The sequence below is a fragment of the Tachysurus vachellii genome, chromosome 23, assembly GCF_030014155.1.
Source record: "Tachysurus vachellii isolate PV-2020 chromosome 23, HZAU_Pvac_v1, whole genome shotgun sequence".
Lineage (NCBI taxonomy): Eukaryota > Metazoa > Chordata > Actinopteri > Siluriformes > Bagridae > Tachysurus > Tachysurus vachellii.
This window is the reverse complement of record NC_083482.1, coordinates 8266337-8338425: the sequence shown is the minus strand read 5'-3', so window position 1 is coordinate 8338425 and position 72089 is coordinate 8266337. Positions and strand designations below refer to the sequence as shown.

Below are 72089 nucleotides of genomic sequence, written 5' to 3'. Positions count from 1 at the left end.
GAAGCATTTGTTTATGGCGTACAGACCAGCCTGTCCTTTGTTTAAACATTACCTTTGGCATAATTTAATGATTAGTTTTATTTGTCTTAATATATGGGTTTGTGTTGGCTCTTTAATTTTATATCCTTTAATTAATTCCAGTAATATAAAAATAACAGGTTTTCACAAAATGTTCTTGAGAGTACTGCTAGTCCCTGACCTAGTGTACTAGCGTGAGGATGTGATCTTTACAGAGACTCTAAAACACTTCTATAAGTCACTTTGCATAAGAGCATCTAGGTGATATAAACATAATAAACGTTTTAACCTTGGCAGTATATTCCATATATAAAAGTGCAGAAATCTATGCAAATTATATGATTTGAAGTCAACCAAGTCAAGGTTTATGCTGTTTAGTTAGAACATATACATAAGAGTACATGTATTCTTTTTCTGAATTTTCATAAATACCAAATTTAAATAAAGCACACAGAATAAGAAGGCACTCAAAAATGCGTTAATGTATGTGAGCCATATCTTATTATCTCATTATTTCTTTACTGATAATAATTACATGTTGCTTTTAAATGAATAACATCACTGTGTTACCTCAAGTTGTAAAAATACAAATTTGTGCTTAACAAGCAACTGCATTAAAGATATGAGAAGATGAATGATACTCATTTGATTTATTTCATTATTAATTTACTTTATTCTTCTAATTTATTCTCAGAAATATATGTGTTAAAGAGTGAATGCTGTTTTTTAATGGATGAGTCATGGGAAAGGATGCTTTTATCTGTGAGATGTTAAATGAATTCACATATTAATGCAAAAAAAATACTATTTAATAAAAAATACATTTTAGTATTTTTAAATACACGTATATATATATATATACGTATATATATGCATATTTATTATGCATTTTATGGCACTTTATACTCGCATTATTTACCACTTTACCTTAAAATGTACTAAAATGTATTTTGTGTGTGTTTGTGTGAAATGTGTAATAACACATTTCATTTGAAAACATAAAGTAATTAGAAAAATAAAAACTTGTCACATTGCTATAACATGAGTCTAATCTCTGGATTGTTTTGCAGTGTTTCAGTGGAGGAACTAAAACACTTAGTTATGATGCTAACTGTTACATTGCATTAACTACCCAAACACCACAATAACATACATGTAAAAAAAAAATTTCCCGACCCCATCAATCCTCAACCCAGTGGTTGTCTGTATGAGTTTTCCAGGAGATCGGATTGGGACATTAGCTAAGTTAGCTAACATTAGCTAGCTTACCTAACTACAAGCACCATGACCATGAGCAAAAGCCTAGAAGAAGAAAGCCTTGACTGTGATTTACAGTCAAGTTTAATTATGTGTACTTAAATCCCTGATACTCTGAGACTTTTAATACTAAGACCTCAAATAATTTATGATCATGGTAAAGTGTTAAATAATAATAATAGTAATAATAATAATAATAATAATAATAACTTGTTCTAACTTATCATTATGTGAAGGTTAATAAGAGAAACTCTTGGTGTGTTATTTATTGAATTGTCTGCAATAATCATTCACATGGTAAAGGGTAAAGCCGTCAGTGGTTTGGTTGGACATCCAAATCAAGTCCTTGTAGCATCTCTGTGGAAGAATTTAGGATGACGAAAATGCTCAGAACCAGTGCCCTCTATACAGATAAGAGCCATTTCAATCCCAGCAACACCTTTGCACCTTTTGAACAAGTGTCTCAAGCCCGTCTCTCTGAAGCTTCTGCCACTGATGTATAAACATCCACATAGAAAGCCAAGTTACTGAGGCTTTGTTAAGCAGGCAGCTTGTTGGACATATGGAGGTGGCACAGTTAGAGAAAGTAGCATCAACACAGGGGAAATCAGTGGGTAGCTGGCTGTGCCACACACTGCCTGTCATGCCTGACATGTCAAGAGATGTCACTGATTCTTTGATTTTTATTTGAAGGAAAAGCGATGGAGAGAAAAACATCATTAAAACGGAATATTAATGTGATGTCTATAATATTTCATCTGAATGATGAGGCCCAGGAGAGCCAGGAGCAGCATGTACAAATAAACGTCTGTTTATTTATGCACTTTCCATCTCTTAATAACTAACGCTTGCAGTGAATCATCTGCTATTCCAAGACATCAATTACATTTCAAAACTGCCCTTTTATTCTTTCTGTCTTTCTTCTCGCAGTGAAGTCTTTAAAAAAAAAGATTAGCAATGGGACTTTTCTGGCTCGAAAATCCCTAGGTTCAAAAAGATTACAAAAGAACCGAAGTTAGAGAGCTTCATGATTTCTTAGAAATCCTGTCAAGATGCACAATATATTTATTCATATACAATGGAAGCAGATTTCACTACGACTAAATTTTGACTAAATTGACAGCGTTAACTCCTTTGTGCAGTAGAATACACTTTCGTTGAGTCTCCTCATTTCCTTTAAAGCACATGTTCATATGACACACCACTGGATTTGACAACAATGCACATCATCCAAAGTTTTTACACAAACTTGGTTAAAAAAAGTTAAACGGCTGAAGCGTACCAGATATTCTGAATTTCTTAAATTCATTTTAAATCATTTTCCAAATTTTCACATTTTGTCAAGCTTTTTCGTTATTGAGGAATGGAAGTAGACGTATGTCTCCTCCCTCTGTAACAGGCCACACCCACTCATCTGTCTCTAGCCTGAATAAAAACACAGACATACAGTCAACGGTAGTCAAGCTCACATTATCACATCCTTATCGGAAAGCAAAAAATCTTTTCAACAAAGTATTCCATTGGTTCTTACACTGATCTATCTGTTTGGTTTATTATCCTCAGCTCTTGCAGAACTGTCATCAGATGGTGTAATGACTACATGACATCTGTCAGTATGAGGGCCACCACTTTTTTACAGGCAGGTCACAAACCAGCTTCAGCCTCCACAGATGTTAAATATTATGATAGGGTCATGGGGAGAGTTAGCTTGTAGGTGGCAATACGACCACATCGGAGGAGAAAATGGGTGAAAAATGTTCATCCATAGAACAGCAGAAAACAAAAGTGCAGTGCAAAGGTACTAGCCGAGCAAAGCATGTTAATCATTTTTTCTCCTCACCAGCTTTCAGAGGCAAGGGAGAAATTAAAGTGTCCTGCAGAGTGTCCCGTATTGTCATTTGAAATGGATACCCCAATTCTGAATTTCTGCCTTCTCATCACTCCCTGGTTATATGAACTGTGTACTATCAGAATAAATGAACAAGCCAAGACGGTGCACAGAAGGTGCTGGGTGATTCAAAATCAGTTCATGAATAACGCAGCGTAAGTTCAATTCACTTACTGCACCAGTATGACAGTGAATGCAGATACAACACGCGTCACATTGCTTTGATTTTCTTTATTTTTCTAATCTATGAAAGGACAAATTAAATCAAGCATCGATGTTTATTTTGCAATAAGCTGAAAAACGCTGTCTTTACGAACATAAATATTTATCGTAATATTAAATAGGTAAAGCACAATCATATAATAATTTTATCCCAGAGTTGAAGCTAAAATCTAGTAGAAAAGGCTTCCCTTTTTTTTTCTTTTTTTTCTTTTTTGTTCATCAGTGTCAGCAGAAAATCCAGGTCACCTATTATCATCAATAAAAATCATATTTCAGCAAAGGAATTTCGTTTACACTTTACACTCTCAGCATTCAAGCTGGAAAAAAAGATTTCTAACACAATTATATGAACCTTTGGTATACAGGGCACAGCCAAGGCTATTCCACCTGCAGGAAAAGTCTTTAATATTTCAATGGAGCCCTTTAAAGCATCAAAAAGAGACCTGAACTCTATAAAATGACATTACTGTGTGATTTGAGCTCACAGGCAAATTGACTATTTGGCTATCTCTGCAAAAACACTCCTCTGTTATGGTGCACATGGAATGCACATGGAAAACTGAGAATTTTTATTATCCTGAAAAGATTAAATTAAGGGAAATCCCCATGAGGAAATAGTCTTTGTGGTTATTTATAAATGAATACAGCCATGAGACATGAGGCATGCTTTTTATTGAAGATATATTAATACATTCATGCTGCAATACCCTAGAGAAGAAATTCCATCCATCCATCTGCTTATTCTACACAGAGTCATGGGGAACCTGGAGCCTATCCCAGGGTTCTCAGGACGCAAAGCCAGGGGGCACCATGGATGGAGTTCCAACCTATCACAGGGTATAATCACTCACACACTATTCACTCACAGATAATTTGGAATATTTCACTTTTTAAGTTTTTTTAAACTTATAATAACCTTGTCTCGAGAGTGCACATAAATTATATCGCAGTGGCTTACATTCTTGTGGGCCTCCTGCCGAAATGTTTAATAAGGTATTTTATGTGAGTAGTCAATGGTCTGTTTCAGATTAGTCCGCACATTTAGCATGGTAATGACATCCATAAATGGAATTCCGTACTTTTTATCAGTTATCAAACCGGCCATGTTATAATAAATCACCCATTGAGCAATTGGACGGTTTTAGTCTCCAGGTGAAATGGGCTCAGGTCGGGTTGGTGCATATCAGCTGCAAGGTGTTTAATGTTCTCAGCTTCTACCGACATAAAATCTTCATGTGCATGTATTTGTTCTCAGGACACACCACGAGCTCTTTTTCTGCCCTGTGTGCTCTGTTGTATAGTGACCCCTGCTGGTTTGGTGGCATGACACTGAGAGTAATCATGTTCTGCATAATAAATAAAGAAACATAGTTTGAACATAGCTTAGCTACTGCTTCTGTTGTGAAATACTGATGTCAACAGAGAAGAGGGGATTGTAAGAGTTTATTGCTGTAAGGTAAGTGATAACAGGAACTATATGCTATGAAGCGTGTAACAATAAAGAGTTGAAATGATAAATTAATAACAAAAAAATTATAAAATAAACTGAAACACTTCATGGCTGGAAAAATAATCGACTTCGGTGGTAAGAGTATTATTTCGCTTTGGGCTACATCACACAACCTGACCGCTGATTATCTTTTCATCATCTCCAGGTGTGATAACTATCAACAATGTTTCTGTATGCTGGTGGATTTTGACTGACAGCTCTAGGTGTAAAATTCATGCAGAAGAATGAGCAATGTCTTTTGTTCAACACAGCTGACCATGATCTGATTGTTCCTCTCAAAATAACTACTTTCAGGCGGTCGACGAGCGCTACCCAGTGCTATGATGAAAGGGTCTAATTATTCTTGGCTTGAAGGACGAGCAGAGAAGGAAGAATGGGATTCCTGCAGCCTCGTCACCCTGGCATCTTTCTGATAGTTCTCCTCCATTGTTTTAAAGCTCTACACTCTGGGTTGACTGCACTCCAACCTGCTACAACAAGGACGCCCCTGCGTTTCTAATAAAAGGCTGAAACAATGCTGGCAGGAGCCCATTTATAACACAGCAAGTGATGCAAAAAAGGGAACACAAAGTGCAGCCCATTTGCATATCCCCTTATTTTTCCTTCTACAGTAATGGGCCTCCACCCCATTTCTACCCCGATTGTGCTAATCCCTTGGCATGTTGAATCCACCCTGTTTCCATCTCCGGCGCCTTCCTGTGTGAAAAGAGGCTCTTTTCTGTGGATGAAGGAAAGTCATTTGGAAAGATGTGACAGTTTAATAGAATGGTGTGAGGTGACATGCTGAAGGGACAGCAATTGTGAGCAGAGATGAGCAAAGCAAACCCTGGGGTATCACAGTAACCGCCTCCCTCCACCCTGTTACCAGTGTGATGAAGCCAGGCACAGAGGACACACAGATCCTGACCAGGCAAAGAGCCGACATGGAAATTGAACCCAAACACGTATCAGGGAGCATGACATCTCATGTAATTTGTGAAAAAATAAATGCCAAATGGCAAAATCTGAACTCATATAAAGTGAACTTATTCACATATTTTTTTTTATATTAGTTCTAGAAACCGTGCCTTGGCACAAGACATATAGCCCAAGACATATACAAAAATAAAATATCTACTTAGCATATGATGGTATTTAGTGCCCTACTTAAAATAGTCCATGGGCAGTGCCAAGAATAAAATATGGGTCTCCTTCCTATCATGCCAACAGTGGAGCTGAAATGTCTTCTCTTTTCTTTCAATAAGCTGTTAGTCATGACTTCCCTCGACTCACTGACCAGCAAACTGACATCTAAATGGCCTTTATCGTAAAAAGGAACAAACCAACAAATGTTTATCGGCTTCATGCTTTTTAATTCTTTACATTTTAAACTTCTTATTCAGTTATCTTGATGCACTTTAATCATATAGCCATGGATATACTGTAGAGTAGATGAGAAATTATGGGTGCTGATGATGGGGCCAGGGGCTTTAAGAGGTTAACAATTACAGACCTTTTTTTGATAAAGCATTCTATACCAGACTGCTGCTGAATGTTCCTTATCCACTGGCCTATAATGACTTTTCTTGTTTTTATCAATTGGGATTCCAGTGAGGAGAAACTATTCCAATTTGTAATCTAAAGTAGTAAAGTTCAGATGCATTAGAGCTTTCCTATGCCGTAAACAGGATACAAGACGCGGGTAGGTATATATATATATATATATCCTTATCCTTTTATTCATTTAACTATACAAAAAAAGTTTTAGCCCATTGTAAGTGACAGTACATTTCACTGACAATGGAATTTTTTCTGTTAATTCTTGCCAATTTTCTTCTCCTCGTGATCTTCAGAATATTTTCTTGACGCATCTTCCTGTTGAACTCGTAAATTTGAGGAATATTTGAAACAAGAGTGTTGAACGAATCACAAATATCCGATATATGGTAGTAGTTTTAAGTCTTTAAAGTTTAGCTAAAATGCTGGTGTCTCAGTGTGTAGGGTTTTATTGCGAATCGACTGTACAATAACAGAACAAAGATAATAATGCTCTAAATGGATTAATGCTTACTTAAATATGAACTAACGATGTGTTAAGCGATGTGTACTATCACAATCATGACCATGAAGCTATAACCTCAACTATAACGTGAGTCTTATGCATTCATGTGTGATAATGACCACATTAAAGACATGTCAGTACATGTTTGTTAGTTAGTATATTAATCAACATGTAGGGGTTCATCTCAATCAAACACCACTATCGATAAATACAGCACCAGGAAAACAAAAAACATCTTACAGAACACTGGTTTTAAATGTTAATAGATAATAGCTCTTGCGAGTAAAGGAACAGAGCCCCGGCCCTGAGTGGGATTTGAAGAGAAATGGATAGAGAATAACGCACAACAGGTTGAGACAAAAAAGCTGTGTTTATTATTAATGAATCTTTCTTAATATGAAAAGGAAATCAGGCTTAATTATGAAAGTAATCCAGCACCATTCCATGATGTCTGTATATGCAGCTGTACAGCATACGGTAAATTATATAGATAAAATAAAATGATGCTTTTATTTCATATTCTTTCTTATACAGTATATCATGCTTGATTTATTTTATGTGTTAATGAATTTATTAATTAGCACATAATGCCATGTACCTAAGGTGGCTGTTATTCGCGCAAGACTCACATCATAGTTACCTTTAACTCTTCATTCATTCATGGTTCATTACATGTCTTAACTCATCACTAGTTCATATTTAATTAAGTATTAATTCAGGTATTAGTGCATGATTATTCATGTTCTGATACTGGAAATTATTACTAGTTTTATCCCTGTTTCCTTTATTATTTCAAATGAACTTTTAAACATACTGTAAGTTGTGGTGAAGGATTAAAATGTCTTGTACTACATCATTTACATCTTTAATTGTAAACACAATATCAGCTGGTCACAAATGGCTCCTCAGTCCAGGAACTTCGCAGTAATTATACGTGGGTTGTATATATTTACAGCAGAATGGAGGACAGAAAACAGTGTGTCAGGTTCTGCGCTATCTCTGCCTCTGATCTGACTACAACAGGTGTTACTGAGCTCAAATCACCGCATTTGGTGTGTGACGTGCAGAAGATGAGCGATTTGACGTTTCATGTTGATTCATCTCAGATGGTGGTAGGAGGCGCCGTCCAAACGCAGAATCGTAGCAATCAGCAGCTGTGAGATTATAGATAGACAGATAATATCCTGCCTCTTAAACACTCTGCCTCGAAATAACATGAAGACAAAATGTGATTCTGACACAAGCTTTAGCTTTTCTATGGGATAAATTATGCACCAGCTTTAAAAAATGTATTCCAGTCCCATCAGATCATTATTAGGCGCTGGCCCGGACTCTGTATTTTCTCTTTTTTCTGTGTGGATTACCTAATTTCTTTTTAAATCAAATTCATTTTTCACTTCTTTCCATGATACGTTAATGGCTCAGGGAGGTCGCTCGGCCGTGTTCGGTCCTGTGGGCAGTGGCCTTGCGTGAACTGTGGGTGTTAAATTGTGCTGTCGTAAAATAACAAACATTACACCCTTATGCTGAGGGGCAGGACGGGTGATTTGGAAGACTAATGCCGGTGTCAAAAGAGCTTTTGTTATTGCCACTGCTCAGCATTGATATTGATGTAGCTGGTGCAGCCTCCATTGGATCTAGGAATAAAGCTGAACAGAGCGGGGCTAATAGCTACTGCTCTGCACACACACTTATGCAGAGATAGAGATATGTCTGATAGCAAAATGTGTGATTATAGGCCCAGTGTGGTATCAATCATCCCATACACTACAGTCAGGAAAATTCTCTCTGTGGAGCTGCAGATGACCAAAAACCGCTTTGCTGTTTCTGTGCCTTTGCCTTCCAGCTTAAGTCCATACCAGATATTTCAAATTAATTCTAACAAATTAAAAGAATACCTACTGAATGATTTCATAATGGCTCATGTGTTATTCATGAGCAAACCTGCCTTTTTGTCATTCTTTTTTAATACCCTAATGTCTGTCCTCCTTCTATTTGTCTCTGACCTCCAAAAATTTCTGCACTTGTTGCCATAGAAACATAATTTTCATCTCGCTCGCGGGGCGTACAATGTAACTTCACTGAGAGAAAGCAAACGCACTCTCACATGCTTACACAAAAAAAATGATATACAGCTTCAGGAGCAATGCTACGCTCACAGCAATGGATATAAAAGGATTACAACTGTGATGTTAAAGAGTGAAAGGATTTCTGGCTAATAGTCAAGGATGAGAGAGGAATCAGGAGTAACAGAGAGAGTGAGAGCGAGAGAGCGAGAGAGAGAGAGAGAGAGAGAGAGAGAGAGAGAGAGAGAGAGAGAGATCAGATATGGCTGGAGTTGAAAATAAGAGTGGAGTCGAGATGTTAGGGTAAAAGTAGATGGGTGGGTGGTTGAAGAGCTGGCATCCACTCAAGAGTGTGTGTGTGTGTGTGTGTGTGTGTGTGTGTGTGTGTGTGTGTGTGTGTGTGTGTGTGTGTGTGTATGTGTGTGTGTGTGGGCCCAGCTTTTGGCATGTTAACAAAACTAGAAAGTACTCGAGTCAGATCTGCAGTCATGGTTGTGAAGCACTGTGATGGTTACAGACTCCACACTGAGCGTTTCATCCAGATCTAGCTTGTTCTCAGGATTTTACCACCGCCGCTTAATAGGATGAAAACATTTTAGCCTACGATACATGTAGAAACAGATTCTGGGTGTTTGGTTTGTAATCTGACATGACACAAAGCTTGATTCATAGTCATGGTGATAACAACATATTGCAGAATATCCATTTGGGGGTCTGGCTTTCAATCCAGTAGTCTATTATGCCAAGCTATTAATCTGTAGCAGGCCAGGGGATTTACAGTTTGCAAGGTAGTGCAGATAAAATAGAGCTGTGAAATTGTTATAGGGCATTTCCGAGTCTCTAGTGAGGTTTCTGCCATTTTAAGATAGAGCAAACCCACATAAAACTGGATTCAGTGTCTTTTTTAATACTACACATTAAATTAATTAACATCATGTTATCCTTTTAGGTTCATTTATACTCAAACATCAGTCAGATGCTTATTGTGTTACTCCAAAACAGAAATGAATTAAAATGACTACCAGTGCAATGGCTCAAGGATGAACAACACTAATGTTTTTCATTTCACCAAGCTTTTTCAGCTCGGTAATGCTCCACAGCCTTAACACAATCTAGTTCTGAGCCAAATAGGCTTTAAATTAAAACACAAGTCGAATCAATACTGCAACAGGCAGATTTCTTCAAGTGAGCTACAGAATTTACAACTGCAAAGCATGCACTGATAGCGACTGCATGAAAAAGAGCCTCGTCCTATTTTCAAGCTGAACGCAGCTCAGCATCAGCATCAATAAGCGCTCAAGACTCACACAGTCAGGCTTTTGGTAATTTGAGTCAGATGTGATTTTCACCTTAGGGGTGTGACTTTAAGTTGATAAACAGTGAATAGCAGGGCTGTCAGGATGCATGAGAGGGAGTGTGAAATAAATATTCAGTGATGGCAAATCCTGATTTGGCACAAATGCTCTTCTAAAGTAAACTAAAATGATTGCGGAGATAGAGCCGTTCTGAGGAGTGCATGATACAGCCTAATTACATAACTGACACTGACAGTAATTTGGTGCATAACGCTAGTGTAATGAGCTGATGCTTGCATAATGCCATTTTAAGCCTCCATATCTATTTTTCCTTTTTGATTGAATTATCTTGGGTTCCTACAGACTTTTGACATCCACATTTTAATTTCTGCAGGAATATTTATATTTTGTTCTCCAACCAACCAACTATTCACAACTAATACACACGTGAAGGCAAATGAAGCAATAAACTAGCAAATGTAGCAAATAATGGCACTTTCTTCTCCTCATTTGCATAAATATGAGAGAATGTGATATTTTTTTTTTTTTACAATACGAGGCCATTCATTACCTATTCATATCTCTATAAAAGAAGTAGGAGGTTTAGGCTGTGAAAAGTTGGAGCTACAAAAAAAAGCATCATTATTGCTCGGTTCTGCTCGTGCATATCAAATAGCTGTCAGGATCCACGTCAGAGTCAGTCGTTTTTGTAGCCGCTCCTGTCACCTTTAGTGCCCACAGAGAAGCAAAGAGACTCCAGGCTGACAAAGTGGACGTCCAACGGGTCGTTGTGATGTGGCCCATTACATGCATAGTAATGTTATTCAGCTTTGCACGCTCTCTCACTTTTCTTATCTTCCACTCTAATTATCAGGGCCAGAGAAAGGTCATTTGGTCACTAAATTACCTTCGATGCATTTGATTATCTTGTCGCCTTAGCAGAAAACGAGTTGGCCTAGCACTTCATTTGAAGAGCTAGCGAGGCAAGGAGGGCGTAGAGGAATATCTGCTAATCCAACTAAACGCTCTTTAAGTAATGTGCTGTCCCGTTTCTGCTGTGCCTTAAGAGCGATGTTATAAAATTCACTTTGCCAATGGCAAATAAAATGTCTTGATCACAATCAGAGTCACTTTTCTTCAGGTTTTCTAAGAAGATTATCCGTGCTAAGTATAATTCTTTTAGCCCTCTCTCAAAAGTAGTGAATACGATAAGAGAAGTTAATCTTAACGGTTCGCGTGTGTCTTAATAATTCATTTTTACACATTCTTGCCTCTGAATCCATTTTTGTCAAATATATAATTTATAGTATGATAAGAAGAGATAAGCTCTGTTGTAAAGATATGCTCAGTTATGAGGTGGATTAGGAGATACACCCTCTTCAGGGCTTAGCTATTAGCTAAAAGTGTTTGGCACCTGCTTTGCTAAATGAGATGACTAAGAAAAAAAAAATGCATGGACCGAATCCAGCAGACGCAGAGGCAGAGGCAGCTCAGGACAGAACACTTGAGCCATTGCTGAAGGTTTTCTAGAAGGGATGAGAAGGGAGGGGAAAAAAACACATATACTGTGCCAAACACACAGACTTTTACCGGAATATGATTAAATTCCGTACAAATACTGGACTAAGTATTACATATGTTTGGAGATGCTGGACCTGCATGTTAGATAAGGCCTAGTCAAAGGTCACTGTAGCTCAATAGACGTCGTTGGGAAACCGTTGACAAGGTTTATTAGCATGCTTTGCATACACAAGTGAAACTACATGCTTTGCATTTTATGCCAAAAAACAAAAACTATCGCACAGGCATTCAATGAAGTGTTCAGAGCTGAAATGACCAGCATTTTCTCACATATCCAAAAAAAAAAAAAGCAGAAAGCAGAAATTACCTAGCAGTTCAAACTTGAGCTGCCCAAAGCAGCAGCGATCGTCAATTTACAATTCAAATCAGCCAAACTGCAGGAACATACCGGAAGAGATATTTTCACCTAAAGGGCATGATTAGTGCTATCTGAAGGGAGCAGCTTCATCATGAACAATTGGGTGCCAAAAGTGACTTTTAGCTTTGTTTATTAGCCTCCTGTCATATTCCTGTTCATGTGGAACATGCAAATGCAACCTTAGCCAAAGTGTGTCATATCCAGTCACACTGGTTGATCTGATCAAACAGCATGAAATCTTAGGAAAGCAGAAGTATCTCAGGATATTTTGAAAACAACTGTATGAACGATATCATTTTAATAGGCTTACTGGTTGCGTATTTTTCTCATTCTCTAACCCTATCTGACAGGAGGGGAAAACCAGTGGGAATTAAGCATCTGGACTGACAAAAGCTTCCCTGTGCTGCCGTTCGACTGCATTCCTGCTATTATTAAGCACTTTAGTCACCAACCTATTCTTGGATCTTCATTTTTGTTAACATTGATAAGGTTAATTACGCTTTACAGGCTTGTGGCAAGAACTGTCACTGTGTTCTGCATGTTCTAAACCAGCATACAGTGTGCCGTCGGTCGAATCCTGTGCTTCTGGGAATGATCTACAGTGAAGATAAACATAATCCTTTTGATTCTATAAGGTAATCTGATTTAAATCATGAAACAGTTTGTCTTTTTCTTTCAACAAGGAACAAACTGAAAAACAATTATAATACCTCAACGTTGTTGAATTCTTGAATCTTGGTCAGGTGTTTATTCAATTTCTATACCAGCAGCACTGACGTCAGCCATACCGTAGTAATGCATTTCTATAGTAACAACAAATTCACAAGTAATTACATGGCACACACACCTAATACACAGATTACAAATGTTTTGGTATTTAACATGGATTTGCCACCATGGGAGAGCCTAAAGTTTGTACCTTCCAGTTTCTCAGGAATATGACAAATTTATTATTTTTTGTCTGTGTGTGTGTGTGTGTGTTCCTGTGTGTGTGTTCCTGTGTGTGTGTGCCATTTCAAGATATAGAAAGATTTCAAGAAGGAGAGGCCGGTGAGAAAATGACTGTATATGACAGATAAACACCAGTTTACCAGAAAACCTGTACACCTACCTGTACACTTATGCATTTATCCAATCAGCCAAGCACAGTGGATGAAATCATACAGCTGCAGGTCAAGAGTTAATATGGGGTTAATATGAGTTCTGTGGCTTATTTCATGGTGGTTGTTGAATTCCATACGTATGGAGTTCATACAGAACTGTGAAAAAAAAAGAAAAACACTGAGTTAGAAACAGTGGAAATGCCTTGTTGATAAAAGAACTCAGAGTAAAATTACTAGATGGATTTGAGCTGCCAGGAAATATCTAGAAATTCATAAAATTATTCTTTACAACTGTGGTAAGTAGAAAAGTATGCGAGCACAAAATATTCAATCTTAAGACCACACTGCTGTAATTTTGTCCTTATCAGACAGCATTGGAACGTACAGTATTGTGTTCTTCTCACACCGGGGAGTACCCGGAGGAAACCCCCGAGGCACGGGGAGAACATGCAAACTCCACACACACAAGGCAGAGGCGGGAATCGAACCCCCAACCCTGGAGGTGTGAGGCGAACATGCTAACCACTAAGCCACTGTGCCCCTTCATTAAATATAAAAATATTGCAATCACTGCCAACACTGCCAAGGTATAAAAGAAATAAAACACTTCTGGTTTTTGTGTTATACGTAAAAAAAAAAAAAAAAAAAAACACCCATTTCAGACATTCTGTCTTGTTTTGTGCCTTACTTCAAACACATGTCACACTTGCCAAACATTTTTTTTTGTTTTTGAGGCCATGCTACAGTTCAAACCTCTGCTGCTTCACTCTTTGACCTAGATTTTTGTTTCAGGTTTGCTGGGTGAGATATAGCTATAAACCATGTCGTGTTATTAATTAGCTATATTGCCATTAAGTTAATATGAGTGATTTGTGCCTGTGTTTGTTTGCGCATTTGAGATTGAGAGAGACAGAGTCTCTGAAAAAAAAAAAAGGATTTGGGCTCCATTAGCTGATTAGACGTGAAATGACATTATCTGAACCTAACGGCAGTCATTTAAAGATGAATAAGCCAGAATACCTCTATGGTGAGACCTTTTCTCTCACAACCTTTAAGTTAAAATTAGAGTAACGCTTCCTGAAGTGAAGTATACTGTATATGATGCATCCACAAAGAAATAGTAAAGTTCGCTGTATTTATTTCCATATGCTTTTTGCTGAGATGGAACTCGACAAGAAACCCCGCAGTCACACTGAATTCTAAGCAGACAAACGCTTTTTCCATCCAATGGTGATTAGAGCTCAGATTACCTCAGTGTGAAATGTGCTCTGCTAGTTGTAAAGAGAGGTACTTCATCAGTGTTTACGCATGTAAATTAATGTATTTCCTGTTTTGCTACTTCCCCAGGGGTGTGAGGAAACTAATCATGAGAGGTCTTGTGATTTCATTACACACGGAATACCGTGTCAACTGGCAAACTGGGTGCATACAGTAATAAAGGAGGCTAATGAAAAAGAGGAGCGGGTGCCCTGGTGTTGAACCATCGCAATGGAAGAGAAGAACTTTAGAAAGAACCAAACAATGAGCCTTCTGCGTATTTTCAATAACAGAGAATGTCACATTTACATTTCATATTACAGTGTTAGAAAATTTTGGTCACTGCATATGACAATGGAAACAAAGAGCAGTATTGCTTTCTGTACTAATACAGTCGGAGAGAACATAAGTGTCAGGCGAAAATAAATGGCCAGAGTAGAAAAATGGCACATCACATTCACAATTTAAAAAAGTGACAACCTAATTATTAAGAGTTTAGAATTTTACTACACCATGAAAGTTAACCTCTTTAATACCACAGTGCTGTTCTTTGAGTCTTCAGAGTTGAGGACTGTACACTTTGTGGTTTCTCAGCAACATGACAAGCTACTGTACACTCACCATCTATTTTAATAGCATCACAAGTCCACATCAGGTTGCTCTTCTGTCAGCAAAGAACTGGAATCTAAGGCTATCATGAGCACAGACTCAATGAAACAGGACCCTTAAAGATTTTTTTCTAAACTCTGACTGCCCAATTTGGGTGCCTGTTATAGCGTCAGGTTCATGTTATTTGCTGACAGTAGAACAACCTGATGTGGTCTTCTCCAGCTGTAGCTCATCCAGATCCTCAAGGTTTAATGTTTTGTGCAAGCTGAGATACCTTACCTCTGACTCTTATGGACCGAGGGCATTTCCACCCAAAGGACTGTCTTCACTCAATGTTGTTTTTGTTTTTCACACCATTCTTAGTAAACTCTAAAGACTGTTGTGAGTAAAAATCCCATGATCTCAGCAGTTTCTGAAACAATCAAACCAGCGCATGTGGTACCAACAACCATGCCATGGTTAAAATTGTAGAGATTACAAATGTTCTTCATTACATGTGAACTTTAACTGAAGCTCTTGACCTGTACGTACAAAATTCTATGAATTGTGCTGCTTCAAAATGATTGGCTGATTTGATAACTGCCCAAATGAGCAGGTGTTTATATTAAAATGAATGGTTATTTATTTATTTATTTATTTGGTTCAGCTATATGGTTATCATTCTAGCTCCATTTAGGAACATAAGAAACTTTATCTATACAAACAACCCCAACCTGAAGCTGCTGCAGTCTTCATAACTAACTATAGATTCATTCATTCATTCATCTTCTACCGCTTATCCGAACTACCTCGGGTCACGGGGAGCCTGTGCCTATCTCAGGCGTCATCGGGCATCAAGGCAGGATACACCCTGGACGGAGTGCCAACCCATCGCAGGGCACACACACACTCTCATTCACTCACGCAATCACACACTAGGGACAATTTTTCCAGAGATGCCAATCAACCTACCATGCATGTCTTTGGACCGGGGGAGGAAACCGGAGCACCCGGAGGAAACCCCCGAGGCACGGGGAGAACATGCAAACTCCACACACACAAGGTGGAGGCGGGAATCGAACCCCAACCCTGGAGGTGTGAGGCGAACGTGCTAACCACTAAGCCACCGTGCCCCCACTATAGATTCATAATAAGCTATATTTTTTACATCCATATAAAAGTTCAGAATCATTCTGTAAAAAAAATTAATAAAATAAAAATAATAAAATAAAATTGCACCGTGCTGTGGAAGGCAGGATGCAGTGTATAAACTCTGTGTGTGGTTTATTAAGGCACTACCAATGATCAGAATGATAATATCCATGTCCATAACCAGATTCAGAACATATCACACAAGGCTAATCCATATTAAAGCACAAGGGCAACAGGTGAGGGTCAAAACCAGGAAGTACAATAAAACTTGGAGATGCTTGAACAACAAACACTGTAACGAAACATTAACAGAAAAGAGTATACAGTATACTGCACTGATGAATCCAGTAAACCAAAGAAGGAAAATATGTCACCATTAGCAATGTAGGCTACGGTAATAATGGATATAAAATACTTTTTGAAGCAATTATTGTTTTCATTGTTTTCTTGTAATATTATTCTGTGTTTTATCCTCTATATAATTTTATATTTATTTACTAAATATTGTGCACTACGGCTCCTTTGCTAGAGCTGTTGCTGTTTTCTAACATATCAGATGTCCATGTACCCCAAAGTTCCTCCCCCAGCAGCTCCTACCTCCCACCACCCAGCTCCTATCTCATCCCAGATAATGCTCTATCATTTTTTTTTTTTTGGAAAGACAAAGATAGAGATCTGAAAACCTTCACTGCCTAATTTCCTGTTCAGTACTGACACCTCTGATCATAATGTCCCTTATCGCTCATCCTGTAGAATCTCATCTTCTACCCAAACAATACTGAAGATTTCCTTTGTCAGCAATCTGGAGATGAAAAGAGCACAAAAAATGGGGGGAAACCATAGGAACACATTTCCTTGATATTAAAATACAAAGACATGATATTTGGCAGGCTAACCGGCATATGATTGAAGATGTGTGAGAACGGCGACTGCTTTGAGATTCCTTTTCCCATTATGCAGGTGTATTTATTCATGAAGCCGTCCAGGGTGTTGATATCACAAGATGAAACCAAGTTCTTTCTGCACTGATGGCTAAACGTTTGTGACAAGCCCATCAGCAGAAAGCCTCTGTAGCTCATCACCTGTGATACAATCTCAAAACGCTAGTACTAGATCCCTCCATTAGCTTTAGCGCAGACAAAAATAGAAGTATTGGCACCTTTTAAAGGAATGGGCTGAAATTGGTCATTACACACAATCATTTAAATTTTTCACTCTAACAGCTGCTGAGAATGCTAATGTTTTTAATCAGTAAATACCTCTCATAGAGAATAATAAAAAAACTTACAGTTACAAAGATACTTTTTTCTTTGCAATTTGTCTCCAGATTTGAACCCGTTATTTGATCTTAAGAGGGGATTCAACATACAACTTCAAAAAAACTTCAAACAACCTTAAAAAGATTTTAAAAAACCATGAAATGTTCACATAGACAAGTGTCAAAAATCTTCTGTTTGGGATCCTCTTCAAATTAAAAGTATTCTACATTGTTAGACAGAAAGATATTACAGAGTGATACAGAAGATATTCGTCACCAGATTTCAATTTTTGTGGATGCTGATGTTTTGACTGTCCATGTTTATGCTCAAAATGCCACTCAATGCATGTTTTTATTCATTTTTATACTAGAGCATGGATGAATTCTCAAATCAGAAGGTGGTGATTAGTTGTATATATCAGAAGCCATGACAGTAGTCCCATCTGTAACATAAATGATGCCCTCGGTGTAATACATTGCCGTTCCTATAGTAACAGCTCATTTACAGGGACTTGTATGCCAGAAGGTCCACATAATCTGATGCTAATTGTGAGAATAATTGTATAAAACAATCTTTTCTGGTAATGTTGCAGACCTTCTGTATTGAGCACATTGTTCTTTCTCTCTCACACACACATACACACAGATGCCTTGATCTTAGTTGAACCCCCTCCCCACCATAGTGGGACCCCCTGCTTTGCAGGTATTGCACTTGCAACACTGAAAGCAGTTGTAAGAAACATGATACTTTGGCTGGGAGGTTCCTACATTGAGATAACGGCCAAGGCTGCTTTTGTGGACACTAGCATTGAGCTCTGCACACACACACATTACGCCATCCTTCTTCTTGTACGACTATATATTCTTGTTTTACTTAATAAACTTCGGAACTTCTCTCTGAAAAGACTTTGACTAGTGTGTTTCATTGAGACTTCCCCGAGTACTCGCCGGGAACCAGAAACCGAGCAGAGGTCCGAGAGGCTGAATTTAAGGTTATCCTGCACTAAGAGCAGATGAAAGAACAGTTATCCTGTCTCCAGATGGAAGATGAGAATTCCTTACACTAATAATAACTAGATTTAAAATCTGTGTTGTTTAACTATCGAATCATTGATCATTTAAATTTTGAAATGTTAATCGGTAACAATTGCTAAGTTTCCTGTCACGTGAAAGTCATGAGAGATGAGTTTGTGTTTTCCAGTTTCTCAGCTACATGTTAATCTGAGTCTCATTTACTTCAAGAGAGAGAAAACAGAAGAGGCTGGTGAGGGAGCAACTGTTTAGAGCTGATAACAGGCACAAGCTTGTTTTGCAGATGTTTCACTATATACATGTAGCTATCAACCGCTAAAAAGTCTGTAGCTCATTCATAAATGTTAAAAAAAAAAAAAGGAAATAATAAAAAAAAAAATGTAATGCTTGACAACAATTTGGACCAAGCTGTTAATAAAAATAATCCATTTTGTGTGTCAACACATTGTGTGCTATTTTTTTTTTTTTACATATAGCCATTATGTGGATTATATTTTAGATATAAATTTACAACATTATATATATAATGTTACTCATGCATTCATTCTTTCATTAATTTTTTAATACAACCTGAAGGGGACATCAGGGACACCACACACTCATTCATACACACACACACACACACACACACCCACACACACGCACACACACTTAGGGGTAATTTAGTATAGCCAATCCACCTATAAGCATGTTTTTGTAAGTTGGGATTAAACGGGACAACCTTAAGTAAATGTACATTGGGAGAACATACAGTACAAAGCTCCACACAGAGCCACACTATAGCTCTGAGGCGGCGACACTATTCACTACACTACTGTGACACCCAATAGCACTTATTGCATGTTTTATTCATTTTCTATATCTATTCAATTATATTTTAAATACTGTATGGGTGGCAATTATTCCAGAGCTGACTGTAGGTTCTATGTATAATATGTATGCACATATTATGTATGATGTATAATATTTAACATGTGGGTGCCCAAGCAGATATGTTGCTTGGCCAGGCTTCAAAACTTATTACGCAGACGCACATGCGTAACCTGCTCACGTACCCTCAAGTCAGTTCTCTGGTTGATTTGACAGCTAAGTCATAACTAAGGCTCCTGAATAGGAAAATAAGGCGTCGTTTCAGCTAATGCCCGATAGTCTATGAAATCTGATGGTGGTCAAGAAAGGGCCTCTGGGAGACTATTTGTTTTGGAAATTGTCTTCTGGTCTATTCTATCGAACAAAGGAAGTTGATTGCTTGGAGACAGAGACGTCCCTAGAGTAGGGAGCAATTATTGACTTTGCTAAGTCAACCTTTAATGTACAAATCACCGTACAAGCCCTGTCCTTGTCACCGAGCCTTTTCACTCTACAGCAGAGAGCATTCTGCTCATAGTCAAGTACACATTAATTCCTTTCAATCTTCACACTCAATTTATTCTGAAATGTCCCTGCCAATATGCTCAGGACTCAGATTAGACGAGGTGAATTGTAATGGGAAAAAAAAACGTCAAAGAAAATGGGAGCTTAGTATTGTGAAGCATTTTTATTCTCCCCCTAGGATATGCGTGGTCAACACAGAAGTGTGCGCTAATGGATTAAATAAATGCACGCCATAGAGGCAGCATAATTGAAGACTTTAGATATCATTCTTCTGGGTGAAACATGGAATTTATGAGTGGCTCATTTTAAAGAATATTGTCTATTTAGTGTTTTTCTTACTGTTTATTTAAGAAGGACACTGCTGAGGAATCATTTTTTCGAGGAGTTTTTTTTTTTACCCACACATTTCGATACCATTTATATGTAAAGATTTACAGTTATCATAGTATGAATGCATTGTTTATTCACAACGCATCGTATATCCCTTTTGTCTTTGCCCATTTATTAACTGAACCCTGAAGACAAGTCTGTATGTGGCTTATATCGATCATTAGTTTTATGTATGAATACCTCTGCTAATAATTCTTGTGCATGGAGGAAAGAGGTTTGAGGTTTGAGGTGGTGTGTGTGGGGGGGCAGGGGGGGTGGCTTGGAGGTTGGAGGATGACCTATAATAATGAATAGATTAACCCCTCTCTGCAGTCTCATAATGGACTGGAGCCTGTGATCAAAGCCATCCATCAACGTTAGACACAGATTAGCCTCAGAAAGGCATATACGAGTGAAGCTTTGTGCAGATTTTGGCAGCATGACAAGAGGGCTCTATTATCAAAGTCTAGCACTGTACTCCTCTAATTTTATGACTAAATTACCCATAGCTAGTGACGGTGCTTTGGCATGTTGCTGTGCCATAAGGTTCAGCCCAGGCTAAAGTGAACTCAGAGAGCAGAGGTTTAGATGAGCCTCTGTTTGTTTGGTTTTTTATTCTCTTTGCAGAGATGATACATCACAGCTGATTTGAAGGTCTTTGTCATAGCAACACTTGGACCAGAAGGGACCAGAAGGCTTGTGAAGAGATGGATGGGAATTCTGACGAGACAACAGTGACACCCAATGGAAAGAAATGCTCCATTCAACAGGTGGGAAAGCAGGGAAAAAAGTTTCAAACATAACATACTTGAACTGAATGAGAAAACAAACAGGTATTCTTACAGCAACAAGAAATTACATAATCAATCAACAATGCATATTTTTCACTTGGAAAGAGATGGAATTAAAACAGCATGCTGTGATTCAAGACTGAAAATATAATTACAAGAACACTGATGACTGGCTTTGACATACCGCAGCCATTAACAGGTTGTTGTGAAGTACATTAATAATGCACGGCAAATACTAGCACCCCTCCATAAGCCCTGTTTTATCATCGCAGTGCAGTAGCTTTCAACGCACCTGCCTTGCATGAATAATTAAGCCATTTTCTGCCTTGTGCCTTCATGTTCTGCTGCTCAAATCCTCACTTTGTGTATGTGTGTGTGTGTGTGTGTGTGTGTGTGTGTGTGTGTGTGTGTGTGGTTGACAGATTTCTGAAATGACCCATGCCACAGGTCAGCACAGTGCAGTCTGAAATGAAAAACAGCTCTTGTAACCCCTTACACTCCTGCCACATGACTAAATATTCATCTGAAAGCATTTTATTCAGTAACTACTATGAATTATTCAGTAACTATTACGAAACTAATAAAACGGAACGTAGTTACCTTTCTGCGAGAATGACAAATGCCAGGCTCATGAAGGGGTTGTGCAGTGCTAAAGAAGAACCTGCAAAAAGTGTAAACAACATGGAGGTTATGTAGACAACACACACATCAGCCTAATGTTTTAACATATTGCATGCAACAAATTCACTGCTACAGACTGCTTTTGCGACATAGCCGAAGACTCCCAGATGATGTGTGTGAGTGTGTGTGTGAGTGCGTGCGCCTGTTTGTTTTCTCTGAAGTTCAATATTTACTCATCCTCAGACTTTCTGGCAAATTTCAAAAGGGTGTAATTATCTGACATTTTCTCTACAGATCAAAAGAGGCGGTGAGAGTTAATCACCGTGTGGTGTCATAAGCTGAAGCAAATCTGGAATCAGACAGGGGGGAAAAAAGCATGAGGTGAGATCGACGCCAATAAAACATGGCTCAGATTCTCAAATATCAACCATCTGCTGTGTTGGACAAGAGATGTAGTGATGGTCGCTTTTACTTCATGAGGTTCGGAGAAACGATTACTCTGGATGCCTGCTGAGAAGAAAATTAACGACATATCGGCTCACTAAAGCATTGAAACTCACTGCTGGCATTAATGACAGTCTGTGATGCTGACTAATATGCAATTCGATCTAGATCAAATGGACAAAACAAAAACTTTCAGGAATTTATTTAAATACGGTGCATTATCACCTAACTAAAAAAAAAACTCCTAACAATAAAATGTGCTTTATTTTTGTATTACACACCTCCTGATCCTCCCACACAGAACAGCCCACACGCTTTCTCCAGGACTTTCTCGTTCTCCTGAAAGAAAATGTATGAGTAGGTGTGCACTGTACGAGAATGCCTATTAAAAGTAACAATCTAATGTGCTTTCTAAAGGAATCTCGAAGGAAAAATGGTTAAGTTACGAAAGGCTGGATAGAAAGGATGACAACTTAAAAGATGCGTTAGTTCAGATTTAGTTTGTTTATTCAAACAGGTCAAAAACATACAAAAGGGTTTTGTAATCATAGCATTTTTAGTATGGCATTCAGTAGAACACATTAAAGTCTGTGTTCATTCATTCATTATCCTGATCAAGTCATGAATGGAACTCCATTAAAATAGCATTATAAAGCTACATGCCCTCACATAAGAGCTCCAGAGCCCATAAAGCATTCAGCACATCTAAGCAACATGCTACACATTCATCAAGCATATTCAGAAGATACTTTATATATTACCAGTCTGAAGGTTTTGTGCAAATATTGTCAAATATATAAATACATGGACATTGAGGTTGGTCATTCTGGCTTCACTGTGAAGCAACTACCCCGACTCTACCCTGTTAGTAATCACACTCTACACAATGTCTGTTGTAAGTTCTCAGTTCTTTTATGCTGTTTCAGGGTCACTAAAGTCCACGCTGCTGTGTGTGGAGATGCTGGTGGAATTCTGATATGTGAGCCATTGACGTTTCTGAGTGCATCTGCGCAGACTCTCCAGAGACTGTTGGAAGGATCGGTGTGCTCTCTCCTCATCTAGAGTCCCCTCCTCATCCATGTCCTCAGCGATCTTACTGCAGATGAAGCGGGCCTCGTGATGGCGCCCAGGACGCCCATGCTCACACTCCAAGGCCCTCAGAGCTCCCACGGGTTGAGGGAACTCTTCCATGACCAGAGTTACCAGGTGAGTAGGCAAAGCATTGTTGAGATGGGTCATCCCCAGTGAGGCCATCGATCCTGGCTTGGTTGTAGTCACTGAAAAACTTTCCTCACTAAGGTGCTGAGGTATTGCAGAATGTCCAGAAGGTCTACCAAAAGCCAGTCCTTGTCTACTCCTCAGATGCTTGGAGGTCTTCAAATCTTTGAATGAAAAAGAAATCAGTGAGATTCAGTCCTTTCTGCTCAGTGTCTGTCTTGAATGCATGTAACCAGCAGCACTAGAGAAGCTTTATATAGACCAGCGCTTCCCACTCACTTCTTCCTCAGTGTCTCCCTCCAGCTCCTCCTTTCTCACTGCATGATCATGCTTCCGATTTCCATCCCGATCCTCCGGAATGTCCCTCGCCCCTCCCCGGAAGCTGAACAGAGTGCGGTGTGAAGCTGACAGGGGGCGGAGAGGGAATATTCATTTTCATCTGGCACTCAGGGATCCCAGAAAGAGAGATAATTCTCAGATCATGAAGGATTTGAGAAGATACATGACAGTGAATTTTCCCTTGAGGCAATGTGAATATATGTTCATGTTCAGTCCTGTCGAATGCTAAGGAAGAGCTGTGGCATGAGATTGCGTGGGTGTACCGGCTGAGCTGACGTTCCTGATCTATTTCAGGGCCACAGATGGCCTTTGGCTGCAGGGGAGTGCAGGAGAGAGAGAAAAAGGGAGAGAGCAAGAGAGTGAGAGATAGTAAGAGAGAGAGAGAGAGAGAGAGAGAGAGAGAGAGAGAGACGTATAGAAAATGACAGAGTGAGAAAATTTTAGAAAAATCTATCATATCTTAGGAATTTATACAAAAGCCTTTTCTAACTGTTATGAAAAACTTTATTACATTATATGTTATTATATTCTTCAGATATATAATTAAAATCAGTGTGCAGTTATAAAACAGCTATAATGAACCAGGGATTGTACTAATTGTGTCAGTTGTAAGTATTAGTTATTAGGTATACTTAAAAATGAACTAAATAGAGTATAGATTTCATATTTGGATATATTTTACACAATTTCTTAAACTAAATAGATTCTTAATTCTAATTCTTGAGTAATAAAGAAAAGACTAGACTATAGTAGAAACTAGACCATTTATGTCATATCCTGCGTAAACCGAGAGGCTAATAACTAATAATTTTTTTTTTCAGATAAATTAATCTAGACTCTTAAAACAAAGGCTTCTGTACAGAACATTTTTTCTATCACTTGCTTTATACATAATATAGAATAATCCAATTTAGATGTTTCTTTCTAGAATAATGCAGGGTTTTATTATTATTATTATTATTATTATTATTATTATTATTATTATTATTATTGTTGTTGTTGTTGTTGTTGTTGTTGTTGTTGTTCTTGTTTTGTTAAGTTAAGATAAGAAAATTCTTATTTCAGTGTTTCTATGATTTCAGTTTTAATTATTACACGGGTTTATCAACTATTTGTTAATTTCCAAAACATGTTAGAATCACATCGTTTTAAAACATAAAAAAACTGATTTCACCTTACACGTTATTTAAAGTATAGACCAGTCTAATTTAAAAGGTTCACTGTTCTCCAAGGCTTTCACATAGAGGAACCTCTTTTTGAGAGTGTATAGTTATGTTATGAAGCTGTACGTCTCATAGATAAGTAAAACTGGAAGGTTGTAGACTGACAGGATGACGTTCATTCTGATTATCAGAGAGGGTCTCAGTAAGAGATACAGCGTTATTACACATATCTTTAATAACTCATTCCAGCTTCTGAAAGCTCAGGAACCCATTTCTACAATATTCCGACTTATTGTTTAAGATATTGGTGTCACTATTATACACGAATGCCTGCTTATTACAATATTAAACACATATCAGATGTATTTGCTATATAATACAGCATTATAACATACACTCACTGAATTGTATCCTAATCTGAGTCACAAGCATCTAATATTTCATTCGTATTTTCAATGTTCCATGTTTTTCATGTTTTAGATGTAATGGATATAATCCATAATCCAGGAAAGTGCAAGAAATTCCCACCAGTTGAACAATATCCTCTGTTAAAGTTAGGACAGGCATGAATAAGACGACTGAAATAAATCACGCTCTATCCTTAAATTAAACCACTAATTGCAGAGGATCAGGTTCAGATGTAGGTCAGCATTAAATCCAGGAAGCTCACATTAGAGCGTTTGTTATGTTAATGATAATCTACAAAGCGGTTTCTTAAGAGCTAGTCTAAAAGTCATTACACTCAGCTCAGCCCACAATCAGCTTCAGGTATTTAAACTTTGCACCGTAGCTGCTATTGACCATTTCACAGCTGGAACTCATTTCTCAAATTGACCTTCTTAATTCTTAATGCGTTCAACGTAGCACATATTAAACATTTTATCAAGAAACCCTTAATTGCACAGTTAAAGCTCAAATGTACCCCTATAGCTAAAAAAAAAAAAAAAAAAAAAAGTAGCTCAGCAGTTATTCATTATAATGATTATAATTTCCTTCTGGACACGATAGGGAATGTTATGTAAATCACAGGAATGACAATCTTTTCAGGTAGAGTCTGGTTGCTGATTATGAATTTCTTAATAGACAATGATGTAAATTAAGGTGCACCACAAGGTGCTGTACTGAAGCCATTGCTATTTTCATTACATTTCCTTCCTTTAGCACATATACTGTATATATCATCCAAACCAGAAGACAAACACCATCCTGAGTGTGCTTGTGTGCATAAGCAAGCTTCTTCTCCTACTGCATGCTATTTGTATAGGATGCTGCAGCAATGACATTTTTGTAGACTAACCCCGAAGTTAGCATAGAAGGTTCCCTTGACAAAAAGCTAATAGATAATGAATAAATTAATAATAATTTCTCGATTGTTGAAGAAAATGAGCTCTATGACCATTAAAAATTTGTAGAGATTTTGTTAATTACAATAATCTTCACAAATGAATACCAATTTTTTATTCAATCACCAGAAGTTAAAAGCTAAAATAAACAAACTGTACCAGAGTCACATGACTTCAATGTCACCACTAATAAGCTTTCAGCAGCTCTTTCCATCTTTAATTAAAAACATGTTCTCTGATCCACTGGGCTCTTTTTGTGCATGAATCTGAACGATTGAAAAAGTTGGAATAGCTTGCAGGAGTGTGAGTATACACCCAACAAAGCTGTAGTAGATGACGTTTCCTGTTTGGTTTGATGACATTTAATGTCTCTGACAGCCTCTGCAACCCCATTGTGGAAAAAGTCCCATTTACCAATCACTCACTCACTCACTCATTTTCTACCGCTTATCCGAACTACCTCGGGTCACGGGGAGCCTGTGCCTATCTCAGGCGTCATCGGGCATCAAGGCAGGATACACTTTTGGGTATTTTAAAATATAATAAAATATTTGGAGCTTGTTTTAACCACCGAACGTATTCCAGACATTTAATCAAAAACCCATTCAAAAAACCCATTGACTTCAGGACAATGGAACAGAAGAAAAAAAACTGTACACAATTCTTTTACATGGTTTTATGTCTGCTTGAAACCAGCTACCCAATATGTTTCATCTTGATTCATTTTAACTGGTTTAAGTGCAAATGTGTTCCCAGTACACTGACATCACATATTACTGGGATTGATTTCCTTGATCTATAAAATATTCACTAAATATTGACCTTTTTCTTTCTACTGGATGTGTCAGTAAGAATAAACTGAATGTAGCCAGGAAAGCACCTTTCTAAAAACAAGAAACCCTGAAGATATCAGCCCTAATTAATCAACACTACCTTGGCTTTTGCTACTGATCTACATACTGTAGCTTTGTGGGGGGGGTTTTGCCGTAGAACATCTGAAAAAAACATGTTTAACTTAATCATGCTTTGTGTCAGTACCCAGTATTGTGAAAACTTCAGTAGTGAGAAACTTTTTTCTCCTCAAAAACCCCAGCTATGTGTCCTAGTTTTCATTTTTAGGACTATATATATATTTAGATATTAAAAAAAGGTGTATCTGTGGCTTCAGGAGCACAGGAAATGAAGGTGCTGGTGAAACGGTTAAGATGTCGTTGCACATTAACGTTAGAATTGTTGAGACGAGCTAATGTCTCAGGGTGATCTCATGCCTGTGCTACCTTCTGGCTTCCCTTTGTAGTTAAAACTAGGCTTAGCAACATCTCAGCTGCACTAAGATCATCATATAGACCATATGACAAGTACCATTATACATGTTTTTACACATGTGCGCCTGCTGTTCAAGATGCCTGAAGATCGTTCCTGCTTTCTGGACCTACATCAGCACTTGTGAGGCAGCTGCATGCGCCATCTATCCTAATGATACTCACTGATCATTATTACACCCCGTTCAAACTCCTGCCATTTTATGATTTGTAATTACATTCACGTTTATCTTTACTGCTGATTCCCTGCATGAAGTCATTCAATTTCCTTGATCTTAAATTCACTTATCATTCTATATCCTGTAGTTTGAAACAGTTTAATGTTTTCTGAAAGACTTTCTGCTAAACTTGTAACATCTTGTAAACAGCTATAAGCATATGAAGGTCTAAACATGAACAGATTCTGTAGTTTTTGGGGTTTCTTTTCCATAGAATATAATGTTTATGTTGAATAAGTTTGTTCAGTAAAAAAAAGCCAATTTTGTATGTGTATTTTTGGATATAGAATGCAACATTATTAACATATCGGTTCTATAACTAGATTAACTGCATGATTTAGGGGGGCACAGTGGCTTAGTGGTTAGCACGTTCGCCTCACACCTCCAGGGTTGGGGTTCGATTCCCACCTCCGCCTTGTGTGTGTGGAGTTTGCATGTTCTCCCCGTGCCTCGGGGGTTTCCTCCAGGTACTCCGGTTTCCTCCCCCGGTCCAAAGACATGCATGGTAGGTTGATTGGCATCTCTGGAAAATTGTCCGTAGTGTGTGATTGCGTGAGTGAATGAGAGTGTGTGTGTGTGCCCTGCGATGGGTTGGCACTCCGTCCAGGGTGTATCCTGCCTTGATGCCCGATGACGCCTGAGATAGGCACAGGCTCCCCGTGACCCGAGGTAGTTGGGATAAAATGAGTGAGTGAGTGAGAACTGCATGATTTATTAATAAGAAGAGTTCTGCTCTATTGTATCATTTCACTCAGACAGATATTAGACATTTGGGGAAAAATTGAGGATTTGGGGAAAAATTGAGGATTTCAAGGATGTTAAAAGGTTTCGTTTTACAAATCTTTTAAAGACATATGAAAACAAATGTCAGCAAAATCTCTAAAATATTGTGAAACCTGTTTTTGTAGGTTAAAATCATCATGCACTTTAGGCTTTCCTGTAAATCAAAATATTTAACTCAATAAACTGGAGAACTTTTGATCCTGGTTACAGCTCTGACAACAATCCTCATCATATCTGAGAGGTGTCTACTCTGCTTGAACCAAATCCCTTTCAGCCTCACTCACTTCCTACTGCAATCCCTGTATTTACTGCTGATCAGAGAAGACTGGCTTTTTCTAGATTTTCTTAAGGACTTGTCCTTGGCAGTGCAGCCATTAGTTTGCTCACTATTCAGAATGTAGACCTGATTTGTGTCTGCAGTTATAAAAAGCAGCATATAAATGATCTGAAACTGAATTTCTTTGGAATACAAAGTCCTTGCATGGTTTCCGTTCAAGTCCTGAGTGACCCCTGTACTATTCTTCCCTCTTGTAACATAACTGATTCAGATCATCAAGGGCTCGTTAATTAGCTAATGAGTTGAATCGGGGAAAGCATGCACTGCTATGACCATCTTGGAGCTGCTTTTGGCACCTTTGCCATGCCATCTGCTCTCCTCTATAACACAGGTCCATCTCTCATTAGCTTATCAAGCAGAAAGACACAAGCATGTTAGTCAACTAGAATATCTTTTCAAGACCATATTGCTGAATGTATTATGTCAGGTCTGAGATTAGACACTATATAGAAAATAATCATTTATTAAGACAATCATTTTTGTTGGTTATTCATTTAGAATTAAAAGCAGCTCCTTAAACCATACAGTAGACCATAACATGAATTGTATGAATAAGTGGTTAGTGGGTCACAATCATATTCATTCATTTGCATGAAGATATATATTATATAGAGACTAGTGATGAAGTTGAAGATAGTTGGACTACCACGAGCTACCAAACTCCCTTCAGTATGTCTTTCCACAGATACTACAAGTCTCGGAAATTGTATTAAAAGGATTGAACTGTATTAAAGATCCTGTGACCATGAAAGCCATAGCATCATCATCATCATCATCGTCATCGTCATTCAGTGATCCCTTGTGCCTTGTTAATGGAATGGAGTTAACCTGGAAGAGATCGTTCACATAAATGGATAAATGTAAGTTTCTCTCAGGGGACAAGTGGAAATCCCCTGGAACCATAAATATATACAGAATGAAGAATGGCTAATATTTAGTAAGAATTTTAAACAAAGCTTCTAGAACACAGGAGTGTAGGATTAGAGATTAGATTATAGGCTGCAAGTAATGTTTGGGTGCTGTGGAGTTAGGATACCGTTATGTACTCAGTGATGCAATACCATTAGAAAGAAAGCAACTCACAACAATGCAGTGACAGAGGGAAAGATGGATGTAATAGAATAGCTCAGTCATGTGCTGTGTTAATTATACGGCTAAACTGAACAGTACATGTCCTTTAAATACAAAATTGTGCGTAATTACTAATCCACCATAGACTGCCATTTTAAAAAGATTCTTAAATATAAATCCACAATAAATCAAATGAATCATCTAATTCATGACGTGCCACATGTAAAGGGATGTCAATAGACCTGAGATCTAATTTACTTTAGATTTAGTCGAAAGCATTAGTTTGTGTTTGATCATCTCTAATCTCTAAGAATCTCTAATTTGGCATTCTGACAGTGTGATTTAGTCATCATCAGGGAAAGATTTTCAAGTGTATACAGGCAAATTTAGCTAAGACCTTTAGACTAAATAAAAATGTGGAATTGAACCAGTCTAATAATCTGCATTAATGTTATGTTTCTACAAAACATACTGTAGGCATACCCCCAGACCCCCTAGAAATATTGAAGCACTGTTCTTATAGAGCCTTTGCTAAAGTAGTGATCAAACTCATGTTGGCTATATGTGGATAACAATTAGCCAAATATATCAGACCCATCCGATATGTTGATTTGTTTGGGCCTGGGTTACTGGTTTTCTCCAGACTCTCCAGTTTGCTCTTACTTTCCAAAAACACGCCGCTATGTGGGAGTGTATAAAATGTGTGTTTGTGTGTTTCATCAAAGTGTATTCAAATGTTTAATCATAGGGTTAAGATGACAAGTGGAGCCATACTGGTACGCAAAACATCCTCCGTAGCATGAGAACAAGTGTTTTTCCTTTCATTTGTCCTCAATCTGTATATATAATTAGGCATGTCTATAACTCTGCTGATCCTAGAACAGTGCATTAGCGTTCAGATCACTTCATCTAATTACTGCAATGCAATACACAGAAGAAAAATCAAAACCTGACCAGGATAAAACAGCTGCTAAAGATGAATGAATGAAAATACAGTTTTTATATCTTCTGTTGATTTTCTGAGATAGATAGATAGATAAATAAATAAATAAATAATCAATCAACACAATGTCTACAGCAATCTATCAGTGCACAGTCACTTCAGGGACCAGACATCTTACTAAATCAGCGCTTAGTTACCCTTTGGCAGATAACACAGCTTGCAAGTGCTTGTTTAGCCGGCTAGGATGCTTTCTATTCTTGTTTAATGAATTGGAACACACTTTTCTTGCTGTTTTTTTTTACTTCACCAGTTCACAGCACTTGTGTCCAAATTGCTTCTAGCTTACCTACAGGGTGTCGCAAAAATGGGAGGGCAAATTTTCCCTACATAAGGAGACCAATGCATCATCGTTCCTGTGAGAACTAAAGCTTCCTGCAGGTCCTAGAAGACATTTCTGACACACATACATTTCTGTCTGAAACTTGGTCTATCAGATCTTGCTTTGAATTCTACTTGTTTTTTATCTGCCAGTTCATACTGCATTTAAACACCAGCTTTAAATTTTTCTTCTTTGCTACGTAGGTCTCATTTAGAAAAAAAAAGCACGTCCTAACGATCAAATTAAAGTAAATTTAGTTCGAAATTTTACAGTTAGAGGAATGTCTAAACTTTTGCACATGCCAAAATTATATATTTTTTTCTTTTTGAGTTAATCAAAGAGAAAAGTAACAACAATAAACCATGTCATTTAGCCAAGGCTGCACAAACCTTTGCATACAACTGTAGTTTTCTAAGAAACCAGATTCTTCTTCTTCACAACAAAAATTGTTTACGTTTTAAAATCAGTTGATATGAAGTTTAATTCATAATAAGTATCTTACCGACCCTGCACTTTTAACAAATTGGTTAAAATATGTTAGTGTTCTTTTTGGTTGTTGTTATTTTTTGTAATTGACTGAAAAACACAAGACTCATTTCAAGCAACAAAAACAATCCAGTTTATATCTGCAAGTTTGGCATTAGCATCATGTTCTGTTCTGTTCTCAGTGTCCTGAACTAAAGCCAAATCCATTTCATTTACACTCTGAACTCAGACCTTAACCAAGGTCATCAATACATCATAAACCCGTTTGAGAAAAGTGGAAATGGAAACAAAACTGTGCTCTTAGTTCACCAAGTCTACATCACACTGCAGAAGTAACGCTTAAGCGACGATTAAAAATGTAATGACATCAATTTAGTGTAAAGAAATTACATCGTGTCAATGTCTCAAAAATGAGACATCAAAAATGTCTTACAGAAACACTCGTGTGGTACAGACAGTCTGGGGGAAATGAAATTAATTAACATGAATTAAATGCATCAAAAAAAATTCAGTCATCAAACAAAAAATCCAAAAAAGAAAAAAAAAATCCAAAAAAGAAAAAAAAAAAAAAAGAGGGGGAAATGTAAGTGCTACAGTAAAACTATTTATATTTTTTTTAAAATCCCCTGATTGATATACAAATGCAAATGCCAACAGCCCCTGCAGTATACAGAATACACCGATTATCTAACTGAAAATATGACTCGCGTGTCATCAATACTTAAAGGTGCAGTAGGGAACTTTGCCATACTTATCCCATATCCCGTTTTTTCAATTTATTCATATTTCTAGGCACAAAAAAAAAAAATAAAATAAAATCATACAATTTCAAATCCACATTTGAAAAAAAATCAACGATTCCCATATGAAACTGGGTCATTTCTTTGTTTGTCTCCGGTTTACATTTTTCCGGCCCAGAAATGAGCTTAAGCAGTCAAAGCTGATCTGCTCAGCTATTCCCAGGATTGTCAATGTTTGAAATGGAATTACGATCTTCTCACAGAAGAAAGCTTTAAAAATTAAACAAACAAACTACTCCTTTAACTCAACCTCAGAGTGAAATGTGTTCCAGCACCAGAAAGTAAACTGATTAGATCTAACTTACCCTCATTTAATACCAGATTAAACCTGTTTGATTTTCTGAATGTGTTCGTGGAAATTTGAGTGCTGTAGAGTTAATGTTACATGTACGACCACCTGTAATCCTGTTCAATTAGCAAAGCCAGGTAGAGATGCTTCTTAACAAATGCAGTAGATTTATTTTTTGTTAGCGATGCCACTGAAGTGCTTGTGTCTCGTCATTAGAACTAAAACAAATGCAAAAATCTGAAAGACTCAAACTAGCAAAAGAAACAATCCTATTAGTTGCAATGAAGCAGGAATCAACCTCAAACTCCAGAGTGAAAGGAAAAGACTTTTTATGGAATTTTTGTTTTGGTCCACCATCTTCTCCTGTCTGAAGTCTGAAGCCAATCCTGCCTCGTTTACTGCTGAGATGATCTTAGCCCTGCTTCTGCTTCTTGAGGTAACGTGCACGCTGAGACAGACCCATGTTCATGATGTACTTGCTGAGCAGTCGTGCAGGAAGTAGAGAAGTGGTCACCCAACCCTGCAGAAATAATAAAAAAAAAAAAAGTTAGCTTGAAATTCAAGGTTTGGGACTATTTCAGCTTTCTTGTACAGAAAATTCTTATCAAATTTGCATGGATGCTGCTGCTAGAAATGAAAAATATATATTAATAAATACAATAAAGTTTATTGTTAAAAAAAAAGTCTTGAAAACATGAAATATAAAAGCCCTGGTTCAGACATAAACATCAGTGGATATAAGAAAATACAGCAGTATTCTTGGTCGAACGTATTTTTGCTGAAAGGATGTACACACATTGTTCACTTTAACACATACTAACCTCCTTACAATCACAAGGCTATCGAGTTGTACAACCTGTACAGCAGCGTTCAGTCTACTGAGACAACACTACTACTGAAGTCTATTTCAAAAGACACAGAACTCGAGATGGTGAGCTTGTAAAAAGTTCTCAGGTTCTCACCATGATGGCATGGGGCAGGTAGCCGTTCGTTTGGCTCTGAAGGCCCACGGTGCTCAGCTGCGACGAGACGTAGCGCTCCGGAGTGGGAATGTCCATAGAAGCTCGCTTGATCTTACTCAGCTTGGTTGTCACGAAGAAGGGCAACACGCTCTAGATAGAAGTGAACATTATATACATTAATAACCAAAAAACATTTCCTCTGAATCTCCGTTTCCTGGGAGATTTTCCTGCTTTTAGTTCTTAGATTGATGAAAATCTCCAGCTATCATAAGACTGGCGAGGGGGAAAAACATCATGTGCTCAACTCTGAAAAGAATCTGATGATCATAGGGTCACAGGGCATCATAACAACTCAGAAGAAAGCGCCATCTACCCTCTTCTGCATCCTGATCTCAACGGACACACACGTTTACTGTAGCTAGTGTATGATCAGCTTTGACTGACAGGAACAGTAAGTCCCTCCCACACAGAAAGACATTTCTCTCTTCACACCTGTGTTTTCTCTTACCTGGATGATGATGCCCTTACTTCTGTACTCAGCATCCAGTCCACGAGAGAAGAAATCCACAAAAGCCTAAAGAAAAATAGAAAGCATTAACTGAAACAAATATTCAAAAGGATAGAATAAAAAAGGGGGAAAAGGCTGAGCAAATGGTTTCTTTCAATTGCTTAACAAAGTTTCCCACTCAAGCATTGTGAGGCTTAAACATTAAAATGTGTCAGAGAAAATGTAAGAAGGCTTTTTTCCTTTTAGCTCTGCAAAACAAGCTGAAGGAAATTAGTGCTCGTGTGACTCGGGAGCTCTGAGAGAGAACGTGAAAAAGAGAGACTTGAACAGAAGACACACAAAATCTTTAAAAGATGAGGGTGCTGTCTGTTATGGGTTATTTTTCTTTTTGTCCTTCGTTTATTTCCTTACTCCGTTCATCGACAGTAAATCCCAGTGTTCAGTGGACTTGAGGACTGCAGGGGACAAACTGCTGCTTTGTGTTGCTCTACGAGAGAGAGAGCATTTGTCCACAAAAAAGGCCAGTGGGGACAGCTTCAATGACATCACACGCTGCGTGTGTGTTGCTAAGATACACCGATGTAGGAGACGGTCTGCTCGGCTTTGACTGCTGCATGATTTTTCATACATTTCACTCAACAATCCGTAAATTCTTGCTTATTTCTCCAGTCACGTGACGTACAACACCGACGGCGTTTGAAGTCAACAGAAGCTTGATTTGAAGGCTACAGACTATTTTTGTGATCTCAGTGCACAGGCACATGAATCCATCGCATGAATACATTTGAATGAATCCATATTCAAGAGACATGTCTGCTTTTGTGGTGACCAATCAAATCTTTCCCCTGTAAGAACTGAGTGTTCACAGTGCAGCAGAGTGACTTTACATAATGACATATGATTAGACATAATTGACTGATTTTTAAATCGACTTGTTCTGTTGGAAATACCCAGCTGACTGACAACTTATAGCAAATTTGTCTTGTCTTAATTAGTCCAAAAAATGTATAAACGGAGAAAGCGTGGTTTAGTTTTGAGTAGAGCGAATGATTTACACCAGCCATGTGCGCAAAGAGTCTTTTCTGCTTGGCATGATTTTGTGATAAAACAATATAAAATAAAAGTTTAATGTGAGGCCCAAGCCAACAATTAAAACAACATTAAAAGCTAGCACTATTTTTAAATCTGAAAACATTCTCTCTTCCACATCCGTTTTTTTTTTTTTAAATCACTACATATTGCAGGACAATTAACACCAAAGAGTTCTTTGTGTTTCCACGCAGAATTTTCCACATTTTAAGACAAAATTTTACTTATGTACAAACACTGCGTCAGCTTTAAAATTCCCAAAAATTCCTATAAATGTCAAATATAGAATTTATTGAGTCATATGCTTGTCAATATAATAGTTATTTTCCCCCTTTGGTGTATTTAATACGATTATATTTTCACCTAATCTTTTCTTGGTTTTGAACTTGCTGTGGTTTGGTGTTTATATTTTACAAAATTAGGGCATTAGATATTTAAATCTAAAAAAATGAATAAATAAATGAAAATACAATTTTGTTTAAATTTGGGAAAAGCAGATGTGTTCAGAAATATCCTAAATATAAATTATACAATATACGATCTCTAATGAGCCTGTCAGAGGTGACGGTGGTGAGGAAAATCTCCCTGAGACGACATGAGGAAGGAACATTAAGAGGAACCAGACTCTACATTTACAGCATTTAGCAGACACCCTTATCCAGAGCGACTTATATTATTTTTATACAACTGAGCAATTGAGGGTTAAGGGCCTTGCTCAGGGGTCCAGCAATAGCAGCTTGGTGGACGTAGGAATCAAACTCACAACCTTGCGATTGGTAGACCAACACCTTAACCACTAGGCTACCACCTCCCGGTCAAAGGGAAACCCGTTGTCATCTGGGTGACATCTGATCAAGGGATTATAAATCATTTCCCTTCTATAACTATATGGTCAAAAAGTACAACTGCTCACTGATGAAGAAGTTCAAAAACAACACACTAAATCCACTGCAGTAAGACTCCATGCTTGGACTTGTCTGTGCACGTAAATGAATAAGAACAAGTGTAAAGTTTTCAATAAAGTGTCAGATGACCTTACAAACATTTCTATGCCAAAACTTTAAAAAAATTAAAAAATAAATCATCTGTGTGTTGATGAATATGAGGAGACTCTGACTGGAGGTCAGGTCTGAGCGCTTGTCTGGGGCACCGCCGTGTCGTGTCGTTCCAGTTTCCTCTGCTCTAACACACTTGGTTTAACTCAAAAATGACTTCTTAATTAATGGGATGAATTAAATAATTGAATTAGTTAAAAGTTGAAATTGAATTAAGTTTTGTATAGCACTGAGAGTGTAAAACGCTAAGCATTGAGCTGTGAGTCTGAAGGATTCTCCACGGCCTTCATGGTCAGTTAAGCTAGAGAGCGTTTCGGGAACGGAGCCTGGTGAGGCGGAGGTGCAAAGTACATTCGAAAAGGCTTCTTTTTTTTTTTTGCTACACCGTTCCACACAGAGTTTGGAAACATCTAACAACTATTCACACAGGTGTGTGTGAGACTGGAGCAGGAGAAGAAGCGAGGAAGTGAACTTGCCTTAGAAGATGAGTAGAGAGTGAGGAGAGGTACGGGGTACATGCCGCTCGCAGACGCAACGTTCAGGATGACTCCTTTAGACCTGGAATGAAACACGGCACATGGCAGAGATTTGTAGTCAGTGGGATTTTTATCACCATCAGCTCTCTGTTAAGTGCTCTTTTCTCTTTCCTAACAAATGGGCAGCACATAAATGGGTCAGGAAATTCTTTAATAACTAACTAAACTAACTCTTCTTTCTGTTCATTACTAAGTTTCTGACATCTTCAAAAGGTGCTCATGTTCTATATAGCAGGCTTTACCTTAGTACAGAGACCTAGTATTAATGGCTAAATCTAACCCCTGCTCACACACAGCAGCTCAGCACCCTCTTGTGGTAACAGCACAGACTAACAGCGAGTGAAATCCCCCTCAAATGTTTTTTTTTTAAAAAAAGGATAAAACTGCTGTGAGGCGATTCCATTTTTTTTTTTTTTTTTTTTAAAACGCAAGTCTCCAAAAGCCAAACCACACTTCATGCCTGTGTGGCCTAAAAGTAGCCAAGTGTGCATATCTTCTACTTTTCAATTATAATGAGATGATGGATTATGCTATTTCTGTCCTCTGTGTCAGCACACACTGAGCTGCTCAGCTTTTCTGCCAGGTATTGAACACTACAGTATTGTGCAAATAAAAAAAAATCAAATGTTCTACACTGTACTACAAAGTCGACGAAAACAATAAATAAAACCTTTCTGAGCTTGAATCTGATCTATAGGTGCGAGTCTGTACTTGTTCACACTTCACATATAACCCGGGGGTTATGGACAAAAGCAGAGGCTCTGATGCAATGGGAGGGAAAAGAGTAGAGTTAGATTAATAATCCGGTCTTGATTTTACCAATTCAAAGAGGTTTCTGAAAATAAATTGCAGAAAAAACCCCACAAATTTAAAAAATAAAAAAAAAAAACTCTCAAATCCTGTTGAGACTAAATAACTCACCTGTCAACCATCCTGGGCAGCACGAGCCGAGTCATCTGTAGTAAAGAGGTAGAGGAGATGAGAAATGAAGCATATACTGAAGAAGAAAACCTTGAGCTCAGCTACAGCACAACAGACTAGTCAGTGAACTATTCTGAGCAACAGGAAAGAATGGTTAGCTGAGTGCTTTAACAGTTCTAAGGAAAAGATTGGCACTAAAGGGTTGGCACTAAAGTGGCAGCAGAGAGTGAGGGGATGTAGCTCCGGTTGTGTTCCATGTCATGAAGATTCTGGACCTTCATTGAGATGAGGAAAAACCTGTGAGGCATCCTGAGGCATCTAGAGGCGTACCAGCTCCAGTTGGACTCTGCTTCATGAAGTATTCAGACATTCAAAGATGAGATACAAACTACATATGGTCTTTGAGGACAACAACCTCCTGATCAATACACAATTTCCAGGCTGTATATTTATAATCACACTCTCCAGTGTCACCTAAATGAGGAAGAGGTTCCCTTAGAGTCTGATTCTATCTCCAGGTTTCTTCCTTTTCCATCTAAGGGAGTTTTTCATTTCCACAGTCGTCTCAGTCACCTCAGACTTGCTCATTGGTGATAAAAACAACACATTTAAATACAAGTCTAATATTAATCTTGAACATTTGTATTATATTAATCTTTGTATAATATTACATTTCTTGTATTATGTTTTATATTTCTTATGTTCTGTAAAGCTGCTTTGAGACAGTGTCCATTGTTAAAGCGATACACAAATAAAAATGAATTGAACTGAATATAAAGTGTTATAACCCTAACTCTTTCTACACCACAGATCAAAATCAGGGATTTATGCACAGAGATATTATGTACACAGGTTTTATGTGCTCACTTGAATTACACTCATTAATACACTGTGGTTAGGATGTAGTCGAGGCAGTTGAGTCAGAGACATGAAGTTAGCTGAGACTGAAGTGTGTTGAGGCCAAGTTGAGATTGAGCCCAAATGAAGGCAGAATCAAGACTGAAAACCATCAAAAAAAGTTTTCTGAAACTGGCTTCATTATATATGGTGCTAATGATTAGCAGGAATTACATCTTCTGAAATTTTGTGCATTATTTTTATGAACTCAGTCGATTCACAACCATATTTAGTGAGACTAATGCCCAAGATTAAGACAAGCCTAAGTACAAACGGCAAAAAGGTTTGTGAAAATAGACTAGTGATGAAAATGTCCTGAGACTTGACTCGAGTCATACAGTCCTGGACCTCAGATCCACAACAACCCTAATCGACATACGGTGCTTGCTGAAGAGGGATGAAAAAACTATTTTACAATCAATACAAACTCCTTTATAAATACTACACAAGTTGTGAAGTGGTCTGAACATGTAACTGTGCAGCATCGCCAACACCAATGTGATTATGCCAAAACATTGTGAAGACGATTCAATTTATGTCTAGCGCTTTTAACAATTGAAAGTCTCAAAGCAGCTTTACAGAAGCGTAGAAACAGAATAACAATTGTAAAGTTTAAAATTAAATAACTATTTATCTCTAACATCTATCCCTAATGAGTAAGACTGAGGTGACGGTGGTGAGGAAAATCTCCCTGAGGTGATATGAAGAAGAAACCTTGAGAGGAACCAGACTCAGAAGGAAGCCTCAGTCTCATTTGGCTGATTAATGTAAATGTAAATAATGTCATTCCAAGAGCTCCTGAGGAACCAACAGGTCAGCGTAATCAAAACTTACAGAATATAAATCTTGAGTTAAATTAATTCCCTTCAACTGTATTTTCAGTCATTTGATTGATTATATTCTATTTTTTCTTGCATGATATTGTTCCACAAGACAATCCTGCAAAAATACTACTTTGATCAGAATCTAATTTAAGATGTTTGCTTCATGCAGCAGCAGGTCTTTAGTCCTGGTTCTGGACCAGATCACAGTAGAGAAGTGACACTCACCTGGCAGACTGAGGTCATGTTGATGTTGATGATGTTGTTGATGAACTGGAACAAGACACAGCCATTGGTATTTATTTAGAATCGATTTCAACAGTTTTATCCACAGATGCAGTTTCATTCACAACTATATCATTTTAATCATTAATAATTTAAAGAGGTCACTGTTTGATAGATATAAGCCCAAATCTGCTCCATTGATGTTGTCATCTTTTTAGATGTTGTCAGGAGGCATGTCCCCCATTTTAAGTTCTTAATACACCTGAAACATTAACTACAGTAAGAAAGTCTTGATGAAAGTGATGCAGGAAGCACACTGCCCCATGTTTGAGATGCTTGTGAAAGGCAGCTGAACATCAACCACTTTGCAGCATGTAGCAAGTGGTTGATGTTCAGCTGCCTTTCACAAGGAAAAAATAAATAAAAGCCTACGGCACAAGTCAAGCGTGACGGCCTCTCAGCTTGGTTTGGTTGAGGTTGTTGTTAATGACGCTGTCTTGCCCCAACAAAATCTACGGTCATGATCCGCTCCTGGGTTTCAACATCAATGAATCAGTTCAAATTCAGAATCACAAAATCCTAAAACTTCACTACTTACCTTATCCAGATTTGGTACGTTGAGAAAAAACTCGGGGTAAGAGTAGGATACTCCGACATTGTTAACTGTGAAGGAAAAATTATACGGACTGAATTTAAGACAAACAAAAAACAAAAAACAAAAAAAAAAAAAAAAAAACAGATCAGACTGACGAGAGCGTTTCACATCCAGCAGGAGGCAGCAAACACTAGCATATGGCAGCTAGTGTTCATTAAAGAAACACTCCTACTGTACTCAAAATATCCACTAGTTTAGAAAAAGAGACACCAGTTACACAGTCCATGCCTAGAACATTTTGTTCCAAAAGGCCCAAGTGACACTACAGGTACATGATAACAGCCGCTGAAATACACAAGCTTCACACTGATTGGATGCTTGGGAAAATGCAATCACAAAAACACACACAAACACACAACCTACCCAAGATCCCAATCTCAAGTCCAGCTAGTCCAGATTCAATCTTGGGATAGATATCCACTGATCCGAAGTCTGCAGAGATGGTTTTAGTTTCAACGTTGTACATGCTCTCTGAAAAAGAACAGAGTTAACAATAAGTGTTAAGTAAAAAAATGAAAAGAGAAAAGTTTTTACTAGAAATACAACAACATGAAATGAGAGGTGCTTTTATTTCAGCGATAACGGGACGTCGGTGAAGGACGGGCGAGGACAAAGCCGCAGGGTTTATTATCGACTGTACAGACAAATACAAGGAATTCACTGTGCTACAATCATCCATGTAAGTTACAGGAATGTTTCCAGGCCAGTCGACTAAAATATCCCCAAAGGATGATATTGAAATTTTTTACAGGAGTGCATGAGTGGACACAGGAAGTGAGCTGAGCTTTTGCATTGCTGCTTTTTTCTGTTAGCCTTTATGAAAGGCGGATAATAAGTAAACTGTGGAACAAATTGAAAAAGTTCAAAACTTTAAGCTGCAGACAAAAAAAATGCAAGAGGCAAAAAGTGATTAAAAAAAAAATTTGAATGATAAACAAAGATTAAATGTAAAAAATAAATAAATAGATAGATAGATAGATAGATAGATAGATAGATAGATAGATAGATAGATAGATAGATAGATAGATAGATAGATAGATAGATAGATAGATAGATAGATAGATAGCAAAAGAAATATATAGGGCAAGATAGAGGGAGAGAATGAGAGAAAAAAGAAAGAAACTGACAAGAATGTAATAGAAATAGAAGAGGGACAGAGGGAGAGAGGGACAGAGAAAGGGCATGACAGAGGGAGAGAAATCAAGAAAGAAGAAATAGGGAAAAAACGGGAGGGGCAACAAAACAAGTGAAAGGAGAATAAAATCAAGAGTGAAAGAAAAGGATGGAGGAGAGAGAAAGCTAGAGACTAGGAGACTGAAAGAGAAAAAATATGGCTTTAGAGGAGAGAAAGAAAGGAAAGATGAAAGAGATGCATTAGGAGAGATGCTGTGTGTGAAAGAGAGAATGACAGCGAGGAGAAACAAGGCTCCATTCACTCCGTTCGTCTCTGCTCTCTCTCGCAGGCTCGTCCCTGTAGACGCTGTCCTGCTTCATTGAAAAAGATGTGCAGGAGCAGGTGAACTGGAGCGTCTCAGCACACAGGCAATTAAAAACATGACGGGGAAAAAAAAACTAACGCTAGAAATGTGCATGATATGTAGATGGTGTGTGATATGTTCTGTTCTTAAATGAAAAAAGATCACGAGCAGCTAAAAGTGATACTGTGACGTTAACCTGCACTACTTCCTCATATTACAGCACTAATAACTAACCACACACTGCTGTATCCTACAACACAGGATCTTTCATCTTTAGCTCTATAACACGGAACAAACTAAACGTCGCTACGTGAAATGAATCCAGTGAAAATGTTCACAGCAGCTTTTGCTACTGATGGGTGAGAAGAAGAAAAAAATAAAAATAAAAAAAAAATAAAAAAATACATGTCCATTTGTTCTGGTGCCCCTACATGACGTATCCCAGGATGCACCTCCATCTGCGATTGTCCCTCAGTGTTGCAGCAGCCAGGCAACTTGGCTGGCACAGAGCCTGTCTTTCAGCGCGACACTAAAAATAGCCTGCTTCATTAACATCCAAACTCATTCAGCAGAGGGAGACACTCAGAGCCTCGCAAGTAGGAACAGCACTTTCCCTCCATCACAATTCTCTCGCTCATGCACACACACACGCTTTTGCACGCACGCGCTTACTCGCGCACTCACTCGCGCAGACACTCTCACCCAAGCACGCACGTCTCACTCTGTTTTCTCCTCAGCTACAATTGTGGAGTTGCTCAGGTGCGCAACTGAGGACCAATTTTTTTTCTGGAATTTTACGTTAGGGTCAAATAATCCAGAAGCAGATTTTCTACTTTTATGCTGATAGACGGCTAATCACGTCTCTGTGAAAGGGTCTCCATAACTAGCCCATGGTTATCTGAAATTAGTCTGCTAAAAGCTTTACTGAAAAATCAGATGTTATTTTATTAGGTTCCTCTCTATATACAAGCGGTTTCTTAGAAAACCTGCACTAGCCAGCTGCTTATTCAATCGCTGTCAAGTTACATATTAAGAATTCCTGGAAACTCAAATCCTCCATTCGTCCCAGACGAGCCATGGGAAATTGAAAAATGTTACTGTAATTAACTACGCACGGGTCAAAACGCGAAACCAAAGCAAAAACAGCTAAATGGGGAAATATAGGTTTAGATTCATGCTGTTTAATGGAGACATATTTTTCAAAGGCAGGCTACAGAGTAATAAGACTTAATGGCTATTCATTTACCGTATAATAACATCAATAATGATAATTATTTAATGGCGTATACCTCACCAGACACTTTATTATGAAAACCTGTACACCTGCTTATTGATGCAGTTGCCCGATCAGCCAATCAGGTAGCTGCAGCGCAACGCATAAAATTCATGCAGATACAAGTCAATTCAAATTTATTTGTATAGCGCTTTTAACAATGTTCATCGTCTCAAAGCAACTTTACAGAACATAAGAAATGTTGCAAAAAGTAGAAAAATGTTAACATTATACAAAGCTTTATACAAAGATTCAAGATTAATATTAGACTTAAATTTAAATGTGTTTGTATTTATCCCTAATGAGCAAGCCTGAGGTGACTGAGACGACTGTGCTGAGGAAAAACCCCCTTAGATTTAAGAGGAAGAAACTCTGACACAATAGGGAACCTCATCCTCATTTGGGTGACACTGGATTGGGTGTGATTATGAACTGTTATGAACACCGGACAGTGTTACTATGAATAATGTCCTTTCTACAACCGTATACACTCCGGCGAGTGTTTATTGATTAGGAGGTTTTTGTCCTCAGAGACCACGTGGAGTTGGTAACTTCTCTTTGAAGGACTCTCTGACTGTTCACTGTCGCATGGTGGCATGTCGATTACTGGTTTGAGTATTTCAGAAAGTGATGATCTCCTGAGATTTTCAAGCACATCAGTCTACAGCGTTAACTCAAACAATAAAACACTGAGTAAGCAGCAGGTCTTTATAACCGTAGTGAAAATCAGAATGCACAACGCACTAAATCTTATGGTGGATGGGATACAGCAGCAGAAGTCTACATCGAGTCGCATTCCTGTCGGCTGAGAACAGCGATCTGCGGTCGGCGCAAGATCCGACACCAAAACATTTCAATTTCTTCATGTTTTATCGATCTTCTGAATCAGTCCAGCTTTCGTGGACCTCTGTCCACGGTTCCATGGTCTCAGTCAAACTCTGCTTGGGTCAGTTTACAGAGCCACATCGAATTTTCTGGGATCAGACCGAGATCTGATAAAGATGTTCTGATGTTTGATGTGAAGCTCTTGACTTCCACGTGATTTAAAACTTTGCCACGTGAGCAGCTCGATAAATAACTGCATGAATATACGGATGTACAGGTGTTCCTGATAAACTGGCCTGTGTGTTTTATAGTATAATTATAATATATCAGGATTTGAGAGTAGGCCAATTTTTTGGTAATCTTGTGTGAAAGCGAAAAGGAAGGTAAAGGAAGATAAAGAGGTTCTAGTGCACACTCCAAGATCTGTCCAAAAATCTGGGAAAAGTGTCTGGGAAAAAATGTGAATAACAGCAAAAACGTAACAGCAGAAACACGCCAGGAAGGTACATACCAATGGATTTAGACACTTCATCCAGCTTCTCCTGAGTCCGGCTGATGAGGACGATGGCAAAGCCTCGGCGTGCAAGCTGAGAGGTGGAGAGGGGGGGGGGGGGGGGTAAATAAAAAATAAATAATAAAATAAATAAATAAACACACACAAACAGCCATTATAGCGTATTATCGTGTTTACAGGATTGGTGGAAAAATCTAAAAGTATCCAGTTATCCGTTGTGTGTAAGCCTGGTAGTAATAAGTCAATCCAATCATCCAGACAAATAAATATACACAAAATTAAATAACATTTTATTACATGGAGAAATAAAATATGCTAAGTATAAGATTATAAATGATTTAACTACTTGGAATACACACATTAGCGTATTCTGTGATGCAAGACTGAATCTATTCATTCATCAGCGATCATTTGAGGACTTCAGGAAGGATCAGGCAGGAGTTAGCGTTAGGTCTGTGCTCAGGAGCTCTTGGTTACACAATTCCACTCGACTATAAACCATTGTAGAAAGGACATTATTAACATTTACATTATTTCCTGACCAGTGTCACTCAAATGACGATGGGTTTCCTTCTGAGCCTGGTTCATCTCAAAGTTTCTTCCTCATATCATCTCAGGGAGGTTTTCCTCACCACAGGTGCCTCCTAGCTTTGTTAATAGTTAGGAATATGCAGTAACAATTTTAAACTTTTAAACTTCTAGAATTATTTAAAGCTGCTTCGAGACAAGGTGTATTGTGAAAAGCGCTTTACAAATAAATTTAATTGAACTGTATCTGTTGTATATGTTATGGATGGTTAAAGCAGGCGGCAAATAAACAGCGATGTGGAAAGTGTGTATGCTTTTTACTGGTACGTGTTTTAGAACGTGTTTCAGTCCTCCGCTCATCTCTCACTAAGACCTCTCTACTGATGACTCATAGTGATTTCTGTAAAGGAAGACCAAAAAAAATAAAAAATAAAACACACTGGAATCTTACCTCCTCCGCGTAGGCTTTTCCGATTCCATCGGTGGCCCCGGTTACGACTAGGAGTTGAGAAACGGAAGGAAAGGTTAGAAAAATGATACATTAACTACTTAGAGCATGAGACAGAACTAGCATCAGCATGGCAAATCCACTACAGTGGCATGGTTTCCTTTGGTAATGCCATTATAAAAGACATTTAGTGTGATGGAGACAATATTACGTCTATAGAGTGCGCACCCCTGCATGTACACGTGACCCTAATGACACTTCGTAGTGCTTCATGGATCTGGGAAGGGAATTGAACTTGGCTTGGGAGAATTACATGCTAACAACAGGACAGTGAGTGTGCGAGTTCCTGGGCCGTTCTTGCTCAGTCGTCCTTGCTTTACCAAGACAACAGTGGCTATTTTAAGCCATTTGCTTCATCACCCCCCCTCTCACAGCTCACCTCTTTGTAAAAATAGCTGGAAGCGAGGCATGTAAGGGGACAGGCTGAAGATGCACTGCATGTATAGGAAGAGCAAGAAAAGCGCAGATTCATGACTGGCCTCGCCCTGTCGCCTCGGCATGGAGGGCACAGCCCTAGCGTCACCCTCCTTGACCTTGGCATGGCTCGTGTCAAAGGAGGTAGAGTTAAAGATTCACGTGAGCGCTCTGCTTCCGCTGGAGTAGCAGAGGACAGAGTGTGGAAAAGGAGGGAGGGAGGGCGGGAGGGATGACGAACAACAAGACAGCACAAGGGTGGGGTGAGTGGGGACTGATGCTGGGGGCAGCTAAAAATAGAAAGAGTGAAAGGCAAGCAGCAAGTGGAGAGTACAGTCGAGAAGGGTGGTGACACAGCTAGAGGCGAGGGAAATTTCTGTATGCTTTCAGTAGTTTTTTAGTACAGAAGAGAAAAAAAAAAAAAATCCACGTGCTTCTTCTGACGAGGCCAAGATGCCGAGGAAACATCATTGTCGAATCGCTTTGGTTAGAAATTTATTGAATAAAACTCATGACGAATATTCATGTCAGTGCATGACATCATGTTCACCTGATCATTGACAGAGTGCTGTCATAACTCATTATTCTGATCGAGGTGGATTTTAGACACAGGCCTGCTGCATCTCCACCCGCACCCAAACCCACAAACTAACAGCTTTAGCCTTCGAGCTTGATCAGCACTAAATCATGTGAAATCATACAAAAACTGATCAGCTCCTTGTACAACAGTTTCTATTTTAAGGTCATATTAGACTGGCTCACTTTTATTTTCCCCAGTCACGGCAATACAAATAGAAGTATGGTGTAATAGTAGGTCCATAGACTGTTTAGAGGATCGCAGTTAAAGAGACCCTGATTCGCCACTGAAGCAGGAAATGCACTGATGCAATCTAGCACAGCTGAAGGTAAAGACAATCAAAAATTATTGACTGAAACCAAATCAATATCAGGTAAGTGAAATCTTTCTGTTCTTCCTCTTCAAGTAGAAAAAAAAAAAAAAAAAAAAAGTCTTTTTGTTTTTTATTTGAGAAATCAAGTCAACTCCAGCACGATCTCTAAAGAGTGAGGACGCCCCCTCTCAGCGCACACTGCTGATGTTACTGATGCTGCTGCTGCTGCTGCCGCAAAATAGTCTGAGGGCTAAAAAAAGAACAGGAGATTAAAAATACCAGGCAGGCACTGCAGCCTCGTCTGGAACAGCTGCAGCGCTTGAATACCAACGAGGCTCAGCATCACATCACCCGCTGCACATCTCCCTCTTATGGTTGTGCACAGAAAGCAGGCTACAGATGCAGCCTGGATCTCACCTCCTGCATCGGCTGCACGCCGGTATCCGGCTGCGTCTGCACGGGCTTTGTTGCCACTGCAGTAACGCATGCTGTGCATACTGACTGACAGGGACCATGAAGACGAATGAAGCTGTGCCAGGCGAGGCAACAGCACTGTGTATTCACTACTCACACAATACCATTCACCAAGAAATGCAAGAGTGAATGAATCTATTTTTGCAGCCAATGCCCTTACTGTCCACTGATGCATGAATTATTCCAGCTCATTCCACAAAGGATAGTGCTGTGACAAATATAGCCTCATCGCCAGGGTAAAAGAAAGAAGAGTGGGGGAGAAGAGAGAGAGAAAAAAAGAAAAAAATGAAAAAGAAACACTCTACGTGTGCCATCCACGTGGATTTCGTTTTCTTCTCTGACACGCTCCTCCCCTCTCTAACTCCTAACAAAAACTTTAAAGGGGGGGGATCCTTCGCTGTCCCTGTATGTATGCTGCGTTATGTAATAGAGGGAGCTCTTCATTGGATGCCGCGATCGAGGCTTCAAAGGGTCCCCTGGGCCGTGGCTCACACTAACATTCTGCTTTAAATAGCATGGGATGCCACGTGCCTCGCTCAGCGGCTTTATTCGCTTCACATCGACAGTGATCTTCAAAAGCAGGGGGTTTAAAATTGGCTGCTCTAAAAATAGTGTGCAATGCATTCAAGTTTTCCCCGGAGGCGAGGTATTTTCAGAAAAGGGGGGACAGAACCGTGTGAATGCCTCCTAAGCTGCATCAGTTCCTAAAGAGCCATCAATGAAGCATTCATAAGATTTTGCAATGGAACCTCGTAATGAACAGAAAATGAATGCGTGCTGTTGAAAAATGAAAATGAAAGAATGAAGATCCGTTTTGAAAAATAAATTGTCAATAGAAAATGCACAGAAGGTCTCAATGAAAGGGCATTATGAGAAAATAGAGTTAAAACTCAACAATCTGCAGCCCATTCAGATCTAAAATAAGCAAACTACGGTGTACCACAAGGATCGGTCTTGGTATCCTTTATATTTTCGCTGTATATTAACTTTTAATTAATCTTCAAATCTTAAAAACTCACACATGCTTGGCTTAAATATGTGAAGTGTGTATGAGCAACAAGATGGTCAACTTCAGAGGTTTATTAATCAGAGACAGTCTCCCTGGTTCTGTGTCAGTTTCCTCCAGGTTCTTGGTTTCGACCTGATAGCATGCTGTTAAAATGGTTGCGTGAGCATGGTGTCATGTAATGGAGTAGCATCCTCTTCTATCCAGGGTGAACTTCCACCAATACTCCAAAAAACAGACTCAAGATCCACCACCAACACCTTAACCAGATTGATTACTGAAGATAAATCCATGAATAAAAAGATAAGAAAATTGATGCCGTCTCCAATCTAATATATGTGATCCCTTATGACTTAACAGACACTAGACACTTGGTGGTTGGGACAACATAAATTCCCACTAATCTTTTACTCCAACAGCTGAGGCCTATGAGGGCTTGGGTTAAGGTTGTGCAGTTTGCGTCTAATAAATAAGGCTTCTAACGGCAGTACTGAAAGCAATGAGGAGAGCAAAAGCCAACGAGCAGGGAGCGAGTGTGAGTATTCATGCAGGGACAGCGGGAGAGAAGCATATCGTTGTTTTACAACTGGGAGGAGAGACAGAGAATAAAGCAGCTTGACTGAATGGGACGATATGCGTGAACAGGAGCTGGGGCACGTGGCAACAACGGTGAACATCACAAGAGGAAAGGAGCGATAAAAAAAAAAAAAACACAAGAATCCATGTGGCCAATCAGAGCACTGCCTTCAATCAACCAATTATAGCCTGCAATTTCAGATGCCTTCATTCACAAAAGTGGGAACAGGAACCGAAAAGGGAATTCACACATCGAGGGAACTTGTCAGGAAAGCACTAAAATAGCTGTCTGTTTTCGTGGGGTTTTTTTGGTAAGTGTGTGAACCCTCTGCTCGCTTATTGCCTTTCAAACCTACAATGAAACGGTCTGTATACAGTATAAGTACAGGCAAGTGTTAATACAGCAAGATAATAAGGCATACACAGGTCAGCAAGACAATAGTGTATAATGTCATAACCTGAGCAAATTTCATTTTTTAATTTTTCTACATGATCTTGTCTCTTTAAGATTAAGGATGTGTTATTATGAGCAGTAGTGGCTCAAATGTTAAGGCTTTGTGTTCAAATCCAAGCTGCCATAGTTGGGCTCTTAAACAGGGCCCTTAACCCTCTTTGCTGCAGGGAGGATGCATCAACTTCCTAACAAGCTGAAATATGTAAAGAAATATATATTTCACTGTGCTGTAATGTACATGTGACAAGGAAAGGTTTCTTCTACTTCAGTATAACTGCTACTAAAGCACAAATAAAATACATCATCATATAACATCAGACTGTTTTACAAACAACTATTGTATGTGCCATGTCCACTATGTAGTTTTTGTTTGTTTAGCCACCAGCTCCTCTGTGCCTTCAGCCATGTTGCCACACAAAATAAGTTAGAAACGCAAGCTAAGGAGCATGATTATGATTGGTTAGTTCGGTTTTTCTGTCAGGGAGAACGCAAACTAAACTAGTGAATGAAGTCTGCTTTATTAAACATGTTGGGTTCCCCGCCTGAACACTTTCAACACAACTGAAAGGCCACTTACAGCCACTGGACAAACAGATTATGGAAACATTTTAATCGTTAATCTGAAATCATTGCATCACCCAACATCTACTAGAACGTGGTATCAGGTACTGGTAGAAGAGCGTTCTATTACTATTACTCATGTTCCAGCAGATTCCAGTCTATCTCAGGCAAGTCTTTGTGCAAACCTCAGGTACGGCACAGATACAGTTCTCAAAGTGGCAGCTTTGAATTTTTTTTTCTACAGTGATAGAAATCACAACTCGATATAAATAAGTATTTAAAACAACTCTTCATGAGAGTACACTTATAAATAATGTGTACCTAATATCTGAAATGTAATTGTGTGTAAAATAAATCTATGCTAAGAAAGTCTATGATTTTTTGTTTCACACACACACAAAAAAAAAATGGGGCAATAAATTGTACAAATCACTCACAGTACAATCTGCGTGCTAATTAAACTCATGCAAATATTATAATAATTCTAAAGGTGGAGGCGGGAATCGAACCCCGACCCTGGAGGTGTGAGGCAAACGTGCTAACCACTAAGCCACCGTGCCCCCCACTAATCATTCATTCATTCATTTATTTTCAGTAACAGTGTTATCCTGGTCAATGTTGTGGTGGATCCAGACCAAAGAGCACAGGGTATGAGGTGGAAACTAACCTGGGTGGAACTCCAGTTCATCACAGGACACCATACACAGACTCATTCAGGTCAAGGGGCAATTTTCTTACCCACCAGCATGCATTTAGGAGATGGGAGAACCAGAAGAAACCCACATGGACACGGAGAGAACAGTCCACACGTATCTCACAATACCATTACGTTCATTTCTGACAAATTGTTCTTAAGTAGGAATTGATTGATATCATGTGTTTTCTTTTCATACAACCCTCTTATCTCAACCCTCATCTCTGAACAAAATTAAATTGCTTTCTACAAAAAAAAAAAAAAAGAATTCACGTGATGCTGAATGAAATTTATCTAATATAATAAAGAGGAAAGGACAAAAAATAATAATTCGCCTTCCCGATTGAAATCTTTAAAACCCAATAATCATATCTGGAGTGAACCTCGGTCAACCTGCCAATGATTCAGATTAGCTAAAGACTGAAGGAAACAGGTGATCTTTTAAAAATATTATATGGTGTATTATATATAATACAAGTGTAGTATTATTCTAGCAGTCAGCAAGGTCATGTTCGAGTATCTGATCTATTTTAGTTTCAAATCACAATCACAATATAAAGACATATTCAAAACAACTCCTTGTGAGATTGCACGTATAAATAACGTGTACCTAATATTTAAAACGTGTAATTAGGTGTGTAAAATAAATCTATGCTAAGGAAGTCTATGATTTATGACGGGGCAAAAGATTCAAGTTAAGTGTCTGATCTATTTTAGCTCGAATAACTACACCGGTGTCTGTTTTGCTTATACAAGCACCTCAATGTTGAGGTGTCTGACAATATGATTTGACAGCAGACAATAAAAGCTACATGAGCTTTTATTAATAAAATAGCATTAATAATGAAGGTAGGTGAGCTTTTATTAATAAAATAGCATTAATAATGAAGGTACGTGAGCTTTTATTAATGAAACAGCATTAATCATCATTCCAGGTGAGTTGTGAGTTGACCATAAAGTGGACTTTTGAACTTCCAGATAAGGCTGAACTATGGTGTGGTGTTAAAAACCTGTCTTGTGTAATTTTAACAACAATTCAGATTTTATCTATATTCAATGTCCAAGTAGAGATAGAGACAGAGCTATTTATTTATTCATTAACCATTGAACCATTTGATTCTCATTTCTTCCAATAAACACAATATTCTCTTGAACACCTTTTTATTATATTTATACCAACTTTAACGCTTAACATAGTCAAGATAAGGTGTAAGATGGAAATGTTTAATTTTGTTTGTTGACAGTAAAGCAGAGTTACTCAGAGCTTAAGGAGAGCATAAATAAAAGCTGATACTACCTGGGTGTTGTGTATTAATACACCTGTTTACTTACCTGCCCATTTCCCGAGTTTGGGGGCTTTTATTAGCTCCCCATTGCCCAGGAACCACACTCGAAGGCCGGTAAGGAGTCTAAACAGAGTGCACACGGACACCCAGGTCAAAGTAACTGCCCCTACCCAAAACAAGGGCAATTGAATCTTCTTCAGAACATCCGCAGCCTCCATGACAACAGCCTGTCTGTGTTCAGCTCTACTTTTTAAGCTAATCTCTGTTCACCACGCAATAAAACTAGCAAGCTTTCTGTTTAACGGTGAGGCTGAATCCTAAATACCTCACTACTTCCTGTATATGTGAACTATATTAGTCTAGGAAAGCACTGGTATTTGTTCCCTACGTAGTGCACTACATAGTTTATAGGAATTTGTTTGGAATTCGACACTTTACCGAGGTTGACTTCCGCATTAGCAACCGTTTCTGTGTGGCGTGTGCTGATCTCGAGCTCTGATTGGGTCCTGGTTATGTCAATCAAGATTTAGAGGCGGGTCTGGACTGGAAAGCCTTGGCTTGAAAATTACATTCAGGTTTAAGAAGCAAATCAATTAATTATATAAATGATTAAAAAATAATAATAATAATAATAATAATGCTATATGAGGCATTAAAACAGTGACTAGACAGATAGATGTTAGAATATAACTAATCTACAGTGTGCAATTGATTCAGTATAAAATTCAGTATCTTGATTCAGTATTTCAGTATCTTGAAATATATATATATATATATATATATATATATATATATATATATATATATATATATATATATATATATATTTTTTTTTTACTAGTTCTATTATTATTTGTTATCTTTAGACCATATAGCATTTGATAGCTCACAAAAGCCAAGTGTCATATATTTTATTTTTGAAAGTATTTACAGCAATCTCATTACACATGATAATCACAGTATGGAGGAAAAAAACAAGCACCGAAAGCACAATGAGTTTTATTTTATTGATTAAAACATATATATATATATTATATTTTATATATATATATATATATATATATATATATATATATATATATAAAGTATGGATTTACAGATGGAGAATTTACATTAAGTGCACACACACGTGTTTATTGTCACTGTGTGGATTGTAAATGAAATTATAAGTTGATCGGTCACACACAATCAGTCTGTTGTCAAGTCAAGATAAGAAGCTTTTATTGTCATTTCAACCCTATATAGCTGTTGCAGTACACAGTGACATGAGACAACTTTTCTCCACGACCATGGGTGCTACATAGAACAAAGACAGAGCTAAGGACTTAGTAAGTAGTCCTAGATACATAAAGTGCATCTGTGCAACCTGGTGCAAATGGTGCAGGACAAGATAAACAAGACAGTACACAAAAGACAATACACAGCGCCGACCAGTGTAAATACTTAACGTTAAAACAATATTACGTGTGCAGAAATACTGGAATGAACACATTAGTATTATAGCAGCAGTTACATAAGGTAATGTAAAGTACTGTGCTAAACAGCAAACATCTGAAATGTGACATTTTGCAAAGAGCTAAAACAGTGTGCAAAACAGCATGTAAACAGTTTGATGTGTGTGTGTTGTGCTCAGTACAGTTCAGTTCAGTTATTGAGGAGTCTGATGGCTTGTGGAAAGAAACTGTTACACATTCTGGTCGTGAGGGCCCGAATGCTTTGGTACCTTTTTCCAGACGGCAGGAGGGTGAAGAGTGTGTGTTGCTGTTACATACAATAAGTATGTTGCTCTAGGAATATAATAACCGCTACGGAAAATATGTAAAGGTTGTAGTGTGTAGAGTAAATGCTGTAGAATGCAGAACTGGCTATGTAGCTCTTACGTCTTACTTCTTTGTTTTACATCTTACACGTTGGTTTTAATACATATTTGTCATCACGCCTATAGAAACAGGATGTAGACATGCACAATACACATCTTGCTCAACACACTGAGAAAAGTTTAAGCTTTCACAATCATTAACAGCTCAAGGCATTTCTCACATGACAGAAATATGGTGTCATTTGTAGGCTTCTAAGCATATTTCACAGATTGTAAAGTATCAAATGCACAGAAATATCAAATTAATATTGGATTATTAACTTAAAGGTAGAATAGTACATTATCTTACATGTACAAATCACGTAGAAGATATTTAAGACGTGCTAAAAATATATATATAGGTTCAAGCACAAGTGGACTAAGTGGCTCAGAAAAGATTTTTGGAAATCGTCCGGTCTCGAACCTCTTGTTTGTGTTTAGACAGCTCTCCTGTCAATCTTTTTATAAACACTCTATGAGCTATAGTATATCCTGGGGCAGAGATCTGTGTACATGGATAGGAATCAAGTGGTAGGCTAATAATAAAAAATAAGAATAATAACTCAAACATCAAATACACCTACAGTATTAAGGGGACAAATGACAAATCTTGCCTGCTGCACATTTAATTCTTTATGTTGGATCATTATGACAATAAAAAGTTTAGAAATCCATCAGAAGGCCCAGACTTTCATTCCACATTCTTTATAAATAGCTTTTCTGTTAGTTTTACTGCACATAGAAAATAAGACAATGCAATGGTTTAAATAGCAATATCTCCAGCAGTAAAGGTTCAGACAACTGATATCCCTGCGTGAATTAACCCCACAACACAAATGTCTCCTCTGTCATCTGCAACTTTAATTTAGTCTATTAGTGTTTTCCATGATAAACCTGACCACCTATCTAAATCCAAGCAGTCTGAAGCCTAACACACTATTGTGAGCCACTAAAACATCATATTTTATCCAAAATACAGTTAAAATGATTTAATCAAGACCAGGGACCAGTTAAAATAGGACAGGAAAGAAGGGGAGTGAAAGGATGAGCTCACACACCTCTGGTTTATATGTAAAAAAAAAAAAACAGAGCTGAGATATGATCATATAAATTAATAGAAATATACGTCATAGCATGACATGCATGACATGACACTGGCAATAAAGGTGATGTGATACAAATACATTTTTAAGCCGTTATGAGGGTACAAAAAACAACTTTATTCACATTCCTACAATAATGAGAGCTCCTAACAATAACACTTTATTTTAATAGTACTCTAAAATCTCAGTATAACTTTATATAACAACATGTAACATATAACACACACCACAATGCTCTTACTTGTGATAAAAGAGTGAAAAGACTTGAGTTGATAAAAGAGTCAAAATGATCACAAAGTGTTTTCCTAGTTTTGGACCAACTGAATCACTGTTAGTGTTACAGAGTAATTAAGAAGTGAAGAAAAAAATCAACAAGTGTCCCAGCAAAAATCGAACTATGTGTCATTTGTAATTAAACTGGAAGCTTTTTTTTTCCTACTGGACTTACACCTACAGACTAAAAACTCTATTTCAAATCAGAGCTTTTTTAACCAATTAAATTTAAATCCAAATAGATATTGATTCCTTGATATATTTTGTTTCCTATAAACAATAATAGCAAACATTCCTCATTGTACTAATGCTTAGTAAATATATAGTTCCCAATTCTGTCATTTCTTATGAGTCTTGTTTAGGCAAAATAGACATTAACAATATAGACTGTTCCAGAAATATTTCAATAAAAGTGTAGTGTTTTGGTTTGGCTTTTTTTTTGTTTGTTTTTTTTCCTAAAGTCAGACATGATACTAAACCACTCTTCACATCCGGTTAAACTGCTTTGTTAAGTTAACTAAATGGAAGTTACACAGATCAGAAAGTCACACCTTCCACCCGGAATAGTGGAATAGAATCATTTAATCAGACGATCAGACACACACACACACACACACACACACACACACACAGAACATCCTGCACTTCTAAACATGTTGTTAAAGAGGAAAGGTGGTCAGATTTGTACATCCCTATGGGAATTGTTTTTAGAAGTAGGTTTTTTTCAGCTTTTGCACACGTTAGACCTACATATTATGTAAGAGATGCACTCGTGGATTATTTATGTCATTGTCATATGCAATACAACAAAATAATACAATATATACAATATATTATAACAATATAATAATACACACAGACTGTCATATGCATAGATTTTCTATGTAAATGCATTTTTCTTATTTATTTCACTTTCATGTATTTTTAATTAGGGCTCATCTACTATATGTCACCTCAAGTGTCCATAATTTAGTCAAATTTCTTTCTTTTTTCCCTTTTTTTTGTAAAATCTATTTCTTTTCTGTTCTGTTTTTTGCTTCATATATGTATTGTTTTATTGTAGTAAATGAAAAGGCCATGTGTGTTAACATACAAAATGACTGCTGTTACTTCATCTATAAGCATGTGATTGTTTTTATTTGTTAAAACATCAGACATTATTTTAGGTAAAGTATATATACTTTGTATGTTCGAAAATGTAATATAAACGATGCTTTATTAAGCTTATAATTTGTTTTTCCTTTTGAATATTTTTACATGAATTATATTATAAAGTTGAGCAATTCTATCTTTTTCTAGCAGTCTTATATTACTTATAATGCTTATATAATAATTTGTGGTCTACTTTGTGATGTACACATTTTGTTTTAATCTCTTTGTCTTTATTTTATTTATAAGACAATTGGAATAATCTATGACATTCTTCCTTTATTTGAAAATTCAAAGAATATCTAAAAAAAATTGTAAAATATTTTCAAAACATGCAATAAATTTTAGATCGGCATTTTTGTCGGCTAAATCAGATCTTTCTTTTAGCTTTTCTTCTTTTGTCTAACTCTGATAGGACATTAACAAAAGGAACACAAAGTTAATGTTCAGCATACAGCACGGAGTTCATAATTAACAAGGCCAAACTGTTGTTTTGTGAAAGCAGTAGTCTGAGGCTGTGGCCAGACTTGTTTACCACATCAGCATGAACCAGACAAAGGCAAATCATTCAGGTAAAGCCAATCTGAGTCCATTAAAACGTTTCCAGACATCACTTAAAACAAGGGACATGGACAAATAACAGGCTAATTTCAAAATATTGCAGCCAGGATAAATGTTGGTAAAGTACCATTTTTTTTAAACAGCAAAAGAAGGCAAATGTGTTTTTTTCAGTATGGTATTTAAATATCCTGTATTTGGATATCAATTCAGAAGAGACCAAAAGTGGATTACTCATGTCTGTCACACTGCCAGATCATTTTTATACACAGCAAATTAACGGCACGTATAATAAACACAATACAGACAATCTGAGAGATTCAATTATACTCTCTGACATTTTAAATAGAAGAAATTAACATTTCTTTTTATTTATTCACTTTACTGTCAAATATTAGTATAAGCTTTACATCTTTTGTAGCTTGTTAGCAAATAGACTGGAAATTAGCAATGACCTATCTAAACATTACAACACTTTCAGACTTCAGGTCATTTTTGACACACTCTACACACACTTGATAAATCATGACAATGTCTGATGTCATACTTTGTCCAGATCTCAGCTAGATTTGGATCAGAAATAGCATACAGATATATTTCTTTAAACAGTATTCTCAGATGTCATAAACTCAGATATCATAAAATGGGGTCTCTCTCTCTCTCTCTCTCTCTCTCTCTCAATCTCTCCTTTTTTCTCTTACTATTATTATTATTATTATTATTATTATTTATTCCTTGTCATTCCATTCTTATTATATTATTATTGTGTACAGAAATTTCTCATGGTTTAATCGTGTCTTGATGATTAATGATAAACTAGACATGATTATCGTGTCTAGTTTTTTACTGGAAGCATCTATATCTATGCCTAATATTGCATATTCTTTTCTTACAAGTCTAAGAAAAAAAAGTTATACTTTCTAATTAAAAAATAGCTTTTAAACAAGATACACATTTGTATTGTTTAAAGTATGAATTAATTTTTTCAACTTATTCAGTCATTCAGATTTTTTTTATTCTGCTGAAAACATTTAATGCCATTTTCTATACGAGAGAAACCGAAAATTATCTAAATTTAAAATAAAGCATATAACTAAATAATGTATATATATATATATATATATATATATATATATATATATATATATATATATAGATAGATATAGATATAGATATAGATATAGATATTATACTAATTTATAGAATAAGAAAACTATAGAATATAACCAACTACTGGCAAACTGTGGTGCAAGTAAAGAGTAAATTAAATATAGGCTTTTAGGTTAACTATTATAGCAACACAAATCAGGAAGACATTCACAAAATAACATTCACTCTTTAGTCAGGAGAACATGGGCTTGAATCCCAAAAATGCCACAGCATTCTCTTCCCTGTCAGTCAGCATATAACTGGCCAACCACAGGCATCTATGAGCTCATGTATGCGTAAGAAAGCAGATACCACTTTGTGTTCTGTAACATAGCAAAGTTCACACATCTTGAAGGAAGCATGTGTTACAGGAGAGCGCTAGCTAGTTAATGAAAATTGGTGTATGTCTAAAAATGCTACTGATCCTAAAAAAAACAGGTTTTTACTTACTGAAAGTGTGAAGTAGATAAGTAATACTAATACTAATCCATTTCTATTTGAATAATCATAAAGGATATTGAAGTAAACTCAGGGATAGCTCATTTGACATATGCTAGAACTCTGTCTTCTCTGTCTTCTAACAGCAGCCATTTATTAGCTCGACTAAACACGAACATGCGTCCTGACAATGTTATTAAGCCTGAGGTGAATGATGTGTTCTTTACAGCTATGAATACAATTATTTTTCAGATAGTTTAACCCACTGTAATTATAATAATAATGCACGTTATAATCGTTCAGGTGTTCTTATTATTCTGCCATTAAAGTAGCTGAATACATGTTTATCTTTATCTACGTGTCCTATGTTTAAAGTTTAAGTTGCCACTTAGTGAAATATACATCCACAAATTGTACAGTGTACTAATGTAGACTGTATGTACTCTGTAATGTACTGGTGTAGTAATCCACTGCAACTTCTGTTTTTGTTTTTCTTTCAGAGTGACAAAGACGAAGAGCAAATGGAATAGAATCATTTGCATCAGAATAGAAGTAAACAGAATAGAATAGAAATTAAGTAAATATGACATGAAGTCCATGAAGTATTTATTGAAGTTAATATGAAATAAATTGAACTGAACTGAATTGAATTGCACTTTTTTGCACAATGCAAACACACAACATGTCTGAGTTTAATTACAGGATTTTCTTCTCACCGGCTAATTAAATCTACCCTAGGGATGATACACGAAGGCCGTGTGTTTCACCTTTGTGAGTTAGGTATGCATGGACAACTCATAATGTGAAGAATAACGTCATGAACTTATAATAAAATGTGTAATAAGGGTAACCCAGCTGCTTGAGCTCTGAAGGGTGAAGTAGAAAATGGAGGGAAAAGAGGGAAATTAAAGCTGAGTGTAGCATTTAAAAGTCATTGATGCCGGTTGTCCTGCAGACACATGCTGGCTTTCTCGCACTTCTGACTCACTGTAAGCAACGTTCTCTGAACAAATGCATTAAGTGCACTGCAAGCTCTTCAGTTAAACACGTCACTTAAAATAGCATGTTACAGATAGAGAAATATTTCTCAGTGGATACAGGCGCGAGTTTAGAAGGATGACCAATAGAACGACACGTTCTATCGTACAAACGCAGTGTCCTGGCATTGAGAAGTAATGCAAAGATTATAAAATATATAATATACAGAATCAGATTGAAATAATTCATGGCATTCATGTCATTTATTAGTACATTAATTAGTAACTGCAGTGTTATGCTCAAAAATTAAATAGAATTGTGTTCTTTTTGCAGTTAATTATAGGATGTGTCTTTATAAGCAAATGAGTTTGATTTCTTTTATTTGTTTGTTTGTTTATTTTATGGAAAGTATAGTGTAATCTTATAAGCATGTCAACAGATACATGAAACTGATTGGTGCACCATTACACAGCCAGCAGTATATATTATATCATGACAAATATATCATATTTAACTCATGACTACAGAAAATTTGAGAATTCTTTTTTATTATTTATTTTTAATATTATTATTATTTTTTTTTTTTATCATATCACAGTGTTAACTGTTCAGGCTGTACGCATGATCCCAGATGTATATTTCTGTTATATGACTTATACCTATTTAACACAGAGGAAATAAAAAGAAATATAGAACAATAAAACTAAAGACTTTTTTAGAAATGAAACCTAACAATGGAGGTCACGAATTCTACACTGAATAATGACTCTGGTACGTTCTCAGTTATAACCAGTCACCTTATTAAACCTGCAAATTGCAAGTTAAAGATAAATTATAGTGTATACTCACTGTCCACTTTATTAGGTACACTTGCACGTCTTTAGCAGGAGCACGTCAAGCATCAGGAAAAAAACGTTGGATCTCAGTGACTTTAACCATTGTAGGGCTTGTTGATGTCAGAGGGCTGGTTTGAGTATTTCAGAAACTGTTGATGTCTTGGGATTTTCATACACAACAGTCTTTAGAGTTTACACAATACAGTGTGAAAACAAATAAGCATCCAGTGAGCACATTTCTTAGGGTTTGAGCTGACAAGAAGGCTAAATTAAATAAACACTCTTTATAATTGTGCTGAGCAGAAAAGCACCTTAGTGTAGTGAAAATGGTGGATGAGCTACAGCAAAAGAAGTCCACACCAGGTTCCAGTTGTGTCTGCCAAGGCCAGGAATCTGAAGCTAACATGGACTCAAACACACTGGACAGTTGAAGAACGGAAAAACCTCAAGCAGTCTTTTTCCAGTCTTTTCCAAACTGTGAGCCTGTGAACGTTTATATAACAACAGTAACAAGATGCCAGTACTTGAGCCTTGTGCAAAGGGAAATAATTGATGTTGAATTAACTCTTGTATTCTCTCTATATATTAAATGTCCTGTTCTGTGTTCACTCTGTATCAGTGATGCTCTGATGTGGACAGTAGAACGCATGAACAATGGATCGAGGATCGGAAACAGTGAGTTGTCTCATGACTCAAAATTTGCCGTGAATCAGTTTCTCTGTAGGAACATTTCCATTTATTCCATGTCACAAAATTGATGAGAATGAGAATATAATTACATTTATAAACCTTTATTTTTCTTACCCAGGGGGCATTGACACAATACAGTGATTCAATCTTACTGCATTCACTAAGATTGGTAATATTTTGAATACACACACTCAGAGCATGTAATCAAAGTTTAAAATCAAAATTTAAAAGTGTTTCCTCTGTATTTAAATAAGCACTGCACTACAGAAGCATGCACAGAGGATGAGGGAATTTTTTTTGTTTCAGTAAAATGATGTATGTTTGTTTCTTTCATTTACTTAAATGTTTTCAAGGTGCGTTCATAAGGTTTAGACATATTTGATCTATCACTTAATATATATATATATATATATATATTATACATTAGATTAGAATCAGCTATTAATGGCAGACACATTTTCTCATATAAAATCCCTTATGTGATTTATGTAAACTGTGCTTGAATTCCAAAACAAAAAAAAAAAATAAAAGGTCTGCTGCACATAAAATTAGAGCTGTAGTCCATTGCAATGGATTATCATTCACCTGATATGTAAAGACTTTAAAGAGTTTCTGTAGTATTACGCTCGACCGGGATGTTCCAAAGCATGGCCATAAACACACTCCACAGACTTTGTGTGCCTTTGGAGAAAAAGGTCCAGTGCTTGATGTTTGTTATTGTAATTCTTGTAAGGAACACTGATTTTTAAAAAACATCCTGTAGGAATTTTTTTTACTGTGATTTAGAAACTTGCATACGGTAATGATTAAAATTAATATTCCTGTTTCCTTAGGACGATGAAAGGACAGTAAGCGGTTTTAGTTTGGAATATTATTTTGATTTCTCTCCACCTCGTCATGTTGTCGGGTGACATGAGATGAAATTAATTGTTCGTTGTTACTCCAGTGCAATTTGAACATGTTTCATGTTCATGCATGAATAAGCTTTTGAAGTGTCATTAAGTGAAACAGATAAAGAAATGAAAGACTTTAAGACATAAAAGGAGATTAGGATCAGGGTCCAGAGTAACGTTCAGCAGTGCATGCGTGAGAGTCGTACTGGATCAGAGCTCAGTGCTTAATCTGACATCATTCGGTGTGTCTTAAAAAAAGAAATCAAGAATTTAGCAATAATAAATAACTTAAGTTAAGAATCCATAATGAATTACAGAAAAAAGTGTTATATAAACTAATAACAATTCTGTAAAATGCTGTACATTGATAGATTATGTGAAATGAGAAATGATTGGTGATATGAATAAAACACACAAAAAAAAATCAAATCATGAGCAGTCAATATTTGTGGTATAAAAGAGAGAACTCCTGTCGTCTGTTGGCTCAGGCTCCCCTCCCTCTCTCTCCCTCTATCTCTCCAAGCTCTCTCTCCCTCATCACGGCGACTAGCTCAGACAACAGGGCTGGAATAACCTGCACACAAATCAAAACGCAGGGTTACCACTCTTTTAAATTTCTACATTCTTTTTGTAAGAGTTTTACATCTCAGTGCATCGTTTCCGCCTGGTTAGAAGAGCGGACGCCTTAGTCAAAGCTAAAATGTTAAAATGTCATAAGGCCCTAATGTTTCAGTGGTGTCTGATAAAGGTTAAAAGAAAAAAAAACATTCAGTTAGTATATGATACACAGTTACTAATGAGCAGAAGTAAAATTTAAGACATGAGCACAGACATAAACAGACATACACGCACACACACACGCAAACTCACGACTCATGAATTGGGCCGAATGCTATTGCTTTTATTTCTGGTATCTTGTAAGATATAAAGCTTGATGTTTGTACAGAATAGAATTTTGTTTTTTTATTAGAAGTATTATTTTACTTTATTAAATAAAGATGTTCGTTTATTTGATGATTTTGTAGTTGCATGACCTAACCTCTGTATTCCTCAGTCATCTGCCAGGCCTGTAAGAATAAGTGCTGTGGTTTTATCAGATGAAATATAGAAATGAAATCTGTGTAAATACTAAAGAGTTCTTTTTAGAAAATAAAGTAGTGCATGCATACAGTAGAGGAGAAATCCTAAAAGACTATTACGCAGGTGCAAAGACGTGAGAGGGATCCAGTGCACTCTGTTACAGTACTTCATTTTCAATCTATTACTAAACCTGTAGTTAAATTGTGTAGAAAAAAACAGTGTAAAGCAATATTAAATTACAGTGATGGATATATCAGTTTATAGTAGTGTGTACACACAATGAGGCAGCTGTCTTTTTTTAAAAAAAAAAAATGCTTTTGGAACCATAATGCATGTATAGATTCAAACTATATGCTTTGCTTTGTAGTAAGAAAAAAAAAGAGGAAGAGAGAAAATGCTGAAAGTTGTGTAAAGTTGTAAATCCTAGTGCTTTAAACTTACGGAGTAAGAGGAGATTTATGAAAACACATACATTTAAATACTGCTTTATTTATGTTATTAAATAAGAATATCTATGAATCATAATTGTACAATATATTTGACTCAGTAACAATGAAACATACAGCAACAAGATATAAAGCCACACACACCTCTGACATTGTTATTACAAGTTCCAGATTTATTAGTTACTTGACTGGTGTATGTAATAAACTGACAGGTCAATGTATATACAGTGAATGTAAAAATGTTGCGTACAAAAAATATTTATGTACTATGTTGACAGATTAGTAGATGATTAGATGTTACTAGTAAACTGTCAACTCTGTGTATATAATCATACAATACAAAGAAAGTAACTGTGATGAAAAAGCTCCTAAAATAATACTAAATTACACCACTTGATCATTTCAGTGTTCCAAATGAGTAACAAAAGTAGAGAGAGTAAACTAATTTAAACTCTTTCACAGCAGCAAGTTGGTAAAGCTAGTGTTTCCAAGTCCTGGTCCTCCACTGCATATTTTACTGTGACACAACTGAATCAACATGATTCACTTTATTAAGCCTTTTGTGGTGATCCAATGGGTGTGTTTGAGAAGGACACACAACTGTGCAGTGTTAGGATAGCATTGGCAAATACTAACTGAAGTGTTAACTCAGTGTCCATGTATATAGAGATCTATGCAGACATCAGGAGAAAACCGAGGAGCTTGTTTCAGTCTAGGTAAGCAGTGTGCAACAGCACCTGTGCAAAAAAAAAAAAGAAAAAGAAAAGAAAAGAAAAAAATCCTCCAGGTGTCACGATCAGGCTGCGGTTTATTTTTGCATTGCGTTTGTCCTTTTGTGCATGTGTTTATTCTGTTATATCGCGATGCCACGTGTAGCACAGAAACACTATCTAATGAACAAAGACTCTCGCGCTTCTGACATTTGCAATTAAATTTCACGTGCTACATCATTCAAAGGCGGGGTTGGAAACACCAGAAGGGTGAGAGGAGGAGAAAAAAAAAGACAGAAGATGCTTCATGTTTTCACCAGGATGAAAGAATCAAGGATCGCCAAGTGGGGATCACAAACGTAGTGAAAGAAGAGTGGGAATAAAACCCAGCCACAGCCTCCACGTCGCTCGTGCCCTCCGCAAATGCTTTTTGGGGTAAGGGCTTCCCAGGAATAGTCATGAACAGCAAGCCCAGACCGCAAAAAGATTCGTGAAGGACTGATGATTGCATAGTCCAGGTTTAGTTTGTGTAAAAAAAAAAAAAGAAAAAAAATGAAGCTCTTGAGCATCATTGTGAGTGGCAGTCCGTGCTGAGCGCGAGCTCGCCTTGTGCATCAGTCTCCCCAAGTCCAGTTCTGCACAATTGCAATAGGAGGAAAGCAGAGAGTCTTAAAGCAGTGCGTCCCTAAAACATCCCAACGCGTGTCCATGTCCAGCATCATTCTCATTCATCCTACTGTATGCCTTCTCCTGCTGGGGATGAAGAACGGAAAAAGCTGATGTGCTCCTGTCACTCGGTGGATGGATGGATGTGTCCAAGGAGGGGACTTCACAGTAAATAAGAGAGCAGTGCAGGATCTGATTGGCGCAAAACGGGGGGGAAAAAACACCGTCATCGACCAATCGGCATCCTTCGCACACAGGAACCCCCCTTTTTGAAAAAAAAAAAAAAGAAAGAAAGAAAAAAAAGAAGACAAAATACTTACATAGCCTAATGTATATCCTCTGTCGAAAACTATAGTCTCAGAAGTGCATTAGATGACCATGGATAGCTTGGTCCTAATCATGCGTCCATAATGTGTCTACTAATCAACAACAAAGACGCATGAACTGAGATGCTCTTCACTTAGTTAGTTATTAATAAGATGGAGTAACCCTAAGCGTACACACTTAGTAGGATAGCTGGAATCCGGCAAAATTGCACTATAGCTTTCAACAATATGCGACAACGTGCAAAAATGATCCGAAATAAAAAACACTTACCAAAAATCATCGTGGCTGCTTCCGATCTGTTCTGCTCTTTACTCTGATCACAAATAAAACAACCCTGTAGTTCCAGGTCTCATGAATTATAAACATCGGCTATATTTGGACAACCCCACCCCCTTCAAATCAAAACACACAACATCACACACACACACACACACACACACACACACACACACACACACACACATATATATATATATATATATATATATATATATATATATATATATATATATATATATATATATATATATATATACAGCACGACCAAGCCCACCCCCAACAGACGCGCGCGCACATGGATACACGCGAAAGACACAGAACAAACTCTCCCTGTCTTTCTCTCTATCTCTGTTTGTCTCTCTTCTGTAGTCTCCCGCGCCTCTCTGCCTCTCCAACAAAGCCCATACGATACGAATACTCCAGTTAGCCTTTTTCTTTTTTTGCATCCTTCTTCTTCTCTCAACTCTCTCTGGATTCCAAGGTCAGGAGCACGAGCGATGCAAAGGGAGGAGAAAAGCGTCTCTTAATCTCTACAGGTTGTGCAGAAAACGCTCGCGCTGTTCGTTTGGTTTTTTTTTTTTTTTTTTTTTTGTGAAAGTCAGTCAGTCACGATCTCCCTCCATCTGTCTCCTGCGCCCCTCCTCACGCGCGCTCCATTACTCACTTTCGCAGTCACGACTCGCCAAGCCGCGTCGCTTCCGACCAAACAACACGCCAAAAATGAATTACACGGGACCAGCATGACCAGATCCACTCGAAAAATACAGAAATGTGGTCTTTTACGTGTTAAACATGGAGCTTTTTGTGTGTGTGTGTCTGGCCATGGCTGATCTACCCACGGCTCTTTGCGCGAGCCCTAGCGCTTCACACATAAAGCAGATGCAATACTCTTATTATATGGAATATAGGATATCACATATAAGGTTGAAAGAAATCTAAACATACTTGGCTATACACTTGTAGAAGACTAAATCCACTGATTTTTGAAGTTGCATTAATTGTATTCACAAACGGCTTCGTATTGAATGATATTGGGTTTTTGTTAATGTCATTTAGTAGCCTACATGTTGTCAGTGTTCAGATGCACACAGATGTGGTACGTGGTTTACTGCAGGTGGATGTCAGTAGTGCTCATAAAACTCAACAACAAGGAGTGCATTCTCAACACAAAGAGAATATCACTTAATGATCAGTTCAAGTCAGCAGTCCTGCATCATTCCCCATTACCAATACAATGTTAAATAAAATTAAAACAATACGATATGCACAATGACTAAGGTGTGGCTAAAAATACATATTAATGCTGCTTACGAGTCACGCTGCATCTAAAATCTCATGCTTTTACAATAATTGATTTGCCAAGGTCAGACCAGTTTTACAGGCATGAAAACCAGGGATGTTGTGCAGATATGGCCCAGATTTCAGGCAGATGTGGGCCCAGTGGTTACATTGCCAAGTGGGATAACCTCTGGCAAAACCATATTTTTTCCCCGTATATTTTACACCTGGTGAGACTGGTCAAGAGTATTGTGCAACACCACTGTTAATCAAATGGAGGAATAAAGCTCTCAGATTTAGTACCCACTGGATGTAAAGGGTAACCTATTCAAGCCTATATTTCCATGGTTTTGAAAGCTGTTAGTTACTTTTGAGAAGATGGTTTAGAGAAAAGCTTAGCAGAATTGTCAAAATAACATATGACTACACTTGTAAATTCATCGCCGTCTCTGTTCTACACTGATCTGATGGTCAGCGGTTACATACGGCAGCGGTTACTTTGGTGTCAGTCAGATAAGTCCCACACTCATATGCCATATTTGGAAATCCAGGAAAATGTTTTAATTAAAGTATGTGTAGTGTCATTTGCAGATGTAGATTTAAGCATGACTTCCACTGGTAGCATCAAGGCAAATAAGCCAATACTGAATATATTCTCCTTTTCCCACTGTAAAGGTCTATTGCAGGATGCATCAAAAACATTGTAAGCATATCAGGATTTTTTTTGTCTCTAGAACAGAGGACAGAGTTGAAGCTTAGCAGAAAAGCCACCCAGCCCAACTGTCTCTGACATTTTTTATTCTAGTACTCATTCTTAAATTCCGAGTCCTATGAATCATCAGGGTTTCCCCTTTAAGGTACCTCTGCACTAAATTCACGGATTTTTACCACAATGTCTTGTATATCTTGTCAAGTGTAGTGTATCTAAAGCTACTCCTCTGCTCTGGTTGTAGAAATGCATCACTGTTATTCTATATCGAACTATCGAAACAAACATGCTGAGCCTCTGTTGGGCCATTAATGATGTGCCCTTAAACGATCTTAACTGAATTGTATTCTATAATCTGCCTCTCTGAATAAAATCTAAATTTACAAATGTAAGAGGTAAATGACAAAAAAGTTTAATAAAGTTGAATGAACTGAAATACTGTAAATCAGCAAAACACAGTAAACAGGAGGTAGAGCAAATTACATTACAGATTAATAAGCCAAATGATGAATCGACACAGTATTAGCATAAACATGCCCTGTATCTTCAGTATAAGCATAAACATGCCCTGAAAGGTACAACAGTGGTGTGGAGGTCTAATTATGAGTTTTGTAAATGATCACATTAGTAGGTCTACGTTAACTAAAACTACGTCTTGCCTGCTTTCCCAGTCTACTCTGCCTAACTGACTGGACTGAAAACTACATCTACCTACCCAATTTTTTTTTAATTCATTCATTCAATCATGTTCAATAAACCCTTTATCCTGGACAGGGGTAGGACAGGGTTATGGTGGATCCAGAGCCTGTTCCAAAAGTGCACAAATCATGAACATTTACAAATTCTATAGAAAATTAACTTTAATCTATACTTTAGATTTTGAAGTCTCCAACTCTGCATTCATAATGATGGCCTATACACTATTTTTCACATAACGTAAAAGTGCATTACGGTTGTTTTCCATCTGAGGAAATCATTAAAGGGTCTCCTTCATGGAACAGGTTAAATGTAGAATAGATTTATACCCTGTAGTATAAATCTAGAACTGTTAAGTATGTGAAGAACAATTGAGTTATTTGATAAATGTGATAGATATTCACTCCTGTGCTTTAATATGACTACAAAATGGTAAAAATCTCAAATTAGTGCACTATATAACACAATTGGGTGTGGTTGTGTTGTTTCTCGTTCACAGTATATTATTAAAATATTCAGAATATGTATATTATCTAAAAAGCAAATTCAGCTAAAAGTACTCAGGTCTTTCATTTCATCTCTGAAGCACCTTGAGTACAAGTTCAGGTATATATACATGTAAATAGGCAAAGAGAACTAAAACGAGGAATGGTAATGACATATGGATTTGAATAGTCCTATCTAGCACCCACATCCTGATTGGATAAGAATACACTACTCAATTGGGAACTCTGTCTACAGCAACTATAGTATGGTAACCAATGTATTCTGTTGGACAGTATTTAGTGCCAGAGTATGTGGTTTGAAATGTATCCCATTAAATTTTTCTAATGCAATATAAAACAGATCATAAAGCATTATTAAACAGTAAGTGAATACATTTCAGGTATTCTATGGGTGATATCCTGATCTATTTTTAGATCACGGTCAAACTCTGTTACAGTTTAAAAGCCCACTAGGAGAAAAGGAAAAGGCTCCCCCACAAGCTGTATGCATTAAATATTTGTGACGCTCAGCTATGTGAATACATCGATGTAGTTTGGAAATCAAAGACCCAGCACCCAGTAAATAATCTTTTACAACACACTGGTCACCTGAAATCCTGTTTAATTTATAGCTTTATATGGCATATTTTTCTGTTTTTGTGCCATCAAGAAACATTTGATGGTTTATTTGACCCCTACACACTTGTTTGTGTCTATCCATTCATCTAGCCATTTAGTCTGGATAGGTAATACATTTGTGTTTTTAAAAAGACAAAAGTAATATTTTTTTTGCCTTTTTTCTTCTTTTTGTAAAGGGGTGCGTCATTACCAGGCATTGACGTCATGTTCAGATGAACCCCCCCCCCTCCCTTGCCCTGATTTAAAGACTCTTCATTGCTTTCAGTGGGTATTGTAGTGCTAATGCTATGATAAACTGTTTGGTGGCAACAAGATGATGCATTGGCAATAAATTAAAAACAACAAGGGGGGTTTACCATGTGTGTGAGATTTTCATTAAATATCCGTGCTCTATCTTTTAGCTCCACTGTTCTCTTGCCTTTGTCATTTCTTCCCTTACATATACATCTATATATTGTAAAGGTTCTGCAACAGAAATCCTTACATATCCAAAGAAGCTTGGAAGAGACCTTTTTAAAATCTATTAATGATGGCATCAATTCTGCTCTGATACTTGATTAATATCTTGCAGACCTGTTTCTAAATAGCGCTCAATAAAGGTATTATTCTATTTGTGTTCACACAGATCACATATTTTGATACCTGTGTAAAGCTGTAAGGAACACAGAGGTTACTAAACACAATGGTTTATTCTGGGTTCTTTAAATAGTTATGGGTTTGTTGCTTGCTTGCAACAAAGACCTTAAGAGGACTTAAGAGGAACATGTGCTGGTATTCTCTGCCTACACACAAACAAATCTGCAACATTTATTATTAAAACCACAACCAAAGAAATGCATGCATTGTATATGTATACATTTATTTGGCAGTTAAAATCTGACTAGAGCTTGGGGAGAAGAACTTCTGTGAGCGTGTATCATCCATCTATTTTCTGTACTGCTTATCCTACACAGGGTTGCAAGGAGCATGAAGACTATCTCAGGAAACTTGGGGCACAAGTTGGTCATGCCATGGATATTAAGCCAACATATCACAGGGTGCGTGTATAACTTATTATGGGGAGGGAGGGGGAGAGAACAGAAAAAAGCTGCTTGTTTTTGGCTTACACTGGTATAAGTGACAGTACAAGTTGGGATGTGAACCAGAAACTCAGCATTTGTGACTCTTTCACGAATCAAAATGTCATCTTAGTCACAATTTAGTCATATATATAAACACTGTAGCAGTAGATTTATAGCTTGCATGTTTGCCTGATAAAGCCTGGATAGGGTTTTCAAAAGGGGAGCTGTCTGTGGTGCTGAACCTGGGGCCGCATATTAAATCAGCTGTTTCATGACACGTTATGCAGATTTGCTGGTTTATCATTATTACTCTCATATAATCACAGAATTCGCTAACTAAAATTCTCATAGTAAAGAAAGCCCACCTTTCCTTGCCATTTGGTCCCCAAAAAAGGTACCTCTTTCACCCCTGAAAGATGTCTGCAGTGTACCATTAAAGCATTCATCTTGAAGCTAGGTAATAAATAAATAAATAAATAAATAAATAAATAAATAAATAAATATCATGTACTAATGGTACATAATAGGTACTCAAAATGGTACTACAAAAGCGACAAGCCAGGTAAGAGTTTAGCACTTTTTCCGTGAGAGTATATTGGCTAGTTCTTGCCTTCCTAACTGAGTTCTACTTGGGAATTGTGTCTGATGGAGAACCCCTCTATAGTGGGGTTCTTCATAGAAACTGCAAGGGTTCCACTTACAGCTGTAGAAATGTAACCGTAGTTAGTCTGCTTACATTTCAACTAGATGTTTTACTACAGTCCAAAAAACTGGCATTGAGACGCTCTGGTTTGAGCTCTTTCTTTTTTTTAGGATTAAATGTGTGCATGCGTGTGTATGCGCGTGTGTCTGGAGTTTCATCCAGGGCGATTTCCCTCCTTATACCCAGTGTTCCAAGGAAAGACTCTGGATCCGCCTTAAATTTTAAAGAGCTTTACTGACGATGAACAAATGTTGAAATCAAAACACTCGGTGTTCTTTTTTACCCCTAAAACGTGAAGTTTCATATTAAGACCCAGAAACATGATCGAGCCGCCCGAGTCGTGACTAAAGCAACTCCACTGGACTGGAACTGCGTGTTCTTTGGGCTGCGTGAAAAAGTAAGAAAACAGACTGTTCATCACAACGCTGTTGACTCCTGCTGTTTTACACAACGGTCTGTAAGAAGTCTATAATGCAAATGTGGTGATTTTTACAAGGCACGTCTGCTGTAATCACACAAATCGCACGCAAAACCACTTCATCTTGGTGCGTTGCCACTGCGCACCTCACAAGTTCAGAAAGAGAGAAAAAATAAACAAAGCACTTTTTGTACTCTACGCATTCACTCGTTGCTGGTTTTCTTCCGGAAAAAATACATGATTTACTGTACTTAGAAAGATTCATAGGCAGGTTTACATTTAAAGATCTACCCTAAAACTAACTGTGCACTAAAAAACATTTAAAGGTGTATTACAGCCACAATTCTGGGTTAAAAATAGATGCAGATAGTTAGATTGATAGCATTCTAGCGACAAGGAAAGACAGTTTTGTGTGTGTGTATGTGTGGTGTGTGTGTGTGTGTGTGTGTGTGTGTGTGTGTGTGTGTGTGTGTGTGTGTGTGTGTGAAGTTGCAGTGTGGTTTAAGGGTTTTAAGTCGAAGGAAATCTTCATCACTCACCTTTCTCACGCTTAGAGTTTTCTGGCTCGCGCTCGGTAGGTCCGTGTTATTAGACTAAACAC

The 72089-nt window shown here is 37.5% G+C and overlaps 1 protein-coding gene across 1 annotated transcript; it reads right to left on the bottom strand.

Annotated features, from left to right (window-relative positions):
• Positions 1 to 31936: 31936 nt before the first annotated feature.
• On the bottom strand, positions 31937 to 52467 carry hsd17b12b (hydroxysteroid (17-beta) dehydrogenase 12b). The gene is made up of 11 exons (XM_060859130.1): positions 52113 to 52467; positions 45655 to 45701; positions 44673 to 44748; positions 40949 to 41056; positions 40529 to 40593; positions 39934 to 39978; positions 37988 to 38022; positions 37007 to 37088; positions 34387 to 34452; positions 33879 to 34028; positions 31937 to 33436 (listed from the first exon to the last, which is right to left on the bottom strand). Exons 1-11 carry the CDS (start codon positions 52282 to 52284, stop codon positions 33329 to 33331), a joined length of 954 nt encoding a protein of 317 aa, XP_060715113.1. The 5' UTR covers positions 52285 to 52467; the 3' UTR covers positions 31937 to 33328.
• Positions 52468 to 72089: the final 19622 nt, after the last annotated feature.

What these genes read in the sequence shown, in the direction of transcription:
- hsd17b12b (XM_060859130.1), bottom strand. Translation starts at nt 52,284, where the DNA reads ATGGAGGCTGCGGATGTTCTGAAGAAGATTCAATTGCCCTTGTTTTGG. An exon ending in TGAAGTGTCTAAATCCATTG is followed by an intron (nt 41,057 to 44,672) that starts GTATGTACCTTC and finishes GTTCTTTTTCAG; the next exon opens with AGAGCATGTACAACGTTGAA. An exon ending in CTCTCTACTCATCTTCTAAG is followed by an intron (nt 34,453 to 37,006) that starts GCAAGTTCACTT and finishes ATTTTTCTTTAG; the next exon opens with GCTTTTGTGGATTTCTTCTC.